The sequence below is a fragment of the Cheilinus undulatus genome, linkage group 20 (genome assembly GCF_018320785.1).
Source record: "Cheilinus undulatus linkage group 20, ASM1832078v1, whole genome shotgun sequence".
NCBI classification, from domain to species: domain Eukaryota; kingdom Metazoa; phylum Chordata; class Actinopteri; order Labriformes; family Labridae; genus Cheilinus; species Cheilinus undulatus.
Genome location: NC_054884.1, coordinates 60,166 through 132,254, shown reverse-complemented (window position 1 = coordinate 132,254; position 72,089 = coordinate 60,166). Strand labels below are relative to the sequence as shown.

General features: G+C 43.6%; 1 protein-coding gene across 2 annotated transcripts; it reads left to right on the top strand.

Annotated features, from left to right (window-relative positions):
• The first annotated feature begins 12,138 nt into the window (after positions 1-12,138).
• si:ch211-214e3.5 (zinc finger protein 518A) lies at positions 12,139-70,823 on the top strand. 2 transcript variants are annotated; one of them, XM_041815588.1, is made up of 2 exons: positions 12,139-12,447; positions 64,228-70,823. In XM_041815588.1, exon 2 carries the CDS (start codon positions 64,248-64,250, stop codon positions 68,397-68,399), a length of 4,152 nt encoding a protein of 1,383 aa, XP_041671522.1. In that variant the 5' UTR covers positions 12,139-12,447; positions 64,228-64,247; the 3' UTR covers positions 68,400-70,823. The 2 variants fall into 2 exon arrangements, with proteins under 2 accessions (XP_041671522.1, XP_041671523.1); XM_041815589.1 differs by lacking the exon at positions 12,139-12,447 and adding an exon at positions 55,401-55,458.
• Positions 70,824-72,089: the final 1,266 nt, after the last annotated feature.

The window sequence follows — 72,089 nt, the reverse complement described above, 5'->3', positions numbered from 1 at the left end:
CCACGCAATTACAATTAGGTCCTCGCACCACTCGGTGCTTTGGCCCTATTAATCCTAGCAGATACAATTAGGTCCTCGCAGCACTTGGTGCTCGGGCCCTAATTAGCCTAATAAGCTCAATAACACAAGCACAAATACTAATGAAATGACAGGATTTTCATGCTTAGGCCTATAATGGGGAAATGGCTGATTTTAGTGATGAACATTAAAAATGACAAATTTTACTATTTTTCTCAAAAATGAAACCATAACATTACAGAATGCATGTTTATATAATGCAATGGCAAGGAGATCACCAAATGTGGAGTCAAAAGACCGTTTTTGTCCAACAGCTACTTGAAAGGGTCATAAATTTTAAATCAGATGCTACACAAAAACTAATAATGCATCAAAGTCAATATTTTGGCTATTGTTGGACATACCCAGGACTGATTTTTTTTTTTTCTTTTTTTAGATAGACAATACGGACCAAATCAGACAAAATGGTGGGCAGATAAAGATGAAAAATTTGCCCAAATGGACAAAAATGTCCCTTGTGATGCCAGACGGTTAAGCATAATATTGGAGGAGGTGAAGCTTTAGTCTATGAAGGAAGAGGCTGGGGTGGAGGAGGTAAGGCTTTTGTCTATAAAGGAGGAGGCTGGGGTGGAGGAGGTGAAACTTTATCATATAAAGGAGGAGGCTGGGGTGGAGGAGGTGAAACTTTATCATATAAAGGAGGAGGCTGGGGTGGAGGAGGTGAAACTTTATGATATAAAGGAAGAGGCTGGGGTTTAGGAGGTAAGGCTTTTGTCTATAAAGGAGGAGGCTGGGGTGGAGGAGGTGAAACTTTATGATATAAAGGAGGAGGCTGGGGTGGAGGAGGTGAAACTTTATGATATAAAGGAGGAGGCTCGGGCGTAGGGGGTGAAACTTTAGTCAATAAAGGAGGAGGCTCGGTTGGAGGAGTTGAGTCGTTGGTCTATAGAGGAGGACGCTGGGGTGGAAGAGGTGAAGCTTTAGACTATAAAGGATGAGGCTGGGGTGGAGGAGGTGGAGCTTTAGTGTATAAAGGAGGAGGCTGGGGAGGAGGTGGTGAAACATTATGATATAAAGGAGGAGGCTGGGGTCGAGGAGGTGATGCTTAAGTCTATAAAGGAGGAGGTTGGGGTGGAGGAGGTGAACCTTATGTGTCAAAAAGAGGAGGCTGGGGCGGAGGTGGTGAAGCTTTGTGATATAAAGGATGATGCGAGGGTGGAGGAGAAAATTTAGTCTAGAAAGGAAGAGGCTGGGGTGGAGGTGGTAAAACTTTATGATATAAAGGAGGAGGCTGGGGTGGAGGAGGTGAAGCTTTAGTCTAGAAAGGAGGAGGCTGGGTTGGAGGAGGTGAAGATTTGGTCTCTGAATGAGGAGGCTGGGGTGGAGGAGGTGGAGCTTTAGTCTATAAAGGATGAGGTTGGGGTTTAGGAGGTGAAGCTTGAGTTTATAAAGGAGGAGGCTGGGGCAGAGGAGGTGAAAATTTAGTCTAAAAAGGAGGAGGCTCGGGTTTAGGAGCTGAAACTTTATGATATAAAGGAGGGGGATGGGGTGGAGGAGGTAAAGCTTTAGTCTATGACGGAGGAAGCTGGGTGGAGGAGGTGAAGATTTAGTCTATGATGGAGGAGGCTGGGGTGGAGGAGGTGAAGATTATGTTTACATGGAGGAGGCTGGGGTTTAGCAGGTGAACCTTTAGTCTATAAAGGAGGAGGCTGGGGTGGAGGAGGTGAAATTTTAGTCTTTAACGGAAAAGGCTGGGGTGGAGGAGGTGAAGCTTTAGTCTATGAAGGAGGAGGCTGGGGTGGAGGAGGTGAAATTTTAGTCCTTAAAGGAGGAGGCTGGGGTGGAGGAGGTGAAACTTTAGTCAATAAAGGAGGAGGCTCGGGTGGAGGAGTTGAGTCGTTGGTCTATAGAGGAGGGGGCTGGGGTGGAGGAGGTGAAGATTTGGTCTATGAAGGAGGACGCTGGGGTGGAAGAGGTGAAGCTTTAGACTATAAAGGATGAGGCAGGGGTGGAGGAGGTGGAGCTTTAGTGTATAAAGGAGGAGGCTGGGGTCGAGGAGGTGATGCTTAAGTCTATAAAGGAGGAGGTTGGGGTGGAGGAGGTGAAGCTTTAGTGTCAAAAGGAGGAGGCTGGGGCAGAGGTGGTGAAGCTTTGTGATATAAAGGATGATGCGGGGGTGGAGGAGAAGATTTAGTCTAGAAAGGAAGAGGCTGGGGTGGAGGAGGTGAAGATTTGGTCTCTGAATGAGGAGGCTGGGGTGGAGGAGGTGGAGCTTTAGTCTATAAAGGATGAGGTTGGGGTGGAGGAGGTGAAATTTTAGTCTTTAACAGAAAAGGCTGGGGTGGAGGAGGTGAAGCTTTAGTCTATGAAGGAGGAGGCTGGGGTGGAGGAGGTGAAATTTTAGTCCTTAAAGGAGGAGGCTGGGGTGGAGGAGGTGAAACTTTAGTCAATAAAGGAGGAGGCTCGGGTGGAGGAGTTGAGTCGTTGGTCTATAGAGGAGGGGGCTGGGGTGGAGGAGGTGAAGATTTGGTCTATGAAGGAGGACGCTGGGGTGGAAGAGGTGAAGCTTTAGACTATAAAGGATGAGGCAGGGGTGGAGGAGGTGGAGCTTTAGTGTATAAAGGAGGAGGCTGGGGTCGAGGAGGTGATGCTTAAGTCTATAAAGGAGGAGGTTGGGGTGGAGGAGGTGAAGCTTTAGTGTCAAAAGGAGGAGGCTGGGGCAGAGGTGGTGAAGCTTTGTGATATAAAGGATGATGCGGGGGTGGAGGAGAAGATTTAGTCTAGAAAGGAAGAGGCTGGGGTGGAGGAGGTGAAGATTTGGTCTCTGAATGAGGAGGCTGGGGTGGAGGAGGTGGAGCTTTAGTCTATAAAGGATGAGGTTGGGGTGGAGGAGGTGAAATTTTAGTCTTTAACAGAAAAGGCTGGGGTGGAGGAGGTGAAGCTTTAGTCTATGAAGGAGGAGGCTGGGGTGGAGGAGGTGAAATTTTAGTCCTTAAAGGAGGAGGCTGGGGTGGAGGAGGTGAGGCTTTAGTCTATATAGGAGGAGGCTGGGGTGGAGGAGGTGAAGCTCTTGTCTATAAAGTAGGAGGCTGGGGTGGAGGAGATGAAGCTTTAGTCAATAAAGGAGGAGGCTCAGGTGGAGGAGGTGAGTCGTTGCTCTATAGAGGAGGGGGCTGGGGTGGAGGAGGTGAGTCGTTGCTCTATAGAGGAGGAGGCTGGGGTGGAGGAGGTGAAGCTTTTGTCTATAAAGGAGGAGGCTGGGGTGGAGGAGGTTAGGCATTAGTCTATGAAGGAGGAGGCTGGGGTGGAGGAGGTGAAATTTTAGTCCTTAAAGGAGGAGGCTGGGGTGGAGGAGGTGAAGCTGTTGTCTATAAAGTAGGAGGCTGGGGTGGAGGAAGTGAAGCTTAAGTCTATAAAGGAGGAGGCTGGGGTGGAGGAGGTGAGTCGTTGCTCTATAGAGGAGGGGGCTGGGGTGGAGGAGGTGAAGATTTGGTCTATGAAGGAGGAGGCTGTGGTGGAGGAGGTGAAGCTTTAGTCTAGAAAGGAGGAGGCTGGGGTGGAGGAGGTGAAGCTTTTGTCTATAAAGGAGGAGGCTGGGGTGGAGGAGGTGAAACTTTAGTCAATAAAGGAACAGGCTCAGGTGGAGAAGGTGAGCCATTGCTCTATAGAGGAGGAGGCTGGGGTGGAGGAGGTGAAGATTTAGTCTAAAAAGGAGGAGACTGGGGTTTAGGAGGTGAAACTTATGATATAAAGGAGGAGGCTGGGGTGGAGGAGGTGAAGCTGTTGTCTATAAAGGAGGAGGCTGGGGTGGAGGAGGTGAAGCTTTAGTCTAAAAAGGAGGAGGCTGGGGTGGACAAGGTGAAATTTTAGTCCTTAAAGGAGGAGGCTGGGGTGGAGGAGGTGAAGATTTAATCTATATAGGAAGAGGCTCGGGTGGAGGAGGTGAAGCTTTAGTCTGTGTAGAAGGAGGCTGGGATGGAGGAGGTGAAGCTTTAGTCCATAAAGGAGGAGGTTGGGGTGGAGGAGGTGAAGCTTTAGTGTATAAAGGAGGAGGCTGGGGTGGAGGTGGTGAAGCTTTTGTCTATAAAGGAGGAGGCTGGGGTGGAGGTGGTGAAATTTATGATATAAAGGAGGAGGCTGGGGTGTAGGAGGTGAAGATTTGGTCTCTGAATGAGGAGGCTGGGGTGGAGGAGGTGAAGATTTAGTCTATGAAGGAGGAGGCTGGGGTGGAGGAGGTGAAACTTTATGATATAAAGGAGGAGGCTGGGGTGGAGGAGGTGAAACTTTATGATATAAAGGAGGAGGCTCGGGCGGAGGGGGTGAAACTTTAGTCAATAAAGGAGGAGGCTCGGTTGGAGGAGTTGAGTCGTTGGTCTATAGAGGAGGGGGCTGGGGTGGAGGAGGTGAAGATTTGGTCTATGAAGGAGGACGCTGGGGTGGAAGAGGTGAAGCTTTAGACTATAAAGGATGAGGCTGGGGTGGAGGAGGTGGAGCTTTAGTGTATAAAGGAGGAGGCTGGGGAGGAGGTGGTGAAACATTATGATATAAAGGAGGAGGCTGGGGTCGAGGAGGTGATGCTTAAGTCTATAAAGGAGGAGGTTGGGGTGGAGGAGGTGAACCTTATGTGTCAAAAAGAGGAGGCTGGGGCGGAGGTGGTGAAGCTTTGTGATATAAAGGATGATGGGAGGGTGGAGGAGAAAATTTAGTCTAGAAAGGAAGAGGCTGGGGTGGAGGTGGTAAAACTTTATGATATAAAGGAGGAGGCTGGGGTGGAGGAGGTGAAGCTTTAGTCTAGAAAGGAGGAGGCTGGGGTGGAGGAGGTGAAGATTTGGTCTCTGAATGAGGAGGCTGGGGTGGAGGAGGTGGAGCTTTAGTCTATAAAGGATGAGGTTGGGGTTTAGGAGGTGAAGCTTGAGTTTATAAAGGAGGAGGCTGGGGCAGAGGAGGTGAAAATTTAGTCTAAAAAGGAGGAGGCTCGGGTTTAGGAGCTGAAACTTTATGATATAAAGGAGGGGGCTGGGGTGGAGGAGGTAAAGCTTTAGTCTATGACGGAGGAAGCTGGGTGGAGGAGGTGAAGATTTAGTCTATGATGGAGGAGGCTGGGGTGGAGGAGGTGAAGATTATGTTTACATGGAGGAGGCTGGGGTTTAGCAGGTGAACCTTTAGTCTATAAAGGCGGAGGCGTGGGTGGAGGGGGTGAAACTGTTGTCGTTAAAGGAAGAGGCTGGGGTGGAGGAGGTGAAGCTGAAGGAGGAGGCTGGGGTGGAGGAGGTGAAATTTTAGTCCTTAAAGGAGGAGGCTGGGGTGGAGGAGGTGAAACTTTAGTCAATAAAGGAGGAGGCTCAGGTGGAGGAGTTGAGTCGTTGGTCTATAGAGGAGGGGGCTGGGGTGGAGGAGGTGAAGATTTGGTCTATGAAGGAGGACGCTGGGGTGGAAGAGGTGAAGCTTTAGACTATAAAGGATGAGGCAGGGGTGGAGGAGGTGGAGCTTTAGTGTATAAAGGAGGAGGCTTGGGTGGAGGTGGTGAATCTTTTGTCTATAAAGGAAGAGGCTGGGGTGGAGGTTGTGAAACTTTATGATATAAAGGAGGAGGCTGGGGTGTAGGAGGTGAAGATTTGGTCTCTGAATGAGGAGGCTGGGGTGGAGGAGGTGAAGATTTAGTCCATAAAGGAGGAGGTTGGGGTGGAGGAGGTGAAGCTTTAGTGTATAAAGGAGGAGGCTGGGGTGGAGGTGGTGAAGCTTTTGTCTATAAAGGAGGAGGCTGGGGTGGAGGTGGTGAAATTTATGATATAAAGGAGAAGGCTGGGGTGGAGGAGGTGAAACTTTAGTCAATAAAGGAGGAGGCTCAGGTGGAGGAGATGAGTCGTTGGTCTATAGCGGAGGGTGCTGGGGTGGAGAAGGTGAAGATTTAGTCTATGAAGGAGGAGGCTGGGGTGGAGGAGGTGGAGGTTTGGTGCATAAAGGAGGAGGTTGGGGTGGAGGAGATGAAGCCTAAGTCAATAAAGGAGGAGGCTGGGGTGGAGGAGCTGAAGCATTACTGTATAAAGGAGGAGGCTGGGGCGGAGGTGGTGGAGCGGTGTGATATAACGGATGATGCGGGGATGGAGGAGAAGATTTAATCTAGAAAGGAAGAGGCTCGGGTGGAGGTGGTGAAACTTTATGATATAAAGGAGGAGGCTGGGTTGGAGGAGGTGAAGATTTGGTCTCTGAATGAGGAGGCTGGGGTGGAGGAGGTGAAGATTTAGTCTATGAAGGAGACGGCTGGGGTGGAGGAGGTGGAGGTTTAGTGTATAAAGGAGGAGGCTGGGGTGGAGGAGGTGAAGCTTAAGTCTATAAAGGAGGAGGTTGGGGTGGAGGAGGTGAAGCTTTCGTCTAAAAAGGAGGAGGCTGGGGTTTAGGAGGTGAAGCTTTATGATATAAAGGAGGAGGCGGGGGTGGAGGAGGTAAAGCTTTAGTCTATGAAGGAGGAGGCTGGGGTGGAGGAGGTGAAATTTTAGTCCTTAAAGGAGGAGGCTGGGGTGGAGGAGGTGAAGCTTTAATCTATATAGGAAGAGGCTCGGGTGGAGGAGGTGAAGCTTTAGTCTGTGTAGAAGGAGGCTAGGATGGAGGAGGTGAAGCTTTAGTCCATAAAGGAGGAGGCTGGGGTGGAGGTGGTGAAGCTTTTGTCTATAAAGGAGGAGGCTGGGGTGGAGGTGGTGAAATTTATGATATAAAGGAGGAGGCTGGGATGTAGGAGGTGAAGATTTGGTCTCTGAATGAGGAGGCTGGGGTGGAGGAGGTGAAGATTTAGTCTATGAAGGAGGAGGCTGGGGTGGAGGAGGTGAAGCTTTATGATATAAAGGAGGAGGCTGGGGTGGAGGAGGTGAAGCTGTTGTCTATAAAGTAGGAGGCTGGGGTGGAGGAGGTGAAGCTTAAGTCTATAAAGGAGGAGGCTGGGGTGGAGGAGGTGAAGCTTTAGTCTAGAAAGGAGGAGGCTGGGGTGGAGAAGGTGAAGCTTTTGTCTATAAAGGAGGAGGCTGGGGTGGAGGAGGTTAGGCATTATGATATAAAGGAGGAGGTTGGGGTGGAGGAGGTGAAACTTTAGTCAATAAAGGAACAGGCTCAGGTGGAGGAGGTGAGTCATTGCTCTATAGAGGAGGAGGCTGGGTTGGAGGAGGTGAAGCTTTAGTCTAAAAAGGAGGAGACTGGGGTTTAGGAGGTGAAACTTATGATATAAAGGAGGAGGCTGGGGTGGAGGAGTTGAAGCTGTTGGGTATAAAGGAGGAGGCTGGGGTGGAGGAGGTGAAGCTTTAGTCTAAAAAGGAGGAGGCTGGGGTGGAGGAGGTGAAAATTTTAGTCCTTAAAGGAGGAGGCTGGGGTGGAGGAGGTGAAGCTTTAATATATATAGGAAGAGGCTCGGGTGGAGGAGGTGAAGCTTTAGTCTGTGTAGGAGGAGGCTGGGATGGAGGAGGTGAAGCTTTAGTCCATAAAGGAGGAGGTTGGGGTGGAGGAGGTGAAGCTTTAGTGTATAAAGGAGGAGGCTGGGGTGGAGGTGGTGAAGCTTTTGTCTATAAAGGAGGAGGCTGGGGTGTAGGAGGTGAAGATTTGGTCTCTGAATGAGGAGGCTGGGGTGGAGGAGGTGAAGATTTAGTCTATGAAGGAGGAGGCTGGGGTGGAGGTGGTGAAGCTTTATGATATAAAGGAGGAGGTTGGGGTGGAGGAGGTGAAGCTTTAGTGTATAAAGGAGGAGGCTGGGGTGGAGGTGGTGAAGCTTTTGTCTATAAAGGAGGAGGCTGGGGTGGAGGTGGTGAAATTTATGATATAAAGGAGAAGGCTGGGGTGGAGGAGGTGAAACTTTAGTCAATAAAGGAGGAGGCTCAGGTGGAGGAGATGAGTCGTTGGTCTATAGAGGAGGGTGCTGGGGTGGTGAAGGTGAAGATTTAGTCTATGAAGGAGGAGGCTGGGGTGGAGGAGGTGGAGGTTTAGTGTATAAAGGAGGAGGTTGGGGTGGACGAGATGAAGCCTAAGTCTATAAAGGAGGAGGCTGGGGTGGAGGAGCTGAAGCATTACTGTATAAAGGAGGAGGCTGGGGCGGAGGTGGTGGAGCGGTGTGATATAACGGATGATGCGGGGATGGAGGAGAAGATTTAATCTAGAAAGGAAGAGGCTCGGGTGGAGGTGGTGAAACTTTATGATATAAAGGAGGAGGCTGGGTTGGAGGAGGTGAAGATTTGGTCTCTGAATGAGGAGGCTGGGGTGGAGGAGGTGAAGATTTAGTCTATGAAGGAGACGGCTGGGGTGGAGGAGGTGGAGGTTTAGTGTATAAAGGAGGAGGCTGGGGTGGAGGAGGTGAAGCTTAAGTCTATGAAGGAGGAGGTTGGGGTGGAGGAGGTGAAGCTTTCGTCTAAAAAGGAGGAGGCTGGGGTGGAGGAGGTGAAGCTTTAGTGTATAAAGGAGGAGGCTGGGGCGAAGGTGGTGGAGTTTTTTGATATAAAGAAGGAGTCAGGTCTGAAGGAGGTGGAGTTTTAATCGATAATGGAGGAGGCTGGTGTGGAGGTGGTGAGGCTTTTTTTTATAAAGGAGGAGGCTGGGATGGAGGAGGTGAAGCTTTTTGATATAAAGGATGAGTCAGGGGTGGAGGAGGTGAACCTTTAGCCTAAAAGGAGGAGGCTGGGGTGGAGGAGGTGAAGCTTTAGTCTATAAAGGAGGAGGCTGGGGTGGAGGAGGTGAAGCTTAAGTCTATAAAGGAGGAGGCTGGGGTGGAGGAGGTGAAGCTGTTGTGTATAAAGGAGCAGGCTGGGGTGGAGGAGGTGAAGCTTTAGTCTATAAAGAAGGAGGCTTGGGTGGAGGTGTTGAACCTTTAGTCTAGAAAGGAGGAGGCTGGGGTGGAGGTGGTGAAGCTTAAGTCTATAAAGGAGGAGGCTGGGGTGGAGGTGGTGGAGCTTTATGATATAAAGGAGGAGGCTGGGGTGGAGGTGGTGAACCTTTAGTCTATAAAGGAGGAGGCTGGGGTGGAGGAGGTGAAGCTTTTGTCAATAAAGGAGGAGGCTCGGGTGGAGGAGTTGAGTCGTTGGTCTATAGAGGAGGGGGCTGGGGTGGAGGAGGTGAAGATTTGGTCTATGAAGGAGGACGCTGGGGTGGAAGAGGTGAAGCTTTAGACTATAAAGGATGAGGCAGGGGTGGAGGAGGTGGAGCTTTAGTGTATAAAGGAGGAGGCTGGGGTGGAGGTGGTGAAGCTTTTGTCTATAAAGGAGGAGGCTGGGGTGGAGGTGGTGAAATTTATGATATAAAGGAGGAGGCTGGGGTGTAGGAGGTGAAGATTTGGTCTCTGAATGAGGAGGCTGGGGTGGAGGAGGTGAAGATTTAGTCTATAAAGAAGGAGGCTTGGGTGGAGGTGTTGAACCTTTAGTCTAGAAAGGAGGAGGCTGGGGTGGAGGTGGTGAAGCTTAAGTCTATAAAGGAGGAGGCTGGGGTGGAGGTGGTGAGGCTTTTTTTTATAAAGGAGGAGGCTGGGATGGAGGAGGTGAAGCTTTTTGATATAAAGGATGAGTCAGGGGTGGAGGAGGTGAACCTTTAGCCTAAAAGGAGGAGGCTGGGGTGGAGGAGGTGAAGCTGTTGTGTATAAAGGAGCAGGCTGGGGTGGAGGAGGTGAAGCTTTAGTCTATAAAGAAGGAGGCTTGGGTGGAGGTGTTGAACCTTTAGTCTAGAAAGGAGGAGGCTGGGGTGGAGGTGGTGAAGCTTAAGTCTATAAAGGAGGAGGCTGGGGTGGAGGTGGTGGAGCTTTATGATATAAAGGAGGAGGCTGGGGTGGAGGTGGTGAACCTTTAGTCTATAAAGGAGGAGGCTGGGGTGGAGGAGGTGAAGCTTTTGTCAATAAAGGAGGAGGCTCGGGTGGAGGAGTTGAGTCGTTGGTCTATAGAGGAGGGGGCTGGGGTGGAGGAGGTGAAGATTTGGTCTATGAAGGAGGACGCTGGGGTGGAAGAGGTGAAGCTTTAGACTATAAAGGATGAGGCAGGGGTGGAGGAGGTGGAGCTTTAGTGTATAAAGGAGGAGGCTGGGGTGGAGGTGGTGAAGCTTTTGTCTATAAAGGAGGAGGCTGGGGTGGAGGAGGTGAAATTTATGATATAAAGGAGGAGGCTGGGGTGTAGGAGGTGAAGATTTGGTCTCTGAATGAGGAGGCTGGGGTGGAGGAGGTGAAGATTTAGTCTATAAAGAAGGAGGCTTGGGTGGAGGTGTTGAACCTTTAGTCTAGAAAGGAGGAGGCTGGGGTGGAGGTGGTGAAGCTTAAGTCTATAAAGGAGGAGGCTGGGGTGGAGGTGGTGAGGCTTTTTTTTATAAAGGAGGAGGCTGGGATGGAGGAGGTGAAGCTTTTTGATATAAAGGATGAGTCAGGGGTGGAGGAGGTGAACCTTTAGCCTAAAAGGAGGAGGCTGGGGTGGAGGAGGTGAAGCTTTAGTCTATAAAGGAGGAGGCTGGGGTGGAGGAGGTGAAGCTTAAGTCTATAAAGGAGGAGGCTGGGGTGGAGGAGGTGAAGCTGTTGTGTATAAAGGAGCAGGCTGGGGTGGAGGAGGTGAAGCTTTAGTCTATAAAGAAGGAGGCTTGGGTGGAGGTGTTGAACCTTTAGTCTAGAAAGGAGGAGGCTGGGGTGGAGGTGGTGAAGCTTAAGTCTATAAAGGAGGAGGCTGGGGTGGAGGTGGTGGAGCTTTATGATATAAAGGAGGAGGCTGGGGTGGAGGTGGTGAACCTTTAGTCTATAAAGGAGGAGGCTGGGGTGGAGGAGGTGAAGCTTTTGTCAATAAAGGAGGAGGCTGGGGTGGAGGAGGTGAAGCTTTAGTCTAGAAAGGAGGAGGCTGGGCTGGAGGAGGTGAAGCTTTAGTCTATAAAGAAGGAGGCTTGGGTGGAGGTGTTGAACCTTTAGTCTAGAAAGGAGGAGGCTGGGGTGGAGGTGGTGAAGCTCAAGTCTATAAAGGAGGAGGCTGGGGTGGAGGAGGTGAAGATTATGTTCACATGGAGGAGGCTGGGGTGGAGGAGGTGAAGATCATGTTCACATGGAGGAGGATGGGGTGGAGGAGGTGAACCTTTAGTCTATAAAGGAGGAGGCTGGGGTGGAGGAGGTGAAGCTTTTGATATAAAGGAGGAGACTGGGGTGGAGGAGGTGGAGCTTTTGATATAAAGGAGGAGACTGGGGTGGAGGAGGTGGAGCTTTTGATATAAAGGAGGAGACTGGGGTGGAGTAGATGACTCAGTCTGTCCTATAGATGCTGAGTCTAATCAGGAATGACAGATGTATTGATCAGGATTCAGTCCTATAGATGCTGATTCTAATCAGGAATGACAGATGTATTGATCAGGATTCAGTCCTATAGATGCTGAGTCTAATCAGGAATGACAGATGTATTGATCAGGATTCAGTCCTATAGATGCTGAGTCTAATCAGGAATGACAGATGTATTGATCAGGATTCAGTCCTATAGATGCTGAGTCTAATCAGGAATGACAGATGTATTGATCAGGATTCAGTCCTATAGATGCTGAGTCTAATCAGGAATGACAGATGTATTGATCAGGATTCAGTCCTATAGATGCTGAGTCTAATCAGGAATGACAGATGTATTGATCAGGATTCAGTCCTATAGATGCTGAGTCTAATCAGGAATGACAGATGTATTGATCAGAGTTGTACATTTAGTAAGGTGGCATAGCAAACCCTGAGCTCCCCTATTAAACAGTAAATGTTTAATTTCCTCAGTATAATCAGTTATCTGTATTCATAATCCATAGTTATCTGTTGGTAATGTTTGAGCTTAGTCTTAAACTTATTCATTTATCAGCTGTTATAGAGCTGGTCTCGGCAGCCATGTTTTTCACTTTCATGGCTAACCTTACTACACATATTTATGCTAACACTGAGATCTGGTGATTTAATGATCCTTATGCTGCTATTATGAGTCTAAACTCACCCATCACTAACTTAAATCACTTTATTTACTCGGGATTTGACCATCCAGCTCTGATGCTGTCGATGTGAACCGAGCTTATCTGACCTAAGGAGGAAATGGCGTCAGTCGGCCATTGCTGCGTCTTCTTCCACTCAACATACAGAGACATGCACGGTGATGACGTGGGGGTCGTGCTGAGTAAACACGGTGCTCTCACCGTTCGTCTCGTTAATCTTGATTTATTTATTCTTCTGTGATTGAAGTTACTGTGCATTTTTGGCGGTAAATGTGTGTTTGGCACTACTTTGGTGTGCTGTGAGGCTGTGTATTCCTCCGCTGTGTGATGAGGGAGCAGAAGGACCCGGATGTAGTGTCATGGCCGCCGTCTGTGTGTTTCTCGGAGAGGAAGAGGAGGAAGGCTGCCGTTAAACCGATAAACGGAGAAGATAGAGAGGGACAGAGAGCTACAGAGGGAGCGGGAACACCGGGGACAACTTGGAGCCAGTTTACGGTAAAAATGTGTAAAATTTAAATAACTTTGAAGAGATTGTGGAGAGAGACTGAGCTGATTAAACTCTACATAGATAGTCAGAGAGTCCTAGAGTCACTGAGCAGACTCTCACCGTCACAGTTTAACGGTTATGTCTTTACTTTATCTAAGTTTAGTCTAAAAGAGACTGCTACACGCTATTTTAGTCTGTTTTAGTCTCTGCCCGGTCCATTAACGGGCAGCTTGTTTTCCGTTAGGACACTACCGTCCTACAGTACACTCCAGTTTAAACTTCAACAACATGTTAGACCAGGACTGACTGAGTCTGACCCTCTAACACCCTCACTGAGAGCTGGGACAACATGTTAGACCAGGACTGACTGAGCCTGACCCTCTAACACCCTCACTGAGAGCTAGGACAACATGTTAGACCAGGACTGACTGAGTCTGACCCTCTAACACCCTCACTGAGAGCCAGGACAACATGTTAGACCAGGACTGACTGAGCCTGACCCTCTAACACCCTCACTGAGAGCCAGGACAACATGTTAGACCAGGACTGACTGAGCCTGACCCTCTAACACCCTCACTGAGAGCCAGGACAACATGTTAGACCAGGACTGACTGAGTCTGACCCTCTAACACCCTCACTGAGAGCCAGGACAACATGTTAGACCAGGACTGACTGAGCCTGACCCTCTAACACCCTCACTGAGAGCCAGGACAACATGTTAGACCAGGACTGACTGAGTCTGACCCTCTAACACCCTCACTGAGAGCCAGGACAACATGTTAGACCAGGACTGACTGAGTCTGACCCTCTAACACCCTCACTGAGAGCCAGGACAACATGTTAGACCAGGACTGACTGAGCCTGACCCTCTAACACCCTCACTGAGAGCCAGGACAACATGTTAGACCAGGACTGACTGAGCCTGACCCTCTAACACCCTCACTGAGAGACAGGACAACATGTTAGACCAGGACTGACTGAGCCTGACCCTCTAACACCCTCACTGAGAGCCAGGACAACATGTTAGACCAGGACTGACTGAGCCTGACCCTCTAACACCCTCACTGAGAGCCAGGACAACATGTTAGACCAGGACTGACTGAGCCTGACCCTCTAACACCCTCACTGAGAGCCAGGACAACATGTTAGACCAGGACTGACTGAGCCTGACCCTCTAACACCCTCACTGACAGCTAGGACAACATGTTAGACCAGGACTGACTGAGCCTGACCCTCTAACACCCTCACTGACAGCTAGGACAACATGTTAGACCAGGACTGACTGAGCCTGACCCTCTAACACCCTCACTGAGAGCCAGGACAACATGTTAGACCCGGACTGACCCTCTAACACCCTCACTGAGAGCTAGGACAACATGTTAGACCAGGACTGACTGAGCCTGACCCTCTAACACCCTCACTGAGAGCTAGGACAACATGTTAGACCAGGACTGACTGAGCCTGACCCTCTAACACCCTCACTGAGAGCCAGGACAACATGTTAGGCCAGGACTGACTGAGCCTGACCCTCTAACACCCTCACTGAGAGCCAGGACAACATGTTAGACCAGGACTGACTGAGCCTGACCCTGACCCTCTAACACCCTCACTGAGAGCCTCACTGAGAGCCAGGACAACATGTTAGACCAGGACTGACTGAGCCTGAACCTCTAACACCCTCACTGAGAGCCAGGACAACATGTTAGACCAGGACTGACTGAGCCTGAACCTCTAACACCCTCACTGAGAGCCAGGACAACATGTTAGACCAGGACTGACTGAACCTGAACCTCTAACACTCTCACTGAGAGCCAGGACAACATGTTAGACCAGGACTGACTGAGCCTGACCCTCTAACACCCTCACCGAGAGCCAGGACAACATGTTAGACCAGGACTGACTGGGCCTGACCCTCTAACACCCTCACCGAGAGCCAGGACAACATGTTAGACCAGGACTGACTGGGCCTGACCCTCTAACACCCTCACCGAGAGCCAGGACAACATGTTAGACCAGGACTGACTGGGCCTGACCCTCTAACACCCTCACCGAGAGCCAGGACAACATGTTAGACCAGGACTGACTGGGCCTGACCCTCTAACACCCTCACCGAGAGCCAGGACAACATGTTAGACCAGGACTGACTGGGCCTGACCCTCTAACACCCTCACCGAGAGCCAGGACAACATGTTAGACCAGGACTGACTGGGCCTGACCCTCTAACACCCTCACCGAGAGCCAGGACAACATGTTAGACCAGGACTGACTGGGCCTGACCCTCTAACACCCTCACCGAGAGCCAGGACAACATGTTAGACCAGGACTGACTGGGCCTGACCCTCTAACACCCTCACCGAGAGCCAGGACAACATGTTAGACCAGGACTGCATGGGCCTGACCCTCTAACACCCTCACCGAGAGCCAGGACAACATGTTAGACCAGGACTGACTGAGCCTGACCCTCTAACACCCTCACCGAGAGCCAGGACAACATGTTAGACCAGGACTGACTGGGTCTGACCCTCTAACACCCTCACCGAGAGCCAGGACAACATGTTAGACCAGGACTGACTGGGCCTGACCCTCTAACACCCTCACCGAGAGCCAGGACAACATGTTAGACCAGGACTGATTGGGCCTGACCCTCTAACACCCTCACTGAGAGCCAGGACAACATGTTAGACCAGGACTGACTGAGCCTGACCCTCTAACACCCTCACTGAGAGCCAGGACAACATGTTAGACCAGGACTGACTGAGCCTGACCCTCTAACACCCTCACTGACAGCTAGGACAACATGTTAGACCAGGACTGACTGAGCCTGACCCTCTAACACCCTCACTGAGAGCCAGGACAACATGTTAGACCAGGACTGACTGGGCCTGACCCTCTAACACCCTCACCGAGAGCCAGGACAACATGTTAGACCAGGACTGACTGGGCCTGACCCTCTAACACCCTCACCGAGAGCCAGGACAACATGTTAGACCAGGACTGACTGAGCCTGACCCTCTAACACCCTCACCGAGAGCCAGGACAACATGTTAGACCAGGACTGACTGAGCCTGACCCTCTAACACCCTCACTGAGAGCCAGGACAACATGTTAGACCCGGACTGACCCTCTAACACCCTCACTGAGAGCTAGGACAACATGTTAGACCAGGACTGACTGAGCCTGAACCTCTAACACCCTCACTGAGAGCCAGGACAACATGTTAGACCAGGACTGACTGAGCCTGAACCTCTAACACCCTCACCGAGAGCCAGGACAACATGTTAGACCAGGACTGACTGAACCTGAACCTCTAACACCCTCACCGAGAGCCAGGACAACATGTTAGACCAGGACTGACTGAGCCTGACCCTCTAACACCCTCACCGAGAGCCAGGACAACATGTTAGACCAGGACTGACTGGGCCTGACCCTCTAACACCCTCACCGAGAGCCAGGACAACATGTTAGACCAGGACTGACTGAGCCTGACCCTCTAACACCCTCACCGAGAGCCAGGACAACATGTTAGACCAGGACTGACTGAGCCTGACCCTCTAACACCCTCACCGAGAGCCAGGACAACATGTTAGACCAGGACTGACTGGGTCTGACTTATTTCTCCTGGAGTCTGTATAGATGGACTCAGTAATGTACTTACTCTAACAGAAGTATCTGTGTTAAAAAGCCTCACTAAGAGACTTTTCTAGCTGTAATGTAAATCGCCGTGGTCAAACGCCTCATTTCATTGGCATATTGGACCAGTGAAGCTCCTCATAAGCAGTAGTATAGTGTGTGTTTTGTACTCTGATGACCCACAGACTGTTAGGAGGTTCCCTCACATGCACATTCACTGAGTAACTGTAATGTAAATTTCTTGAATCCCTTTTATCAATGTGTGAACCCCTCCTTCATTCTTTAGTTTATATTGATGATGTCGCTCTATCACTTTATTATTAGTGTCATTCTTATGGCATTGACTCGTTATTTTATAGCTGGTGTGTAGAACAGCTATGTATGTGTTTGTTCATCTTATACAGGACATTAAACTGCCAATACATCACATTTCTTTTTTTTTAAGATTTATTTTTGGGCATTTTCTTGCCTTTATTTGATAGAGGACAGTGGATAGAATCAGAAACAGGGGTGAGAGCGGTAGGGAGACATGCGGTAAAGGGCCTCAGGCTGGATTCGAACCCGGGCCGTCAGCGTACATGGGGCGCGCCCTTAACCACTAGGCCACCTGCGCCCCATACATCACATTTCCACACCAAAACCAAACAGTAATTCAGTACATACCACCAGAAAAGCTTTATTTGCAAAGCCACAACATTTACGGTGATTTACACATCCAGCACCTTTCCCTCTGCAGTCTCAGGTCGGACAGGACAGTGGGAAGCAAACGTCTTATGACTGCCTCATGATAGTAGGTTGGGGGGTCGGAGTGTGCCCCAACACACACACGTCTGTGGTGACTGGCAGATGTGCTGCCAGTCCTGCTTGAAGTGCACGACAGAGACTTGTTAAATCATCACTTCTAAATGATGGTGGCAACTCAGTCCACCCCGGCGTCTCTCCTCCTCATCCCATGTCAGGTCTGGTGTTTGGCCCTTCCACAGATGCATTTCTGCTGGAGTGAGGACTTTTCTCCTGGCCTCCAGCAGCCGTGAACACATAAGCAAAGAGAATTTACTGCTATTAATAAAAGGACCTTATTTGACCACTCTATTGTCATACATGTACAGGACTACAGATCTTACTCTCTTCCTTTGGTGTAAGCAGGCTGCTGTCTTTGTGGCCGTTGCTTGGTCAGCCTGGTCTGGATGGCTGAGCTGGGAGTTCCTCCTGAGGGTTTGCAGGAGGGGTGGGAATTGATAAGATTTTATCGATATCAATGCCGTTATCAATTCTTCTTATCAATTTAATTCTTTATCGATTCCTTCCTGTGAATTTTCTTTTTAGATTGCTAAAAAAGTTAAACATCAAGTGTTTGGGAGGAGAACATGCTAAAATAGACAAAAAAAATCTCTGTTTTAATGGGTATGTCTCAGTTAAAACAAACTGCTCTCTGGATCTTTAATCTCTGAACTTGAATCAGAATACCGTACTACTGCACATTTTCTTTAAAAGACAAAACCTTAAATAAATCTAAAACTAATCTCTGGATCCTAGATCTCTGGAGGTATCAAAATGAATTGAACTCTTAACAGTTATTGGGCAAAAAGATGCATGTCATGCTCTGAAAGACGTTTCTCGTTGCCTTGTGGCTTCATTTCTCTTTTTTTGAGAAATGAAGCCACATTTTACACACAGTTTACTAGAAAGAGGTGGTAATAGGGTAATACTGTATCCTGGGGTATGAAAATAGCCACGGCGTTGCTTTGATTACCATCATGAAGACGGTGCTGTGGGATTAATAATAAATTCCTCAGGATTATTTATGTTTTTCCACACACAGCACCACTGCCTGTGTGTGATAACGCTTTAAGAGTGAAGACTGAACTGTTAATGATGTCGGGACGGTTTTGCAACGGACGAACACTCGCGTGTATACCGGCTCACAGATACTCGTGCGCCATGGCGCAAGCACGGCGCGGGCACAGCTCTGGCACCGCGGTACTCTTCTCTACAGTCAAACTGTTAGACGTGCCCCGCTGGCTCTAATGTGATCTAAGACAACATGAGTTTAAACATGCTTTCATTCTTCTTTCTGGCTCTAGATCAGTGATGAGAAATTATTATAATTCATAATAATTAATACTATAATTAATATAATCCTGCTGCAGCTATGCCGGGTAAAACAGAAGCCACTCAGGGTTTTTAAAAATGTTTGAACTTATCTCTACCTGTTCAATGTGAAATATAGATGAGATTATTCACTGCTTTCTGTGCTTAAGTATTCTGTAACTAAGATTGTCATGAAACAGTCAGCAGGACGGAGCACGCCACTGAAGCACAACGCAGACATAAATAATATTAAAGTCCAATCTTTTCCTGTTAAAAATCCCACAGAACATGACTTTACATTCCCAGATTTCATGATAGCCTATTAGATTTGGAATATCACGTCTCATCTTCTGGGAGGAGAGGAGTCATTGAAAGACAAAAAGAGAAACTTCATTTGATCCTCTGCCCTGATTTAACCTGTTTTACTTGTATAATTCCCTTCTCTCGCTCCTGTAAACGTCTCCTTATGAACGCGTTTTATTTTAGACTCGCAGCATTTTGATAAAGGGTTAGATGAAGCGCTGCAGATGCGCTTGTTGTACGTATGCACGCACGCTGACAAGTGCTTGTTTAATGTGTTTCTAAACACCTTGCGGCGATCCTGTATAGCCCGGTAAATGTTTTATTTTCTCAGCTTCTCTGTACAGCTGACTGTCACATGCGATGCTTGTGTTTTTATGGCACGTGGAGGTGAGGCATCGATAAGGGAATCGTTAAGAGAAAACGTAAATGATATTGATGGATCGAGCCAACTGGAACCGCTTCCCACCCCTAGTCTGCAGTGGGTCCTGCAGGCAGCTGTAACAGTAGACAGGAGTTTACAATCAGGCCAAAAGAATAGAAAGCAATGGAATAGTCAGTTATTCCCTAACCCCCCCCCCCCCCCCCACACACACACACACACACATAAAGACAGAAAAGCCACCAAATGAGACGTAACTGTGTGGAGAGAGCTTTCTGTGAAAACGTGGTTAAAATGATGTGTACCAGGGGTGTCAGAAGGCTGCATGTGGAGAAACTGAAGGCTGGTGGAGCCACACTGAGAAAGCTCACTGATACTGTGTTAAGGACAGTGAATCCAACGTTAACATCTTTAAAACTTCAGTAGGAAAATATCCTACGGCACAGCTGTCCATTAATGGCTTTTTAAAATTGAAAGCTCATAAATGTTAAGGATTTTGGGATAGCCAATCAGAATTCAGGGGGTCTTCCCCTCTAGCTCCGCCCCTGCTTAGGATGGAAAGACACACCTTTCACGCCGACAGCTCATCTCCACATTCAGACCTAAACCAGAGCAAACTGCAGGAAGCTGTGTAGCTTTATAGTAGTGATGGTACTTAAAGATGATTAGAGCCGTCTGCTTTCTAAACCGGACCAGAAGACGGAGCAGGAAAAGGAACTAACGAGCGCTATTAGTGCTTTTTTCTGCCCTAATCCGTTGTCTTTATTCACCAGGGCACTATGAATGGAGTTTTTTTCACTATTCATGTTTCTAAATATATCACAGAGATGTCTGTTCTCTTGGTTTTCAGTCTGCTTTTGTTCAGAGTCACCAAAGAAAATGTTTGCTCACATGTGTATGTTCGGACACGTTATTCTTTTTGGTGGCGCGTCATCAGAGGAAACTTTTCCTTTTCCAAGCCTTGGTAGAAATCAGGTAGGGAGAGAAGCTGCTGTTTATTCTTCAGCTGACAAAAAAGTCCTTACCCGTTGTTGTGCCCTTTAAACTCATCAGCAGCTCCTTTATAATGCTAAAGTTGTCATCAACTCCCGGTAAAAAGATGCAGAGCTGTGCGGTGTCCGTGGCATCGAGGCTCTGAGATGGAGTAAAAATCACAAGCACAGTCTTTGTCTGAAAATGTTGTTGTTTTAAGTTAGCTGGCCAGTAGGGTTGTCCTGATCAGCATTTTTGGCCTCCGATCCTGATCTGATTTTTTCATATTGAATATCGGCCAATACCGACTCCCGATCCGACACTCATAATTACCTAGATTAGAGTTTCCATTGTTACTACTAGCTATCGCAAACTTATTCCATTTAACTCAGTACAGCCAATATTGTTGTAAAAAACATAAAATCACATTTCTGCTCAGGATGGTGTAATAGCTCTGTTTCACTTTAATCATCTGTCAAAAAAATAAATGTACATATTCACTGAGTGCCGTGTTTAGTATTCAGACAATCCAAATCCACTTAAAGTGGTCAGCTGAATGACCTGAGCAGTCAAAAGGTGAACTCAAGTAACCTCAGGTTCACTTAGAGGTGGTGGAACAGAGTCAATCATCACAATAACAGATGAATTCAATAGTGAGTTTTAAATATTATAATTCCAGGTTAACTTGACTCTATTAGTCACAACGAAAAACTCAACTCAAAAATGAATTAAAAACATCCCAACTCCACTTTAAAATGGTGTAAACAGTTGATCTTAATAGGATCAAAAACACACGAATCATACAGATTCAAAACAGCAATCTTTATTAAAATGTAGCAGCTTAATCAGAGATGTGAACCAAAACATTAACACTGGAATAAAACCCAAAAGTGTAAAGCTAAAGTGCAGCTAGAGCTGCTACATCACTTATTTCTCAGAGACTCAGCAGTGACGGGGGCAAACATCTGAGCTCCAAACGTCAGTAGTGAAGCTAACGGCAGTGCAGCTACTTTTCTCCAGTATGCTTTCATGTACTTTGTTGTACCGCTCCGATAAAGCAGTGTCAGTAGTGTAATGTCGAGACGGCAGGGCATAGCGTGGGTCCAAATTCTCCACCACGGAGACGGGCTGGTTATCCAAAGCCATGGACTCGACCACTTTTTCTGTAATCTTTCTTGCCTTGTCCAGGGCTCCAGACTGCCCCTAAATGGTCGCATTTTGCCCCTAAATTTGAGACAGTGGGAGTGTTCCATTTTTCATCTACTTGCACATATGTGACCAGTAAATTAGCTTATTTTTAAAATTATTATTAAATATTTTTTGTTGCTGACAAACTTCTGCTTTCAGCCCAGTTGTTGGTGATAAAGCACAAATGAGCTGGATTGCCAACTGACATTAACTCCAAAAGAAGCAGGCATATTATCCGCCTAGAGGCTTCGCTTAAATCCGTCATGTATCCACATATGCTGTGGTATAAGCTTGACATCGTGCTGTGGCGCACGGCATGCTGTGTTTCACACGGATGGTTATTTCTGAGGCACAATGTATCTGTTTTTACTGTTATTATAACCATAGATATGGATACGTCTTGATATCTATGAGTATAACGTAACATGCAGTAAACATGCGCTGCGCTGTGTGAAAATCATGAGTGAAGAGAAAGAAGATGATGCATTAATGGTGACAGACACTCGTCCTGCTGCGTTTTTACACATTCACTGGCTGTGAAATAATGGCAGATGCGGCACTATGCTAACGCTGTTGTGATAATTTATCGTGATAAAAGTTTAGATAAAGAAAAACTAAGGATGCACCAAAATGAAAATTCTTGGCCAAAACCGAAATGAGGAAACAAAGGCTGAAAACCGAAAACCGAAACACCGAAAGAAATGATGATGCCAATTATTAGTACCATTGCATTTATGGCTATGACTGTGTACTAGGGCTGGGACGATTCACTTTTCTCCCGATTCGATTTTTTACGATTTTTTAGGTGCCGATTCGATTTAAATTGCAATTCTACGATATTGCCGATTTTTGCAATCTTTAGTTAGCTTTTAAAACACCAGTGAAAAAGATGAATGATGATGATGCCTACAGACTATATCAGGAAAAATACACATCACATGTGTATAACCATACATCACAAAATATGTCTAACTAGAGAATACAAAATAGTTATAAAATGGTCAAGTGCAGGATTTCTCAGTTTATTCACAATTTAGTATCAGTTTCACAGAATTTGACACAGACTGAGCTAAATACTGAATATGAAGTGCATAAAGTCTATACATATGTGTGTAGTATATATATGTATAGCTTATTATGTAATTTTAAGTTAATATCGAATTTAACAATGTAGAATTAAGCTATTTAAAAAATATATAGTTCTGCATCATCTCGCATTTTACCTATCTTTGTTCAATCTGAAGATGAGGATTTTCCCCATTTGTTGCACTGAATTAAAATGCTACCGTATTTTTTTTTTTTAAGAAAAGGGGAATAAATTATTATAAAGTGAATGTACTCCAATCCTTTATATTTCATACTTTATCAGTTTTTTATGTCATCACATCATGTGTTTGTGGAGGGAGACTATGGGAGACGAGCTGATCGTCACGTCCAGCTTTCAGACTGATGGACTGTGTTTTGTGGAGGGCATGACGTGACAGGTCAGTATTTCTTTCTTGTGTCTTAATGACACTACACAGGGCAGGTCCTTACAGATACAACGACTGTGGTTATGGTTGCATGAGTAGAGACCAGCGGTAGCTTCAACGAGCTTGTTTGTTAGCCGTTAGCTGTAGCGCTAACGCGATGATGCCTAACTAGTAGATTCGTCGTGCTGTCTCAGTATTTTACTCTGGCGTGGCATATCTTGTCTAACTCCTGTCTAAGTTTGTGCTGTCTTTAATGTTTTGGAGGCCAAAATAAGTCCACACATCCACTATGAATGCGGCAGAAGTCGCTCTGCTGGGTAGGTACAAGCAACCGGCTCACGCAGACCGGAAGTCTCGTGTGATCTCGTTGTCTCAAGAGAGAAGAGGCAAGAGTCAACTGCCAGCTATAGCGATGCCTGCTGCCAACTAGTGGTCAGGGTGTGAAATTACACCACAAACTACGGCACCAACAAAGTGAATAATTAGCTAATTAATTAAATATCGATACTGCATTTTGAAATATTGATACAATATCACGCCAGGAAGTATCGCAATATTTCAGTGTATCGATTTTTTGTCCCACCCCTACTGTGTACTGACCTCACTAAAATCAATTGCAATTGCAAAAATTAATATTATTGCTTCAAAGAATAAATCAATTACACAATTATGTAAATATTTATTAAGCACTTCATTCCAGCGATACACAATATAAAATAAAATAAAATACAAAATAAAATGTTTAACTTGACCGCACTCATGTCTACATTAAATCAGTGGTTCTCAGCCTTTTGTCAGTCATGAACCCCCTGTGAAGTATTTTTTCAGCCAAGTACCCCCTAAACAGCTCAAAGCTTTTTGGCCAAAAAGAAAGACATTAGAGAGCTGAGACAGCCTCTGATTTATCACACTTTGTCACTGATAAACACTTCCAAATTACAAATATTAGATTTTTTTTTCATACATTTTAAATGTTAAAAATGCATGACTAAAGTCATGGCACATCTTCTCATCTCTAAATGTGGGAACTCAAATGAATGTAGCTGTTGAAAACAGAGACTGAAAGGCTTTAAAACTAGAAGTGTGTAAAACTCTGCTCAGCTGCAGCGTCTCTCTGGAACAATCTGGAAATAAAAACATAAAATTAGAGAGAACTAAAAACCTGTAAATAATAAACAAGTTATAAAAAGACTTCTCTCTTCTCAAACTGAAATCATGATCTTAGTTATAGATCAGCATTTTTTCACAAAAATAAATCATAAACCTTTTTATGAATGGAGAGGTTGTGAATGCAGTGATTGACAGGCATGCTCCAGTGTGGGTCAAATAGGAATGGGCAATATCCTATCGTTTGTGATATACCGCGAAAAAATCCACGATGAGAAAACGTCCTTTAACGATAATAACGATAAACTACGGTTGATGACGTATGTGTCTGCGATCGTCGCGCATACGTCATCAACTGCGCTGCACTCATAACTCACGTGCAGAAACATAACAAACATGGCCGAAGGCGGCGATGAAACGGAGGATGAGTTTGTTAAACGAGGAGCTACCTCTATTATCTGTAAACGGTTAGGTTAGAGGAAATCAGACGAGGAGCAGACAACGGTCATTTACACAGTGTGCTTTATTTTACGATCCTCTATTCCTCCGTTTTACAGCCACAGAAATTACGCACGGTCCCACGGTTTATACCAGGAAATAACGGAGCGCTTAGTCTAATATTTAGAAAGATGTGAGTAATAAACTCGCATCTCATGTAGATTTCCTATAAGGTTAGAAAAATATAACATTTACAACAACATAGAATGTACATGATGTGAGAGATAACATGCATGTTTATTTCTGTGCTGTGGGCTCTGTCTGTTAGGTGCGTAGGTGTCTTTAGTACACACCTCACAGACCGACGGAGGGACAGATAAACATTAAAGCACCAAACTGAATTATACCTGAAAATGTGATTATAACTACTACTACCACATTATAAGCTTCAGTGTTATTATACATCATGGACTTAATCAAACTTAGTTAGAAATAATTTATCAAATCTACTTCTTCTTATTTTTATTAATTTAACAACAGAAGTTTTAACTTGGACTTGCATTAAGTGACTTATCTCTGTAAAAGCTCCACTGAAGGACCCTCCAGACTTAAAGAGGATATCAGACTGTATTTTACATTTAAACACTAAAGATAGAGGCAAACTGGACAAAAAACACCATATCCTGGAATGGCCATATGGAGGTAAAATAGTGCTGCAAATACTTCTAGTTTAGGGTCAATTTTTAATGCTGACACTTACATTTTTAATAATCTGCCAAGTTGGAACATTATTTGTACTATTTCCAACTAAATTTGTCTTTGAATCTTTTAAATGTAGAAGCAACATAGTTTCTTTTTTTTTTTTTTTTTTTACTAAAATATCCCTACATTAATATATATCTATTTATATAAATATAGATATATTTATATATCTATATTTATATGTAGCTGGTGTAGTTAAGCAGCCCATTTGATACATTTTTCCTAGTCAGAAAGGCTGTGTTCAATGGTGCTATTTTTATCGTGATTTGTATCCTTATCTCAATAAATACAGCAAAATATCGTGATCATTTTTTTAGTCCATATCGCCCATCCCAAGGGTCAAACCATCCTGCCATGGGGGAGACTCAGGGGGTTTAAGGGTGATTAAATTTAAGAGCCTACAGAATATTAACTCCAGTTTATAAACTTAAGGTCCTTACACTCTAGACGCAATTTTTTCATGCAAATTATTCACACAAAATATTTACATTTGAACCTGTAGCGAGTCAAAGCAAGCTTCCTCACCTGCAACGAGAGCAAAGAGGTCAGAGTTCACCATCATACAGTCAGGATTCAACAGATCACAGATGCAGCGTTACCCTAAAACCTGTTCCCAGGTCCAGATATGGTGTTAAAAAGTCACGGTGGATCAAACAAAAATGTGGTTGCCGAAATTAAAAGTGAACACCTTTTGAGAAATAGATCAAATTTCTGGAATGTCAAAGTCCAGAAATCATCAGACCATTGTGTGGATAATGGAGAGTTATTTCTTGCTAGAACGTGAAATACTACACTAATGCTTGAAGTAGAGGAAGTTAAAATACTTAAGTGTCTCTTTACCTTATTGACAAAGTGAAAAATAAAATTAAACTACAATATAAGAAATAACGAATAAGCAGCCAGAATTTCCTGGGAGATGATCCTAAACCTCAGTTATGGTATAATCTGATGCAATTATTTAACTTCCTTTTAACTTTAATAAATGTAAAATTGCCATCAGAACTATTTTAGACATTTTGTTTAGATAACCCTTTAATACCTGTTTTTAACATACAAGTAGTCCATTTAAGGGACCCACCGTATTTATCATTTGTCTGGTACTATTTCTCTGAAAAAGAGCAAAAGGGATTGATTTAAAAACTGCAATATTTGTTATCAGAGTACTCGCTGAATCGTCAGAAGAATCGATAGAGTACTCGATTACTAAAAGACTTGATAACTGCAGCCCTAACACCCACAACATGCACTGTTAAAAAAGTAAAGCTTAGAAAACTCAAAATATCAAGGCAAAACTAGGATTTTCAAGTTGGTAAACAAGTTCCTTCAACATGGATCTTTTCGTTTTCCTATTTATGATTTTCTTGTTGGGCCAACAAGGAAAGTCTTGCTTTAATGACGTATGTTTCTGCCTTGACTAAATTAATATATTCTTGTTCAATAAACATAAAACTGTATCTGTACTACTTGAAATTCTCTTTAGGCCAACAGCAATAGTCTTCTTCAAATTACACATATTTTGCATTATATAAATAAAGACATACTTGGTAGTTAAAGAAAGTGGGTCTGTTCTATTGGAAATTCTTGAGGCCAACTGTAAAAATCTTGCTTCTCTGCCATGCAATCCATGGCATCTTCTTCCCTCTTCAACAAAAATGTATTAAGTCATACAAAATGTTGTTTTAACGTAGCAGAAACCTTGCTTTATTGCTCATGAAATCTCTGCAGCACTCACTTAAACTTAATAAAAACAAGATAAGTGCATCTTAAACATCAGTTTAAGTTTTCCAAAGTTTAGAGTTACTCCAGTGGACATGTAGCCTGAAAAACCTGCATGTCCATTATTTTACTGACACTGAATTTAGATAGTTCCACTCCACACATTTCAAGACAAATGGGCTAGCAAGTTTAAAATGACAAAATCTGACAATATGAGTGACACAAACAAAAACATTTAACATGCTTACACAAGAACTTAAACATTAATACATTAGTTACTGAAAATCTGTCAGCCTCTTTGTCATTCAGTCTACATCTGTGCCTCTCCTGCTTTCTCACTGTGCATTTCAGTCTTTTCTGTGTTTCACTCTGCAGAACTGAGCGACTGCAGTTCCCAGTTGTTTTATTCTGTGGATCTGTTGTCCTGTCTTTATGTCTGTGTCTGTCTCCTTATTTCTGTGTTCACAAAATTACACGGGGCTTGTAGCGTAAATAAACTACATGTACATCATTTTTTTTACTGATATCTGAACTTGGATCAGCTAAAACCCACACAACATCTACAAGACAAAAGAGGCATGTGTGTGTAAAATGACTAGCAATGACTAAGTTAACATTCATTAAACATTTTTACACAAGAACAATTAAAACATTTCTAAAACAATATTACCTGAGAAGCTTTTCCTTCTGTCATTATGTCTCACTTGTTTGTGTCTTTATCAGTGTCCCCTCTATTTATCAGTAGTTGTCTCCATCTGCATGTCAGTCTTTTGGGTGTGTTGCTGAATAACATCTAAGCCAGTAGCTTTGTTTCTAGTGACCTTGTAGGCTGTGAGCATCTGGATCCCTACTGAAAAAGGTCTGAATTACTTAAAAAGTATACACCATCTTCTTTGGGTAGTCAGTGTTTATGGCATACAGAGGGCCTTATAAACAAACACAGGCTGTGCGGATGTCTAGTATGCTCTGCAGCACGATTGCCCCTTCCAACACAACAGCTGTGTCCAACACGTTGAGCACCTCATCCTCAAAGACGCCAACAGGGACACCGTAGACCACAGGTTCTTCAGGTTCAGTGGGCTGTTGAAACATTAACGACACCTTACTGAGAACTAAGGAAAACTAAATGGTTAATTACATTCCTAAGTCTTACAAAAGGTATACAATTACATTAATTCTATTATTTGATTTTACTTTATCAAGTTTTTTTCCAGACTAACAGTTCCCAATCCTTGATGGATTTGTCCCGATTTCAGGACTTGGACATATCTGCTTTCTGAACTCATAACAATAATGTTTTAAAATAAAGTAAAAATCATTTTTACTGGTATATTCTATCGATTAACTGAGCAAAAGCACAGGTGCATATCTTTTTGTAGTTTGTCAACATGATTCTTCTATTTAACAGCACATGCAATGTCGCCAAGCTTGAGGGCTGTCACATTTTACTTGAGGTTCAAACATTCATGCAAAATTTTGGGTACAAACTTTGTGTTTCAACTCATACGAGCCGTCTGAATTAGAATACGTGTAAGTCAAGGTATTAACGGTAAAATATGTAATTTCCGCCACTAGAGGCAGCAATGATTTAACCAGTTTCAACAACCATATATAACGGACAACTGGTGATTAAAGAGCACTCTGTTCAACAAAACTGAACACGTTTTACACACTACTGTTTCATTTAAATGCTGGAATTTTAGGTAATGAATGAAGAAAATCCACATTATGCAGTCTTACGCTCTGAATCCAATCTGAGCGATCCCAGGATGCATTGAGATGATGCATTCAGGGAACCCTGAGAGCATTGTCCTTTAGAGGCTTAACTTTAGAGGCTTTATCATTAATTATATAAAATTCCACCATGAAGATGAAAATTGATAGATTGTTCAGTATTTATATCTCATGCTATTCTATTTTTGTGAACAGTCCTATTTTAAAACAATGCTTTAACAGAGACACCAAGAGCCAGTGTTTCAGTGATAATAACCATACCTCAGGGTTTTCAGGAACTATCCACAATCAAACAGAACGTTTCAATTAATATCATTTTTCTGGCATAAAATATTTTGGGAAATATTTAAGATAATGCAAGTATTCAAGTAAAAAAAAAAAAAGTAACATGATTGTTCACTTCATATCTTGCTTAAGAAATGTTAATTGTTTTGTTTGTCGACAATTTTACATACAGTATCTTTAGTGGAGATTTAATTTGAAATACAATCAACTCAATCCAACCTAAGAATAATGAAAACAACATCTTTGAGATCATAAAGCCCCACAAAATATAAAGGGAAAAGTTCAGTTTGAATTTATTCCTTTATATTCAAGGAGACTAAATCTACTGTAACCCCCCCCCCCCCCCACACACACACACACACACATTTTGAAGTATCGACTCTTCAATAACATTACAAACAATGACATAGCTGCCTATACTTACTGAATATTTCAGGAAAAATGCAGCTGGATCATCCTGGACAAAGATTGGGAGCCCCCTCAGCGTTGCTGTGTTGTGATGAAACATGATGTCAGATGTCTTGATAGTATGTAAAAAAGACAATAATATTAATCAGTTTGGCGCAGTGATGCATTTACACAGAAAACCTAAAACCATTCAAATCAGAGGGATACAGCACACATCAGAAAATCATCAAGTATATCACATACAGTTGCTTATGTTTTTGCACATTTTAATTCTAAGATTTTTGGCTACGAGTAACTTCTTGCCTGTTCTTTGAGTGCAACCAGAAGGTCAGCCATATTCTGTCCTTGAGCTTCCCTTTTGGCTGGATGAGGTCCACACTAGTCTAGGGATGCTCTGAAGGTCTCCGAGAGATCTTTGCTGGTAGTCCCATAAAATTCTTGTGAGGTCTTAAAGCAATAATCACAAAAGCTCAGTTAAACTTTCAGCACAATTTTTCTTTTTTTTTCTTAGATAGTCTTCATTGTCATACTCAAAGAAAAATCATCTCTGCACACACCTCATGCTTTACTACACTGGTTCCCATTATGACAAGACCACTGACCTCCATCATGACATTAATGTCTATGGTTTTACCTGCAGCCATATATCTTGTCAATGCAGCTAAACTGGTTGTTGTAAAGCTTTAAAATTATAAGCAAAAATTATAAACAAAAACAGTTTGTTTTCAAGAGAAATTCAATAAGTGTGTCACTTTTGCAGTAGCACAGTTGCTGTTTCCATATGCAATTTGTCTTCAATCTGATTAAATCATTTTTATTACCGATTCTAAATTTATTGTGTACATGTAGCTATGTACACCGCGTTCCACATTATCATGCAAATGATATTTTTCTCTGATTTTCCTAAATGTTAATGCAGATGACAGAATATTTTTCAAGTCATCAGCCGTTAGAGCATAATTCAGATGTTTTTGAACAAACTTCATAATGACAAAAAATATAAAAAAAAAAAAAACCTCAAAATGCACTGTTCCACATTATTAAGCACAACAGCTTTTTAAAACATTTTATAGGTTGTAAAGAACTGAAAATGGTCATTTGTAGAAATTGCAGCATTAGGAGGTCATATTTACTGAAATCAAAGCTATTTCAATCAAAAACATCTGAACAGGCCCAGTTCCATGTTAACATAGGAGCCCTTCTCTGATATCTCCTTCACTATTCTTCATCCATTGAACTTGTGAGTTTTTGGAGAGTTTCTGCTTGAATTTCTTTGCAGGATGTCAGAATATCCTCCCAGAGCTGCTGTTCTGATGTGAACTGCCTCCCACCCTCATAGATCTTTAGCTTGAGGATGCTCCAAAGGTTCTCAGTAGGGTTAAAGGTCAGGGGAGGATGGGGGCCACACCATGAGTTTCTCTCCTTTATGCCCATAGCAGCCAATGACACAGAGGGATTCTCTGCAGCATGAGATGGAGCATTGTCATGCTTGAAGAAAATTTTGCTACAGAAGGCACTGTTCTTCTTTTTGTACCATGGAAGAAAGTGGTCAGTCAGAAACTCTAGATACTTTGCCGAGGTCATTTTCACACCTTCAGGGACCCTAAAGGGGCCTATCAGCTCTCTCCTCATAATTCCGGCCCAAACATGACTCCGCCCCCTCCTTGATGACGTCCCGGCCTCATTGGGACATGGTGGCCATCCACCAACCATCCACTACTCCTCCATCTGGACCATCCAGGGTTGCACGGCACTCATCAGTCAACAAGACTGTTTGAAAATGAGTCTTCATGTATTTCTGGGCCCACTGCCACCGTTTCTGCTTGTGAGCATTGGTTAGGGGGGGCTGAATAGTAGGTTTATACACGACTGCAAGCCTCTGGAGGATCCTACACCTTGAGGTTGGTGGGACTCCAGAGGCACCAGCAGCTTCAAATACATGTTTGCAGCTTTGTAATGGCATTTTAGCATCTGCTCTCTTAATCTGATGTATTTGTCAGTCAGAAACCTTCCTCATTATGTCTTTATCTGCAGGAACCCGTCTGTGCTCTGAATCAGCCTCAAACTTCTTCACAGTACAATGATCATGCTTAATTTTTCATGAAATATCTCATGTTTTCATTCCTTGTTTAAGGCATTACTCTATTTGAGGCTTTTTAGCAGCAGAGATCCTTTTTCTTTCCCATGTTGCTGAAACCTGTGGCCTGCTTAATAATGTGGAACATGTGGAAAAGTGCATTTTGAGGTTTTTATTAAAAAAAAAAAGTTATCATTATGAAGTTTGTTCAAAAACATTTGAATTATACTCTAACTGTTGATGACTTGAAAAACATTCTGACTGTCATTTGCATTGATATTTAGAAAATCAGAGAAAAACGTCATTTGCATAATAATGTGGAACGCGGTGTAATCAAACATTTAACCAGAATGAAAACATTTAGACCAGCACAGATATGTCTGACTGGGTCTTGCTCATCCAAAACAGCAGAAAAAGATGATTCATATTAAAAAAAATTATGTGATCTAGCTCATTAGAAATGTACCTGTTCAGTCTTTACTCATGAGTAAAGTTAACAGCAGTTGATAAACAGCTTTTTATTATGGCAAGTGTAGTGTTTTGTTAATAGCCGCCTATAATCATTTATGGGTGTTGTGTTTTTCTTAGTTGTTAAGTAGAGATCCAGTTTGATCAGAGCTTAAGTGTTTCTCTTTTTATTATCATTAAACACGTTAATCAGCTGCTGAACATATCCACTCGTCCACTCTTTCCTCCTCTCAAGCATCTCATTGTGATCCATTAGTCAGCTTTATCATCCAGCCTTTCACATACACGCCTGTCTCTGTGATGCAGAGCAAAGGTGCTACATAACCGATGTGTTCTTCCGCCACTAATCCGCTGTTTGTTTATAGCGTTTGCTTTGCTTACAGTATACACTGATTATTAAATCATGGATTCTTCTATCACTTTTTCCTGACTAGAAACTTACTAAGCGTCGATTGTTGAATTGTGGGGTGGACACTGCATAATGACAGATATAACGCTACCTTTTCCGGCTCTCTGACAGAACCACGGTTCGTTTATGAACAAGTAAACATATCGTGCCGACTACAGGTCATATCATCATGTAACAAAAAACCCGTTTGAGCCGAAAATTTACCCAGGAGACGACCTTACATTCGGCTGAAATGTTTTATCCCGTTTAGTTAGTAAAACTTTAAATAAGGTCCATAAGTGCATCCGTGTTCATTACAGCATGGAGTTCTGCTGAACGCTGCAAACTGCAGGTTTATCCCAGTATAACCAATAATATGATCTCATCCAGAGATGCCCAGAAGTTCAGTTTTAAGAAGGAACACTCGTATCTCTCTGTGTATGGCGAAATCCACTTGCAGCAATACACCTGCACCGCAGGTAAACCAGTTCCCATACAAGTTTCGCTCTCTTTTTGTCAGACCTGTTATATCGCCGTCTGTAAAAGTTTTTCCTTTGTTTACTCCGCTCTGTGAAATAATCCTCATTTATCATCATTAAACGGCGTGGCATATTTGCTAGATAAAATACATTTTTACAAGTTTTTGCTGTGTTTGTTGTTAGTTAACACCGTCAGAGTGGAAGAATACGCAGCAGAGCTGCATCACAAAAGTAAAACGCTTTATATTCAGTTTCTGTGGCGCATAGTTGTGCCAATGTTAAACACCCAGGAAAAAGTGATATCAGAATCCATGACTGAATAATCACTGTACCCTGTGAGCTAACCAAACAGCATATCAGTGACGTAGGAAGACTTTGGCAATGTTGTCCCATAAAGTAGTGCAAAAGTTAAAACAGCGGGACAAACTAGCGTACAATGAAATGCTATGAATTCAGTATGTGTCACGTACAGCTGAACCAACGTTGTTGGTTGTTAATGTCCTTAACTCCAGTTAAATCGCTGTCATGAATCAAGAATACTTTAGCCTCATGCTAATCATGAATGCTTTACCCCCCAACACGAAGAAACAACCGCAATTGCAACAATCCTTCATTTAAGTATATAATTAAGTGCAATAGGAACATTGTCTTATTAAAAACACACTTACCAGCTCAGAGAGACGTGGCTGTAGGCAAATACCCAAGGAATAGAAGGCCTCCTCAACACAAAGTAAAGTGTGGTTGTGAATGTTAAATCCACAGTCTCCAGTAAGAAGTAAACCCGGCAATGCTTGAAAGTAGTTATCTAAACGTGAATTCAATAACAAAGTAATCCTAAAGTCGCTGGTCCAAAACTAAAACAAGTTACCAAGACCACAAACCCTTCAACAACCTGTATGTCAAAGGCGCGCAAGTGCAGTCCGTTACCTGCTGGGCTGTTGAACCCGTAGAAGTAACCTGAGCATGCTCAAACGTGATTTGTCCAACAAGACGAAGGCACTTTAACCTTAATGCAGTCTTGTTAGATGGACACAGAAATTCTTATTAGGCCAACTATAGAGGCAGTCTTGTTGAAGAAACATGGTTTTGTGAATTGAATTCAAAATACTTTTATTTTGAGTCGGATCAATTTGAAAACTTTATTAAGATCAACATTTGCTAGTTATCATTTTACAGTGTGTGGGGAACACAAAATTAGCTGCTAATACTGGCACTACACAAGGGTTAGGCCATTAAAACACCACACTTTGAGCAAACACAATGCCAGTCAGAAACATAAAATGTGTTTTTATCAGTAATACAGTGAAAACAAAGGGAAACTGAATAGGGTAAGTGTACCCATTAAGCCCACCAAAATCTAAGTTCACGTATTCTTCATAGATACTAAGATGTTTATAAACATGATCATTTGTTAAAATGAAGGATTTATCTCTCATTTGAAAGTATATTTATTAACTTCTGCATATTTTAAAGAACAAATCAAAGAAATTTTATGAATAAAGTCAAAAGTCTGGCATGGGCTTAACTGGTACCGAAGCACCATTTAAGCACACGTGTGTTCCAAATAAGCCCACAACCACATATATTTATAAAAATTTAAAAATCAATGATATTTTTCAGGTAGTAAACAATATCAATTCAGTGACATGTTAAACATGTGATCGGGATCGGGACATCCCTGCTGACAAGTCTTCGATTGGCCGGTCAGCTGTGTTCCCGGACATAATAATGTTGTTGAAGTCCTGCATTTTCTCTGGACAGTTTATTTCTGCCACATTAGTGAGGACCTGTTTTATGACGTCTCCCTTAGAATGGCTTTCCATGACGGCCAATAAGATGAGCTATCTCATAGCTGACGGTTGTGGCATTTTCTTGAGTTTTGTCGGCACAGAAAAAATAAACTTTTGCTGAGCTAGCAAGCTGGCGGTCATCTGCTGAACTTTCTGCTCTGCTTCTGATTAAAAAGACACACTTCCCCTTGGCTTCACTGAAGAAATATTCGTTTGTCCAACGAATGAAACTGAAACTTTCTGCACTCACTTTCTATCTTGTGTTTCTTTTCTTCTGTCATGGTTCATCAGCCATCAACTCTTCTTTTAGTGATGCCACCTGTCTTTGACATTGATAAGCTGCCTCTCCAACAAAGCTGCGCCACCTAGTGTCCAAACTAAGAAGTACAACACAATCAAACACAGGCGTCATGTTCTCATGAGGGCCATATTTTGTTTTATTTTTAGAATGTGCCGTGGGTGCATATGAAATGGGTGTGGGCCACAGTTGGACCACAGGCTGGAGTTTGGACACCCCTGATCTTGAGGACCAAATAAGCTTTAAGATTGAAAATCATTGTGTAGTAAGGGTTTGAAAACTAAATTTCCTGTTCTCCTTAATGCAGAAATGATGTAAATATGAAAGATAACACGTGTTTAAGTTAAAATAAGAGATATTCTCAAAGCAGTGAGATCAGTAATGGCTTCCCATAGGTCAGCTTACCCATCCTGTGGCCTTTACTGCCTGCTGTTTGTCTTGCTGTTGTGGAGACGACGCACAACGCACAAGCGACTAAGTTTCAGGAGCTAACATATTGACCATGCAGTGCTTAGTCATGACTGAAGATGATGCCAGTAATAGGTAGACTGAATTCTTACTGCTTTCTTGGGATTAAGCGCCCGTTCCTTCTGCCGCCCTACTGTGCAGCTAGCTTCCCTCTCCACCGCCATGCCCCCCTCCACTCCACCTTTGTCTTCCTCCCTTTTTCTCAAGGTTTCAAAGATTTTTATCAGAGCTGAAGAATTTAACTTCGCACAGCTCCACTTCACCCTCGTTCTAATGGATCCCAGTCCTGTCCATATTTCTGACCAGTTTCTAGCAAAGTCAGGCTTTAATGACTGTGCTAGGTTTTGGTTTGTGAAATTAAGCTTCTTTGCTTGATGGAGCCACAGACAGCACGTGTTAACAAACACCTCTCATCCACTGTGCGTAAAGAGGAGTCAGCCAAATACACGGATGAGTGTGTGCCAGGGTTAATCTCACTGCTGATTTAACCTCTCGTTATGATAAAATTATAACGCCATGCTAATATCCACTGAACTGATTTACCTATGATTCTATTCCATGTCATTGAGAGGTGAAACTGTGGTCGATGTTTTGCATAGTACTGTTGCTAGGATACAGACTCAACATCTTGAGGCACTTGTAAAAATATCAGGAGACTTCAACCATGTCAGCTTCTCCTCTCACCTGACTGGATTTACACAGTTTGTTAACTGACCTACCAGAGAAAACAAAACCCTAGCCCTGTTGTATGCCAATGTCAAAGGAGCTTACAGAGCTACTGCCTTACCACCACTGGGCAGGTCAGATCATAACTTGGTTTATCTGCAGACCTGTTACAAATCTTGTGTGCTGAGGCAGCCTGCAACTAAAGTCAAAATCAGAAGATGGACTCCTCAAGCTAGTGAAGCTCTAAGGGACTGCTTTGAATCAACAGGCTGGGATGTGCTGCTGGAAACAGATGAGGACAGTATGAACACTGACAGACAGGTTGATTGTTTTACTGAGTACATCAACTTCTGTAGAGACACAGTCATACCTGCAAAGACTGTTCACTGTTTCCCCGATAACAAACCCAACATAAAGGTAATCCTCAACCAGAAAAAGAAAGCTTTTAGAGACGGTGACAAAGAATGGCTCAAACAAGTGCAACATGATTTGAAGAGGAGACTGAAGATGGCAAAGCTGGAATACAAAAAGGTGATAGAGAGGAATTTTCAACACAGCAGCATCTGTGATGTGTGGAGAGGAATCACAACCATCTCTTGGCACAACAATAAAAAGAAAAGACAGTCAATGGTGCATGATGTGGAAAGAGCTGATGAACTCAACCTGTTCTTCAATAGATTTGACACTGTGGACACGCCTGCTTCCACTGCAGCTCCTCCTTCTCCTTCTCCATCTCCTACCTCCACTACTGCAGCCACTTTCCTTCTACCAGCTGTACCCTTCTCTGTATCAGAGACAGGGGTGAGGTTGGAGCTTGGAAGACTTTGATCTGGGAAGGCAGCTGGCCCATATGGTGTGAGTCCAAGGCTACTTGAAAACTGTGCTGCGCAACTGGGTCAACTTCTCCACAGGATCTTCATGTCCAGGTCTAGATGAGGACCTGGGTGTGTGGTGTATCAGTGTTCAGGTCTAGATGATGACGTAGGTGTGAGGTGTAGCAGTGTTCAGGTCTAGATGATGACGTAGGTGTGTGGTGTATCAGTGTTCAGGTCTAGATGATGACGTAGGTGTGAGGTGTAGCAGTGTTCAGGTCTAGATGATGACGTAGGTGTGTGGTGTATCAGTGTTCAGGTCTAGATGATGACGTAGGTGTGTGGTGTATCAGTGTTCAGGTCTAGATGATGACGTAGGTGTGAGGTGTAGAAGTGTTCAGGTCTAGATGAGGACGTAGGTGTGTGGTGTATCAGTGTTCAGGTCTAGATGATGACGTAGGTGTGTGGTGTATCAGTGTTCAGGTCTAGATGATGACGTAGGTGTGTGGTGTATCAGTGTTCAGGTCTAGATGATGACGTAGGTGTGTGGTGTATCAGTGTTCAGGTCTAGATGAGGACCTGGGTGTGTGGTGTATCAGTGTTCAGGTCTAGATGAGGACCTGGGTGTGTGGTGTATCAGTGTTCAGGTCTAGATGAGGACCTGGGTGTGTGGTGTATCAGTGTTCAGGTCTAGATGAGGACCTGGGTGTGTGGTGTATCGGTGGTCAGGTCTAGATGATGACGTAGGTGTGAGGTGTATCAGTGTTCAGGTCTAGATGGTGACGTAGGTGTGAGGTGTATCAGTGTTCAGGTCTAGATGATGACGTAGGTGTGAGGTGTATCAGTGTTCAGGTCTAGATGACGACCTGGGTGTGTGGTGTATCAGTGTTCAGGTCTAGATGAGGACCTGGGTGTGTGGTGTATCAGTGTTCAGGTCTAGATGAGGACCTGGGTGTGTGGTGTATCAGTGTTCAGGTCTAGATGAGGACCTGGGTGTGTGGTGTATCAGTGTTCAGGTCTAGATGATGACGTAGGTGTGTGGTGTATCAGTGTTCAGGTCTAGATGATGACGTAGGTGTGTGGTGTATCAGTGTTCAGGTCTAGATGACGACCTGGGTGTGTGGTGTATCAGTGTTCAGGTCTAGATGAGGACCTGGGTGTGTGGTGTATCAGTGTTCAGGTCTAGATGATGACGTAGGTGTGAGGTGTATCAGTGTTCAGGTCTAGATGAGGACCTGGGTGTGTGGTGTATCAGTGTTCAGGTCTAGATGATGACGTAGGTGTGTGGTGTATCAGTGTTCAGGTCTAGATGATGACGTAGGTGTGTGGTGTATCAGTGTTCAGGTCTAGATGATGACGTAGGTGTGTGGTGTATCAGTGTTCAGGTCTAGATGAGGACCTGGGTGTGTGGTGTATCAGTGTTCAGGTCTAGATGATGACGTAGGTGTGTGGTGTATCAGTGTTCAGGTCTAGATGAGGACCTGGGTGTGAGGTGTATCAGTGTTAAGGTCTATATGAAGACGTAGTGGAGTGGTGTATCAGTGTTCAGGTCTAGATGAGGACCTGGGTGTGTGGTGTATCAGTGTTCAGGTCTAGATGAGGACCTGCGTGTGTGGTGTATCAGTGTTCAGGTCTAGATGAGGACCTGGGTGTGTGGTGTATCAGTGTTCAGGTCTAGATGATGACGTAGGTGTGTGGTGTATCAGTGTTCAGGTCTAGATGATGACGTAGGTGTGAGGTGTATCAGTGTTCAGGTCTAGATGAGGACCTGGGTGTGTGGTGTATCAGTGTTCAGGTCTAGATGAGGACCTGGGTGTGTGGTGTATCAGTGTTCAGGTCTAGATGAGGACCTGGGTGTGTGGTGTATCAGTGTTCAGGTCTAGATGAGGACCTGGGTGTGTGGTGTATCAGTGTTCAGGTCTAGATGAGGACCTGGGTGTGTGGTGTATCAGTGTTCAGGTCTAGATGATGACGTAGGTGTGTGGTGTATCAGTGTTCAGGTCTAGATGAGGACCTGGGTGTGTGGTGTATCAGTGTTCAGGTCTAGATGAGGACCTGGGTGTGTGGTGTATCAGTGTTCAGGTCTAGATGAGGACCTGGGTGTGTGGTGTATCAGTGTTCAGGTCTAGATGAGGACCTGGGTGTGTGGTGTATCAGTGTTCAGGTCTAGATGAGGACCTGGGTGTGTGGTGTATCAGTGTTCAGGTCTAGATGATGACGTAGGTGTGTGGTGTATCAGTGTTCAGGTCTAGATGAGGACCTGGGTGTGTGGTGTATCAGTGTTCAGGTCTAGATGATGACGTAGGTGTGTGGTGTATCAGTGTTCAGGTCTAGATGAGGACCTGGGTGTGAGGTGTATCAGTGTTCAGGTCTAGATGATGACGTAGGTGTGAGGTGTATCAGTGTTCAGGTCTAGATGATGACGTAGGTGTGAGGTGTATCAGTGTTCAGGTCTAGATGAGGACCTGGGTGTGTGGTGTATCAGTGTTCAGGTCTAGATGAGGACCTGGGTGTGTGGTGTATCAGTGTTCAGGTCTAGATGAGGACCTGCGTGTGTGTTGTATCAGTGTTCAGGTCTAGATGAGGACCTGGGTGTGTGCGGTGTATCAGTGTTCAGGTCTAGATGAGGACCTGGGTGTGTGGTGTATCAGTGTTCAGGTCTAGATGAGGACCTGGGTGTGTGGTGTATCAGTGTTCAGGTCTAGATGATGACGTAGGTGTGTGGTGTATCAGTGTTCAGGTCTAGATGAGGACCTGGGTGTGAGGTGTATCAGTGTTCAGGTCTAGATGATGACGTAGGTGTGTGGTGTATCAGTGTTCAGGTCTAGATGGTGACGTAGGTGTGAGGTGTATCAGTGTTCAGGTCTAGATGATGACGTAGGTGTGTGGTGTATCAGTGTTCAGGTCTAGATGATGACGTAGGTGTGTGGTGTATCAGTGTTCAGGTCTAGATGAGGACCTGGGTGTGAGGTGTATCAGTGTTCAGGTCTAGATGAGGACCTGGGTGTGTGGTGTATCAGTGTTCAGGTCTAGATGAGGACCTGGGTGTGTGGTGTATCAGTGTTCAGGTCTAGATGAGGACCTGGGTGTGTGGTGTATCAGTGTTCAGGTCTAGATGAGGACCTGGGTGTGTGGTGTATCAGTGTTCAGGTCTAGATGATGACGTAGGTGTGTGGTGTATCAGTGTTCAGGTCTAGATGATGACGTAGGTGTGTGGTGTATCAGTGTTCAGGTCTAGATGATGACGTAGGTGTGTGGTGTATCAGTGTTCAGGTCTAGATGATGACGTAGGTGTGAGGTGTATCAGTGTTCAGGTCTAGATGAGGACCTGGGTGTGTGGTGTATCAGTGTTCAGGTCTAGATGAGGACCTGGGTGTGTGGTGTATCAGTGTTCAGGTCTAGATGATGACGTGGGTGTGGTGTATCAGTGTTCAGGTCTAGATGATGACCTAGGGTGTGAGGTGTATCAGTGTTCAGGTCTAGATGATGACCTGGGTGTGTGGTGTATCAGTGTTCAGGTCTAGATGATGACGTAGGGGTGTGGTGTATCAGTGTTCAGGTCTAGATGAGGACGTAGGTGTGTGGTGTATCAGTGTTCAGGTCTAGATGAGGACCTGGGTGTGTGGTGTATCAGTGTTCAGGTCTAGATGATGACGTAGGTGTGAGGTGTATCAGTGTTCAGGTCTAGATGAGGACCTGGGTGTGTGGTGTATCAGTGTTCAGGTCTAGATGAGGACCTGGGTGTGTGGTGTATCAGTGTTCAGGTCTAGATGAGGACCTGGGTGTGTGGTGTATCAGTGTTCAGGTCTAGATGATGACGTAGGTGTGAGGTGTATCAGTGTTCAGGTCTAGATGAGGACCTGGGTGTGAGGTGTATCAGTGTTCAGGTCTAGATGAGGACCTGGGTGTGTGGTGTATCAGTGTTCAGGTCTAGATGAGGACCTGGGTGTGTGGTGTATCAGTGTTCAGGTCTAGATGAGGACCTGGGTGTGTGGTGTATCAGTGTTCAGGTCTAGATGATGACCGAGGTGTGTGGTGTATCAGTGTTCAGGTCTAGATGAGGACCTGGGTGTGTGGTGTATCAGGGTTCACGTCTAGATGAGGACCTGGGTGTGTGGTGTATCAGTGTTCAGGTCTAGATGAGGACCTGGGTGTGTGGTGTATCAGTGTTCAGGTCTAGATGAGGACCTGGGTGTGTGGTGTATCAGTGTTCAGGTCTAGATGATGACGTAGGTGTGTGGTGTATCAGTGTTCAGGTCTAGATGAGGACCTGGGTGTGTGGTGTATCAGTGTTCAGGTCTAGATGAGGACCTGGGTGTGTGGTGTATCAGTGTTCAGGTCTAGATGATGACGTAGGTGTGTGGTGTATCAGTGTTCAGGTCTAGATGAGGACCTGGGTGTGTGGTGTATCAGTGTTCAGGTCTAGATGATGACGTAGGTGTGAGGTGTATCAGTGTTCAGGTCTAGATGAGGACCTGGGTGTGTGGTGTATCAGTGTTCAGGTCTAGATGAGGACCTGGGTGTGTGGTGTATCAGTGTTCAGGTCTAGATGAGGACCTGTGTGGTGTATCAGTGTTCAGGTCTAGATGAGGACCTGGGTGTGTGGTGTATCAGTGTTCAGGTCTAGATGATGACGTAGGTGTGAGGTGTATCAGTGTTCAGGTCTAGATGAGGACCTGGGTGTGTGGTGTATCAGTGTTCAGGTCTAGATGATGACGTAGGTGTGTGGTGTATCAGTGTTCAGGTCTAGATGAGGACCTGGGTGTGTGGTGTATCAGTGTTCAGGTCTAGATGAGGACCTGGGTGTGTGGTGTATCAGTGTTCAGGTCTAGATGAGGACCTGGGTGTGTGGTGTATCAGTGTTCAGGTCTAGATGATGACGTAGGTGTGTGGTGTATCAGTGTTCAGGTCTAGATGAGGACCTGGGTGTGTGGTGTATCAGTGTTCAGGTCTAGATGATGACGTAGGTGTGTGGTGTATCAGTGTTCAGGTCTAGATGATGACGTAGGTGTGTGGTGTATCAGTGTTCAGGTCTAGATGAGGACCTGGGTGTGTGGTGTATCAGTGTTCAGGTCTAGATGATGACGTAGGTGTGTGGTGTATCAGTGTTCAGGTCTAGATGATGACGTAGGTGTGTGGTGTATCAGTGTTCAGGTCTAGATGAGGACCTGGGTGTGTGGTGTATCAGTGTTCAGGTCTAGATGAGGACCTGGGTGTGTGGTGTATCAGTGTTCAGGTCTAGATGAGGACCTGGGTGTGTGGTGTATCAGTGTTCAGGTCTAGATGAGGACCTGGGTGTGTGGTGTATCAGTGTTCAGGTCTAGATGAGGACCTGGGTGTGTGGTGTATCAGTGTTCAGGTCTAGATGATGACGTAGGTGTGTGGTGTATCAGTGTTCAGGTCTAGATGATGACGTAGGTGTGTGGTGTATCAGTGTTCAGGTCTAGATGATGATACAGTGAGTGTGGGGCACCAGGGGGCTGTTAGTCAGAGGCAGGGCTTTTACCTTTAATGTTCTGACAATATTTCAGTGTAACAGTTGGTAAACGAAAAATAATTATCTTGGATAGTGGTGAATAAATTCTAATGGAGCCTTAGCTTTCTGGAAAAAAATCAGATTCTTAAAATTGACTTTTCTGAATGTTCATAGATGTGTATCTTTATTCACACGTTTTTCTTTTTCATTTATTTATTCATTTAATATTATTTTTCTATGAATTTTCTGTATGGCGACATTTTACACAGAGTTCCTACCCTACCCATGTTTTGTAGCTTTAGAGTAAGGATAGCTGTCAGACATTTCTGACTGCTTTAGTAAGCATCAATCAATTTTTAATTTTTTTTATCTTCTAATTATAGTTAGGGGGAATAGATTTGCTGGCATCTTTTGATCAACATTTTTTTTTGTCACATTTTCTTGAAAACAGTTCATATAAGAGCTGGTTATGCAAACATAATGCATGCTTATGCATGCTTAACATTGAAGAGTCAGTGGAGACTTTTCATGCAGTGTATGGATCTTTATGGACTTGTTGTTACAGCCCTGCTATATTATAAAAACAGTACCAATGGTTCCACATTTGTTTTGGCCTTCAGCCAAGGTAAATTCTATAAACAGTACTCAATGGTTCCACATTTGTTTTGGCCTTCAGCCCTGGTAAATTCTATAAACAGTACCAATGGTTCCACATTTGTTTTGGCCTTCAGCCCTGCTATATTCTAAAAACAGTACCAATGGTTCCACATTTGTTTTGGCCTTCGGCCCTGGTAAATTCTAAAAACAGTAAGAATGGTTCCACGTTTGTTTGGGCCTTCGGCCCGGCTATATTCTAAAAACAGTACCAATGGTTCCACGTTTGTTTTGGCCTTCAGCCCTGCTATATTCTAAAAACAGTACCAATGGTTCCACATTTGTTTGGGCCTTCATCCCTGCTATATTTTGAAAACAGTACCAATGGTTCCACATTTGTTTTGGCCTTCAGCCCTGCTATATTCTAAAAACAGTACCCATGGTTCCACATTTGTTTGGGTCTTCGGCCCTTTTATATATTTTAAAACAGTATCAATGGTTCTACATTTGTTTTGGCCTTCAGCCCTGCTATATTCTAAAAGCAGTACTCAGTGGCTCCACGTTTGTTTTGGCCTTCAGCCCTGCTATATTCTAAAAGCAGTACTCAGTGGCTCCACGTTTGTTTTGGCCTTCAGCCCTGCTGTATTCTAAAAACAGTAAGAATGGTTCCACGTTTGTTTTGGCCTTCAGCTCTGCTTTATTCTAAAAACAGTCCTCAATGGTTCCACGTTTGTTTTGGCCTTCAGCTCTGCTTTATTCTAAAAACAGTCCTCAATGGTTCCACATTTGTTTGGGCCTTCGGCCCTGCTGTATTCTAAAAACAGTACCAATGGGTCCACATTTGTTTGGGCCTTCGGCCCCGCTATATTCTAAAAACAGTACCAATGGTTCCATGTTTGTTTTTAGCCTTCAGCCCTGCTATATTCTAAAAACGGTACCAGTGGTTCCACATTTGTTTTGGCCTTCAGCCCTGCTGTATTCTAAAAACAGCACCAATGGTTCCATGTTTGTTTTGGCCTTCAGCCCTGCTGTATTGTAAAAACAGTACTCAATGGTTCCATGTTTGTTTTGGCCTTCAGCCCTGCTGTATTCTAAAAACAGCACCAATGGTTCCACGTTTGTTTTGGCCTTCAGCCCTGCTATATCCTAAAAACAGTACCAATGGTTCCACATTTGTTTGGGCCTTCAGCCCTGCTATATTCTAAAAACAGCACCAATGGTTCCACGTTTGTTTTGGCCTTCAGCCCTGCTATATCCTAAAAACAGTACCAATGGTTCCACATTTGTTTGGGCCTTCATCCCTGCTATATTTTGAAAACAGTACCAATTGTTCCAGATTTGTTTGGGTCTTCGGCCCTTTTATATATTTTAAAAACAGTACCAATGGTTCTACATTTGTTTTGGCCTTCAGCCCTGCTATATTCTAAAAACAGTACCAATGGTTCCACATTTGTTTGGGCCTTCGGCCCTGCTACATTCTAAAAACAGTAAGAATGGTTCCATGTTTGTTTTGGCCTTCGGCCCTGCTACATTCTAAAAACAGTAAGAATGGTTCCATGTTTGTTTTGGCCTTCGGCCCTGCTATATTCTAAAAACAGCACCAATGGTTCCACGTTTGTTTGGGCCTTCGGCCCGGCTATATTCTAAAAACAGTACCAATGGTTCTACGTTTGTTTTGGCCTTCAGCCCTGCTACATTCTAAAAACAGTACCAATGGTTCCACATGTTTGTTTTGGCCTTCGGCCCTGCTATATTCTAAAAACAGCACCAATGGTTCCACGTTTGTTTGGGCCTTCGGCCCGGCTATATTCTAAAAACAGTACCAATGGTTCTACGTTTGTTTTGGCCTTCAGCCCTGCTATATTCTAAAAACAGTACCAATGGTTCCACATTTGTTTGGGCCTTCATCCCTGCTATATTTTGAAAACAGTACCAATGGTTCTACATTTGTTTTGGCCTTCAGCCCTGCTATATTCTAAAAGCAGTACTCAGTGGCTCCACGTTTGTTTTGGCCTTCAGCCCTGCTATATTCTAAAAGCAGTACTCAGTGGTTCCACGTTTGTTTTGGCCTTCAGCCCTGCTGTATTCTAAAAACAGCACCAACGGTTCCACGTTTGTTTTGGCCTTCAGCCCTGCTGTATTCTAAAAACAGTCCTCAATGGTTCCACGTTTGTTTTGGCCTTCAGCCCTGCTGTATTCTAAAAACAGTACTCAATGGTTCCACATTTGTTTTGGCCTTAAGCCCTGGTAAATTCTAAAAACAGTCCTCAATGGTTCCACGTTTGTTTGGGCCTTCGGCCCTGCTACATTCTAAAAACAGTAAGAATGGTTCCATGTTTGTTTTGGCCTTCGGCCCTGCTATATTCTAAAAACAGCACCAATGGTTCCACGTTTGTTTGGGCCTTCGGCCCGGCTATATTCTAAAAACAGTACCAATGGTTCTACGTTTGTTTTGGCCTTCAGCCCTGCTATATTCTAAAAACAGTACCAATGGTTCCACATTTGTTTGGGCCTTCATCCCTGCTATATTTTGAAAACAGTACCAATGGTTCCACATTTGTTTTGGCCTTCAGCCCTGCTATATTCTAAAAACAGTACCCATGGTTCCACAATTGTTTGGGCCTTCGGCCCTGCTATATTCTAAAAACAGTACCAATTGTTCCACATTTGTTTGGGTCTTCGGCCCTTTTATATATTTTAAAACAGTATCAATGGTTCTACATTTGTTTTGGCCTTCAGCCCTGCTATATTCTAAAAGCAGTACTCAGTGGCTCCACGTTTGTTTTGGCCTTCGGCCCTGCTGTATTCTAAAAACAGTACCAATGGTTCCACATTTGTTTGGGCCTTCGGCCCTGCTGTATTCTAAAAACAGTACCAATGGGTCCACATTTGTTTGGGCCTTCGGCCCCGCTATATTCTAAAAACAGTACCAATGGTTCCATGTTTGTTTTGGCCTTCAGCCCTGCTGTATTCTAAAAACACTACCAATTGTTCCACATTTGTTTTGGCCTTCAGCCCTGCTGTATTGTAAAAACAGTACTCAATGGTTCCACGTTTGTTTTGGCCTTCAGCCCTGCTGTATTCTAAAAACAGCACCAATGGTTCCATGTTTGTTTTGGCCTTCAGCCCTGCTGTATTCTAAAAACAGTACCAATGGTTCCATGTTTGTTTTGGCCTTCAGCCCTGCTGTATTCTAAAAACACTACCAATTGTTCCACATTTGTTTTGGCCTTCAGCCCTGCTGTATTGTAAAAACAGTACTCAATGGTTCCATGTTTGGTTTGGCCTTCAGCCCTGCTGTATTCTAAAAACAGCACCAATGGTTCCATGTTTGTTTTGGCCTTCAGCCCTGCTGTATTCTAAAAACAGCACCAATGGTTCCATGTTTGTTTTGGCCTTCAGGCCTGCTATATTCTAAAAACAGCACCAATGGTTCCACGTTTGTTTTGGCCTTCAGCCCTGCTATATTCTAAAAACAGTACCAATGGTTCCACATTTGTTTTGGCCTTCATCCCTGCTATATTTTGAAAACAGTACCAATGGTTCCACATTTGTTTTGGCCTTCAGCCCTGCTATATTCTAAAAACAGTACCCATGGTTCCACAATTGTTTGGGCCTTCGGCCCTGCTATATTCTAAAAACAGTACCAATTGTTCCACATTTGTTTGGGTCTTCGGCCCTTTTATATATTTTAAAAACAGTACCAATGGTTCTACATTTGTTTTGGCCTTCAGCCCTGCTATATTCTAAAAGCAGTACTCAGTGGCTCCACGTTTGTTTGGGCCTTCGGCCCTGCTATATTCTAAAAACAGTACCAATTGTTCCACATTTTTTTGGGCCTTCGGCCCTGCTATATTCTAAAAACAGTACCAATGGGTCCACATTTGTTTGGGCCTTCGGCCCCGCTATATTCTAAGAACAGTACCAATGGTTCCATGTTTGTTTTGGCCTTCAGCCCTGCTGTATTCTAAAAACAGTACCAATGGGTCCACATTTGTTTGGGCCTTCGGCCCCGCTATATTCTAAGAACAGTACCAATGGTTCCATGTTTGTTTTGGCCTTCAGCCCTGCTGTATTCTAAAAACAGCACCAATGGTTCCATGTTTGTTTTGGCCTTCAGCCCTGCTGTATTCTAAAAACAGCACCAATGGTTCCACGTTTGTTTTGGCCTTCAGCCCTGCTGTATTCTAAAAACAGCACCAATGGTTCCATGTTTGTTTTGGCCTTCAGCCCTGCTATATTCTAAAAACAGCACCAATGGTTCCACGTTTGTTTTGGCCTTCAGCCCTGCTATATTCTAAAAACAGTACCAATGGTTCCACATTTGTTTTTAGCCTTCAGCCCTGCTATATTCTAAAAACAGTACCAATGGTTCCACATTTGTTTTTAGCCTTCAGCCCTGCTTTATTCTAAAAACAGTACCAATGGTTCCACGTTTGTTTTGGCCTTCAGCCCTGCTATATTTTAAAAACAGTACCAATGGTTCCACATTTGTTTTTAGCCTTCAGCCTTGCTATATTCTAAAAACAGTACCAGTGGTTCCACATTTGTTTTGGCCTTCAGCCCTGCTGTATTCAAAAAACAGCACCAATGGTTCCATGTTTGTTTTGGCCTTCAGCCCTGCTGTATTCTAAAAACAGCACCAATGGTTCCACAATTGTTTTGGCCTTCAGCCCTGCTGTATTCTAAAAACAGCACCAATGGTTCCACATTTGTTTTGGCCTTCAGCTCTGCTATATTCTAAAAACAGTACCAATGGTTCCACATTTGTTTTGGCCTTAAGCCCTGCTGTATTGTCAAAACAGTACTCAATGGTTCCACGTTTGTCTTGGCCTTCAGCCCTGCTGTATTCTAAAAACAGTACCAATGGTTCCATGTTTGTTTTGGCCTTCAGCCCTGCTGTATTCTAAAAACAGCACCAATGGTTCCACGTTTGTTTTGGCCTTCAGCCCTGCTGTATTCTAAAAACAGTCCTAAATGGTTCCACACTTTTTTTGGCCTTCAGCCCTGCTGTATTCTAAAAACAGTACTCAATGGTTCCACGTTTGTTTTGGCCTTCAGCCCTAATGTATTCTAAAAACAGTACCAATGGTTCCATGTTTGTTTTGGCCTTCAGCCCTGCTGTATTCTAAAAACAGTACCAATGGTTCCACATTTGTTTTGGCCTTCAGCCCTGCTGTATTCTAAAAACAGTACTCAATGGTTCCACGTTTGTTTTGGCCTTCAGCCCTAATGTATTCTAAAAACAGTACCAATGGTTCCATGTTTGTTTTGGCCTTCAGCCCTGCTGCATTCTAAAAACAGTACCAATGGTTCCATGTTTGTTTTGGCCTTCAGCCCTGCTGTATTCTAAAAACAGCACCAACGGTTCCACGTTTGTTTTGGCCTTCAGCCCTGCTGTATTCTAAAAACAGTACTCAATGGTTCCACATTTGTTTTGGCCTTCAGCCCTGCTGTATTCTAAAAACAGTCCTCAATGGTTCCACGTTTGTTTTGGCCTTCAGCCCTAATGTATTCTAAAAACAGTACCAATGGTTCCATGTTTGTTTTGGCCTTCAGCCCTGCTGTATTCTAAAAACAGTACCAATGGTTCCACATTTGTTTTGGCCTTCAGCCCTGCTGTATTCTAAAAACAGTACTCAATGGTTCCACGTTTGTTTTGGCCTTCAGCCCTAATGTATTCTAAAAACAGTACCAATGGTTCCATGTTTGTTTTGGCCTTCAGCCCTGCTGCATTCTAAAAACAGTACCAATGGTTCCATGTTTGTTTTGGCCTTCAGCCCTGCTGTATTCTAAAAACAGCACCAACGGTTCCACGTTTGTTTTGGCCTTCAGCCCTGCTGTATTCTAAAAACAGTACTCAATGGTTCCACATTTGTTTTGGCCTTCAGCCCTGCTGTATTCTAAAAACAGTCCTCAATGGTTCCACGTTTGTTTTGGCCTTCAGCCCTAATGTATTCTAAAAACAGTACCAATGGTTCCATGTTTGTTTTGGCATTCAGCCCTGCTGTATTCTAAAAACAGTACCAATGGTTCCACATTTGTTTTGGCCTTCAGCCCTGCTGTATTCTAAAAACAGTACTCAATGGTTCCACATTTGTTTTGGCCTTCAGCCCTAATGTATTCTAAAAACAGTACCAATGGTTCCACGTTTGTTTTGGCCTTCAGCCCTGCTGTATTCTAAAAACAGTACCAATGGTTCCATGTTTGTTTTGGCCTTCAGCCCTGCTGTATTCTAAAAACAGCACCAATGGTTCCACGTTTGTTTTGGCCTTCAGCCCTGCTGTATTCTAAAAACAGTACTCAATGGTTCCACATTTGTTTTGGCCTTCAGCCCTGCTGTATTCTAAAAACAGTACTCAATGGTTCCACATTTGTTTTGGCCTTCGGCCCTGCTATATTCTAAAAACAGTCCTCAATGGTTCCATGTTTGTTTGGGCCTTCAGCCCTGCTGTATTGTCAAAACAGTACTCAATGGTTCCACGTTTGTTTTGGCCTTCAGCCCTGCTGTATTCTAAAAACAGTACTCAATGGTTCCACATTTGTTTTGGCCTTAAGCCCTGGTAAATTCTAAAAACAGTCCTCAATGGTTCCATGTTTGTTTTGGCCTTCAGCCCTGCTGTATTCTAAAAACAGCACCAATGGTTCCACGTTTGTTTTGGCCTTCAGCCCTGCTGTATTCTAAAAACAGTACTCAATGGTTCCACATTTGTTTTGGCCTTAAGCCCTGGTAAATTCTAAAAACAGTCCTCAATGGTTCCATGTTTGTTTTGGCCTTCAGCCCTGCTGTATTCTAAAAACAGCACCAATGGTTCCACGTTTGTTTTGGCCTTCAGCCCTGGTAAATTTTAAAAACAATCCTCAATGGTTCCACGTTTGTTTTGGCCTTCAGCCCTGCTGTATTCTAAAAACACTACCAATTGTTCCACGTTTGTTTTGGCCTTCAGCCCTGCTGTATTGTAAAAACAGTACTCAATGGTTCCACGTTTGTTTTGGCCTTCAGCCCTGCTGTATTCTAAAAACACTACCAATTGTTCCACGTTTGTTTTGGCCTTCAGCCCTGCTGTATTGTAAAAACAGTACTCAATGGTTCCACGTTTGTTTTGGCCTTCAGCCCTGCTGTATTCTAAAAACAGTACTCAATGGTTCCACATTTGTTTTGGCCTTAAGCCCTGGTAAATTCTAAAAACAGTCCTCAATGGTTCCACGTTTGTTTTGGCCTTCAGCCCTGCAACATTCTAAAAACAGTAGAGAACAGAAAGAAGAGAAAAAGAAAAGAAAGAGAGAGAGAGGAGGCCAAGGAAGCAATACGGGGCTGTTTGAGGAAAATAAACAGGTTATCTCATGATTTAATGTTATTCTCACTCTGCTGCTGTGAAGTCGATATTATTTAAAAGTTTGATGCCATTCAATGAATGCAAGGTTTTGTACGAGTGTGCATTTGTGCTGTAAAATATCAGATTCTTTATGTTTAAGCTAAAAAGTGTCATGTGTATTAAAGTGGTGCTGTCCATGGTGCTGTCACTTGTCACCCCTATAATGTGGCACTGTCCACGGTGCTGATATGTGACACTCAATTAATGTGGCGCTGTCCACGGTGCTGACATGTGTCACTCATTTAATGTGGCTCCATACACGGTGCTGACATGTGTCACTCATATAATGTGGCGCTGTCCATAGTGCTGACATGTGTCACTCACATAATGTGGTGCTGTCCACGGTGCTAACATGTGTCACCCAGATAATGTTGCTCTGTCCATGGTGCTGACATTTGTCACTCATATAATGTGGAGCTGTCCACGGTACTGACATATGACACTCAATTAATGTGGCGCTGTCCACAGTGCTGACATGTGTCACTCATTTAATGTGACTCTGTCCATGGTGCTGACATGTGTCACTCATATAATGTGGCGCTGTCAATGGTGCTGACATGTGTCACAAATTTAATGTGGTACTGTCCATGGTGCTTGACGTGTCACTCGTTTAATGTGCCACTGTCCATGGTGCTGACACGTGTCACTCATTTAAGTTACGATAAGTTAGCACGATGATGTCAAAGCAAAGCTATTTCTCTGCTCATGCTCAGTACTGCTGGGGACTCTGCAGCGAAAGTGGGAAAGTTTGACCAGAGCTTTCTTGTGAAGCATAATTTTAATCTAAGTGAGGTTTTCCTGGTCAACCAATGGCTTAATGTCATCACCGGTATGGAGAGATTTTGTGTCATTGCTGCGAGTAATGAAGAGGCTGAAACGAAGGGAACTATTGCTGAGCGTCGCAAACACCAATGCAGCAGCAGAGAGAGAGAGGTCTATGCCGGCTAATTAGCAGAAGTAGTCTTGGATAAGCTGTTAATGACAGGAGGACTGGACCGGACTATCTGCTGTGGAGCTTTTGTCTTTCCAGGACTAGTCCAAATAAATCAGGATGGTTGGATTTACAGTTTTAGCAGAGGTTTCAGCTGTCATCATGAGGACTGATATTAGCAGCTGACGGTAAGACTTGTTTTTCATTTGAAATGTAGAGTTCTAATGCAGTGTCCAGTTAACAGAGCACTATTGTTGTGTGTTTGGATGCTTTGTTGTTGTCGGTGGAGGATGGTATTTGGCTGTTGTAAGCTGCAAAGTTATGTTAGCAGCCGATGTGCTAACAGGCTAACAGTGCTGATGTGAAGCTAACTGTTGTTGTTAGGGGCACACCGATTGCAATTTTCTGGCCATTCACCGATCTTTAAAAAGCCTGACCTGCCGATTCCAATTTTGGCCAATACCTATTTTTTTTATAACTGTCAGCATACACCTTAAATGTTCCAATCTTTTTTTATTGAAAAACATTGAACAATACCTGTGAAACAATACAAACTTGTTGTTTTAACTGCACATGAGGTAGTTCTCTGAAATATAAATGAAAAGTTTACAGCATTGCTGTCCAAACTACTAAATTATATAATTTCCTTTAGTCTTTCATTTTTCACATTTTAGTAGGTAGAGGCAAACCGATCTTACCCACCGATCTTATTTACAAGGATCGGCAGATCGCTGGTCTCCTAAAATTAAGGAAATCGGCGCCAATACTGATTTTGGCCGATCAATCGGTGCACCCCTAGTTGCTGTTTATGAGTTTACCGTTGGTGTATATTGTGTAACTGACTGCATGTGTCAGGAAAAATAATGTTAAAGCAAATGTCCGGTAGTTGTTCTAAATGTCCAGAATTCTTGAGGACTGCCACTCATTTTGACCGGGGACAAAAAAAAGTCTAGTGGAAACGCCGTTCGACTATTAGTCGACTAAATGCAAAATGATGAATCAGATTCAACTTTGAAAAACCTTAGTCGCTGACACCCCTAAAAAATATGTCAAATATATGCAATATCCTCTGATAATTTATCGGCACCGATAATTATCATGTATCCCTATAACGTTTAGTTATAGGGAAATACACGCTACGGGGTCTGCCTAGCTACAGCCGAGATTTAGAGATAGGGGATACCTATGTTTTTGAATTCCATATGATACCGATACTTTTTGATACTTTTTGTAATTTTATCAATACTGATACTTTTGAAGAAAGAATACCTTTTTGGACTCACAAACTTTCAAAAGGTTCACATTTCAGGCAAATAAAAAGAAGTATGCAGGCCATTCAGAAATCCATTTAGGGAAAAACTTCAATGAAATTTAAATGTTTGTGCAATCATGTAAAAAATAAAATAAAATATAATCATAGCACAAACTTGTATGTAGAATTAAAATATCTACTTCATGAAAATGCCCAATTTCTTTTCTTTTTTGAAAGAATCAGATAAAAGGGCTATATTAGCCACCTATAGCCACTAGTTTCAAGCAAAAATATAAGAAATACAAGTCATCAAAGATGTTCATAGAAATATTTATCTTATGTTGTACAACTTGGTCTTTATACATTTTCTGGTATTGGCATGTGGTCAGGATTTTTTTGTGAGCAACTTTTTATTGAGTTAAGTTGACAACACATAAACACATGTACACATGCTCTTGAAAGATTAAGACAAAATTCGTTCATAGTGTTGAACAGAAAGCATAACATTTGCTGGTCTTGGGATTTTTTTTATGTTTTCTTACCATTTTAAAATGTACTTAGAGACCACATTGAGTGAGAAAGACAGCCAGGTTCACATCATAGACTATAAAATGAATTCATATGTGAGTGAGTGGAGCTGCTGAAATCTGTTACTCATGTATGGGTGCACTCACTCTAGGCCATTCGTACCGTGCCGTATTCTAACCGTGCTGAAGCCCATTTCACCCCCTGTCCCTCCTTTGGCCCACACTCACACTGCTCAACGCATCCAGGCCTGGGCACGGATACGTCACGCACTGACGTCAACACACTAAGCATCCACCGTTGATGAATTTATACCTTTTGTTGACTCAGTATACATAAGTGTTGTTGTTTAGGCTGTAAAATAGCAGCAGATTTATACGATATCTGATCTGACACTGGAGTTATTTCACCTGACCTGGGATCAGCTACATTAACTATACAGTGAGGAGAGAGAGAGAGACATAGAGAGAGACAGGGAGAGAAAAAGCGGTTCATAGCAGAGAATTATCGCTCACAGGATAAAATCTTGAGCCTGCTCAGAGTTTCAGGCACCTCTGCTGAATGAAACCTGGACTTTTTAACTTGTATGAGCCCCCACAGTCATTCCTCTGTGTGTCCGTGTACTATCTGAACCCCCCGGAATTATTTTACGCATCATGAACCCTGCATCTCTCTGTGTTTGGATGCCGTTCAGTGCTTCACCAAACAAGCTCTCATGTCACAGGACAGCCTGTGTCCCGAGCAGGATTAAATGTTCAGTTAAAAGATTTTTTAAATGATGACGAGAGCTATTTTAATCATCTAATGAGAGCTGGAAGTGAAAATGCCTCAGGATTAATAAACAATGCTCCGTTCAAACATCAGCGATCAAGATCCCAATTTCTCTTCCTGATAACATGATATAGAATTAGAGGTAAGTTAATTCATTGGATGATAGTTTGGTATTACAATTTTTTAATAAGAGAGGTTAAATCAGCTGTGTGATTAACCCCGGCACACACTTGTCTGGGTAATTGGCACTCTCCTTTATGCATGGAGGATGAAAGGTGTTTGTTATCCAGTTATCCTGTGAGCGGCTGTTTGTGACTCAATCAAGGGAGGAAGTTTTATTTCACAAACTAAAAAATCCTCTCACAGTCATTAAAGCCTGACTTTGCTAGAAACTGGTCAGAAATGTGGACTGGACTGGGATCCATTACAACGAGATCGAGAGCTGTGCGAAGTTAAATTCTTCAGCTCTTATGAAATCTTTGTAACTTGTTGAAATACGAGACAAAATGCATATTTCTCTCTCTCTCGAAAAATCCTGCTGTCTCTAGCATGTAGCTGCTACCTCTGCTCTGGGGGGGTCCTCTTGTTGTTACTTCACGCCACGTCACATTCCCGCGTTTGTGCTCCTTCATTTACATCTGTGCCGTGCCTAAGCCCACCTTGTCCATCCCTGCCGGGGCCGCAAAGCGTGCAAGGAACCATTGCACTCACACTGGCTAAACGTACCAGACTTTAAGCGGAAATGGGCCCAGCCATGGTATGGATGGCCTAGTGTGAGTACGCCCTATCTTTGGTTCTCAAAGTCACATGGTACGGCAGGATAGACATGTCAGAATGGTCTCCAAATTCACTTGACACGGATGAGCAGTAAAGCCAAAACTCCGCGGAGAAGCGGAGGTGAGACGTGTTTTGTAGCACTAGGTATGGATTCTCTTCTAGAGGAATCGATATCAGATTCAGTGGATTCAGTGGTGTGGAGCCACGTCTCCAGAACTTCAAATAAACTACATTATATATGCAGTATGTACCATTATCGGTAAAGGAGGACGGGGGCAAACTGAGCGTCTGGCACACAGAGCGGCCAAGGCTAAGCTAGGCTAAGTTGTGGTAAAAGAGGAAAGGGAGGTTAAGAGAAAAGAAGGTAAACCACGAGGGTGCTGGGAACTGCATGCACACAGAGCACAACAGCGATCAAACAGTAGTGATTCAAAGTACGAGTAAAAAATTGAACTGGAGCTCGACTGATGCTCAGAAAAACACAAAAACAGCAACCGCACAAAGAGGAAGTGATGCAATATGCTCACCGTACAAGTCTGACACCTGTAATGCAGGAAAATCCTGCAATCCCCTGCATATCACACTGCAAACGCACCAGCTCCCTCTTGATCTTCTCACCTTAGCAGGCAGAAATACGCATGGTCCCTCACAGGTGTGTGGGGCAGGTGTGCCCAGAATATCAGAGGGCATCAGTTCCTGTACAGACTATGACTGAGCGGCCCATCCGCGAGTCACCTGACGATCATTTCATCATTTTAACGTTCATTCATTTTGTCTTTCTATTCCTCGCATGCTTGTTTCTCATAGCACCTGATGCTATTAGTGATATATGATTTTTGTTTACGCTCTTTAATAAACCTCATCTAAATGCAGATTACGACAGAAACTCCTCAACCTTTACTAAAGTAGGAGTATTGACAAAAGATCCCACAGGCATAGAGACGACAGGTGGAGACGGAGACATGCAAAATGCTCGGACTGAGAAGGGAGGAACATTGTAAAAGGATGCACAGCAGAGCGCACTGGAGAGCAGCTGATTGATCACCTCAGCTCTGCAGACACGCTGTCCAAAAGAGACACTGATAGAGACTGCATGATTTTTAAGACTGAAGGAGAAGGATTTATTTTGTCTTATTTATTTATTTACTTAGATGAAGAATGTAACCACCATGCACAGCTGCACCTCACTCTCTCATAGAGTCCAGTCCTGTCTCCCCTCAGTTTTCCTGTTTCCTTCCTCAGGCCTTAATGAATGTCAGAGGTTTTTGGCCTTGTAAAACCAAACTTCTATCCCTGTGGGGGATTGAAGCAGTTGCCAGGATTGTGAATACTCTCCGTGTGTATCTGTCCATCAGCAACAAACACAGACATCGTATTTCGCCTCTGGTGAGTGACTCAGTTCAGTCTCCAGCCTGATTTAATCCCTCATAATAAATATGTGATGCCAAAGTGATATCAACTAAATTTACTTAGATACAATTTAATTTTATGTCAACAAGAAGTGAAATTATGGCCTTGATCACTTAATGTCAAAGCAGGACATGGTTTTTAACTCCTCTAGCGTATTTAACTCCAGGTCTCATCAAACGGTGAAAATTCCTCCCATAACAATAAAACAGATTCTTTATAACTGAACATTTAATCCTAATCTGGACACAGGCTGTCCTGTGACATGAGAGGTAAAAGGCATCAAAATAACTCACGGAGAAAATAAAACACACTATACAACAATACTCATCATTGTGGCATAATCCAGATTTCTGCGGAGGTTAAAAAAAAAATTATTTTGGAAACAGAGGCACTCTGGGGGTCTGCGTATGGGCTGAGATTTGTGCCACTAGAAACCGAATTTGAATAATATATTGAATTTGAATTTAATGTTTTGAAACAGATTTTTTTTGCTTTTAAACTGAATTTATTTGCTTTGAAATTGAATTTGTTTGCTTTTAAATTGTATTTTATTCACTTGAGCATTCAACTCTATATATTCCTTAAATTCTAAATAAAAAAATTCAATTTCAGTTCATTCAATTCGAATTCCGTTGTACAATTCAGTGTCAGTTCAGCGTGGCACACCGTTTACGTCATCCACTTCCGTGAGGAAGAGTAATCGAGCACAGATAGTTCTCAACTGAGCGGGACTTTACAGGAAGAAAAACACAATGTAAGTCCTAATATTACTGTAGCTACTGGAGCTAGCTACTAATATGGTTCAGCAGAGCTTCAGTCAGTGTGACAGGCATAGCTGGTTTATAGTATTTTCCTCCAGTGCATGTGATGCCCAGCTAGATTGAAGTAGAAACCAGCTGGGGGAGCAAAGTTACCTTACCGTCATTTAAAATAATAAAATTTTTGCACCCAAGGAAACGGGAGAGACAGGCAGCCTGACAGCCGCAGTGCACCTGTTACTGAACAGGTAAGCATGAACAGGGGGAATGGCTGACATCGCAGGGTTTCACATCAGTGACTGATTATACCGGGGCTTAAAGTATTCCGGCACCGTGCCAGATTTCCGGCATGCGGCGTTTGGCTGCGGAATAAAAATGTCTTGTATTTAAGAAAAAACATCTTGATATCATCACTATCACTCTCGAGTTTATGAGTTCCTCTGCCAATGATATGAGAGGAGCACAACTCTCCTGCTCTCAAACTAGCCTTATTAGCCAATCAGAAGTAGAATTGGGTGGGTCATGGAAAAGGTGTGTCAAACTGACTCCCATGCTGCATAGATGCACAAGTAGAGAGACATCACATCGAAGGAGAGTAGGATGGAGCGTAAATTCATGAATCCTGGGGAAGATGCCCTCCTAGTTGATAGAGGATTAAAAAAAAAAGAAATGGCGCTGGGCGTGGATAGAAGAGATAGGAAAAGAAGGTAAGCCTTTTGGTAGCTAGTGTGGGAAGTTAAGAGAAGCAGGTGCTTGCTTGCACTTGCACTTTGTGCTCAAGAAAGCTAGTATAAAAGCTAGAAAATGCTATAAAATGCTAGAAAAAGTCTGTGAACCCTTTGAGATTTCTTGGATTTCTGCATAAATTGGTCATAAATGTGTTCTGATCTTCATCTAATTCACAACAATAGACAAACACAGTCTGCTTAAACTAATACTGCACAAAAAATGATGTTTTCATGTTTTTACTGAACAAACCATGTAAACATTCACAGTGAAGGGTGGGAAAAGTATGTGAACCCCTAGGCTAATGAATTCTCCAAGAGCTATTTGGAGCCAGGAGTCAGCCAACCTGGAGTCCAATCAATGTGATAGGCTAATGACTGGTTGACCCTCCTTTGGCAGCAATAACCTCAACCAAACGTTTCCTGTAGTTCAGATCAGACCTGCACAACGGTCAGGAGGAATTTTGGACCATTCCTCTTTACAAAACTGTTTCAGTTCAGCAATATTATTGGGATGTCTGGTGTGAATCGCTCTCTTGAGGTCATGCCACAGCATCTCAATGGAGTTGAGGTCAGGACTCTGACTGGGCCACTCCAGAAGGCGTATTTTCTTCTGTTGAAGCCGTTCTGTTGTTGATTTACTTCTATGCTTTGGCTCGTTGTCCTGGTGCATCACCCATCCTCTGTTGAGCTTCAGTTGGTGGACAGATGGTCTTAAGTTTTCCTGTAAAATGTCTTGATGAACTTGGGAATTCATTTTTCCGTCAATGACAGCAATCTGTCCAGGCCCTGAGGCAGCAAAGCAGCCCCAAACCATGATGACCCCTCCACCATATTTCACAGTTGGGATGAGGTTTTGATGTTGGTGTGCTGTGCCTTTTTTTCTCCACACATAGCGTTGTGTGTTCCTTCCAAACAACTCAGTTTTGGTTTCATCTGTGGACAGAATATTTTGCCAGTAGTGCTGTGGAACATCCAGGTGCTCTTTTGTAAACTTCAAACGTGCAGCAATGTGTTTTTTGGACAGCAGTGGCTTCCTCCGTGGTGTCCTCCCATGAACTCCATTCTTGTTTAATGTTTTACTTATGGTAGATTTGTCAACACAAATGTTAGCATGTGCCAGAGACTTCTGTAAGTCTTTAGCTGACACTCTAGGATTCTTCTTCACCTCATTGAGCATTCTGTGCTGTGTTCTTGCAGCCATCTTTACAGGACGACCACGCCTAGGGAGAGTAGCAACAGTGCTGAACCTTCTCCATTTGTAGACAGTCTGTCTTACCGTGGACACATGAACATCAAGGCTTTAGAGATACTTTTGGAACCCTTTCCAGCTTCATGCAAGTCAACAGTTCTTGCATGAAGCTGGAAAGGGTTCCAGCTTCATGCAAGTCAACAGTTCTTGATCGTAGGTCTTCTGAGAGCTCTTTTGAGCCAGGCATGGTTAACATCAGGCAATGCTTCTTGAGAACAGCAAACTCAACACTGGTGTGTGTTTTTTATAGGGCAGGGCAGCTTTAACCAACACATCCAATCTCATCACATTGATTGGACTCCAGGTTGGCTGACTCCTGGCTCCAAATAGCTCTTGGAGAAGTCATTAGCCTAGGGGTTTACATACTTTTTCCACCCTGCACTGTGAACGTTTACATGGTTTGTTCAATAAAAACATAAAAACATATCATTTTTTGTGCAGTATTAGTTTAAGCAGACTGTGTTTGTCTATTGTTGTGAATTAGATGAAGATCAGAACACATTTATGACCAATTTATGCAGAAATCCAAGAAATCCCAAAGGGCTCACATACTTTTTGTAACAACTGTATTCAACTAGGGGGAAAAAGTGCTACCACGTTATGAGTCAGACCCCGCTCATAGAGCAGCAGTTCGCGCTCTCCCACACACAACGTGGTTACCAGGGGCAACAGCCACAGCTGATGTACCAGCATCAATAACTGACCATGTGTGTGACTCAAAAATATGCGTCTGCACGTTCATCGCAAAGCACGATCTGTATTTCAAGCTCGCCCAGGCAATACCGTTATAATATGTGACCTCGAGATTATAGGCCACCTTGTAACCTGTCAAGGACAAAGCTTTGCAGCAAAACTTGTTATCAAATCCTAAATGCTACATCAGGGCTGTACAGTACGACATATATGTCGCAAATGCTATAATAAAATTGGTCTGTGCTAAGAGGTTGTCACTCCTCATCACACATGTGCTATTATAGAGGTGAGAGAGGTGTGCGCATGCCAGGCCCGCAGATAAGACTTTAGGTTTAACTTGTCACTAAAACTTCATTCCACTGTAGTAGAGATTTGAAATTCATGCCCAGTCTATTTATTTTATATTTCAGGCACATTTTAAATTCAAACGGGTGTTATTTCCTGTCATAATGCGTTATCCTGAGCGTCTGGAGTGTGAGCGGCCACTGATACGATGGTGAGAAAGTGACGGGGCAGGCTCAGAGCATACGCAGTACAGGTGGTTGTTATATTTAAGAGGAGCGCTGCTTTAATCCCAAGTTTTTTTTACTAGGGCACATAGGCTAGATGATGCTAAAAACAAGTGTCTGCTAGCTTACTTCTCTGTTCTCCTCGTCCTCTCCTATTGCACACGGATGGTCAGTGAGTTGGCTGTAAGTGAGATGACAGAGCGTTCAGTCTGATCAAAGGTTAATGTATAAAACGACACGTTTTCCCTTCACTAATATTGTGGCTGCTGCTATTTGGTTAACAGGCTAATACGTTGTCTGAATTTAGCACACAGGTCCGATATGACACTGACAGACAGCAGTGAGACAGAGAGATGAGAGAGAGGGACAGGAGCACAGAGGAGTCCATCAGTACAGCCCGCATAAATTTTAGGTTTATTGTTAGGGTAAAGACACGTTTTTGTGATCGATTTTTGGTTTTATTTACTATTTAAGTCCAGTAGTTCTGATGTTATGATTACACTAAAAGAGAGAAAAGAGCGTCTGTTCACTGACATCAGCTCTATAAACATCAGACCCCAGTGTGATAGTACTATATGGACCAAGCTCGAACAGTGTTTAATGACTTCAGTCCTTAAAACACAGTTTGAGGATGAGGACAGAAACATACTACAGTCTCTAGAACACATTAAAGTTGAAGTAAATAGGATGAAAACTAAAAAAAGACTTCAGCTGTCTGTTGGTCCTGCCTAACGTTAAAAAAAATGAATGATAAAAGGATTACAGCAGCAAGTAGCAGCATGAATGGAGCTCGTCTGCTCCTCTGTCTGATCTATCTCAGGGTCTAATTTCCAAATCATACTGCTCTAATCACCTTCAAGCACCAGCACTGCTATGAAGTTCATCATCTATGAAGATGATTCATTTCCATATCATGGTTTTTTTTTGTTGTTTTTTGTTTTTTGCTTTAACCCAGGGGTGTCCAAACTTTATCCACTTAGGGCCGCATGGAAAATGTAAAAGGATGGTGGGGCCACTTTCATATGCTGATAGTAGAGTTTGGTAAAACCAATGTTATGATGGTTAAGATATGCTTAGTGGTTGGGTATGCTTAAATGGATAGATAATGGCTTACAAGGCAATTAGCCGGTCATTTTAGGGATTTTAGAGAGGCCAGTCACATTCTAGGGGGCCCTGGTTAGCCCTGGCTACTACCGGCTCTGCCTCTAAAACATCGTCGGTACTGCTATTAGCCTTCGTCATCCACCAGGGTATTATGAATCAAAATATTGTTATTATTTTGGTTGCCAATTTGTTCTCCATTTACAGTGTTGTCTTCATTTAGTAACCAAAAACTCCACATTTGTTGCGATATATTAAATTGTAACAGCGCCCACCCCCCCCCCACCCCCCCACCCCAAAAAAAAAGTTTCAGGCAAAGAATTTTTGTTTTCATTTTAAGCCCCGTCTACCTAAGAGGGATTTTTTCCGACCATCTGGGCACTCCACTTAATTTCATAAAAGTTTTCTGTCCGTGATCAATAAACAACCGAATAATGACGCTCAGTCCTTAGCTAAAAGCCTCATTCATACACGGAGCACAGAATAGTAAAATAAGAACTATTTTAAATGGCGTTAAGGTAACTTGGCATCACATGCACTGGAGGAAAATACTATAAACCAGCTATGCCTGTCACACTGACTGAAGCTCTGCTGAACCATATTAGTAGCTAGCTCCAGTAGCTACAGTAATATTAGGACTTACATTGTGTTTTTCTTCCTGTAAAGTCCCGCTCAGTTGAGAACTATCTGTGCTCGATTACTCTTCCTCACGGAAGTGGATGACGTAAACGGTGTGCCACGCTGAACTGACACTGAATTGTACAACGGAATTCAAATTGAATGAACTGAAATTGAATTTTATTTTTGAATTTAAGGAATATTTAGAGTTGAATGCTCAAGTGAATAAAATACAACTTCAGAGCAAACAAATTCAGTTTCAAAACAATAAATTCAGTTTCAAAACAATAAATTCAGTTTCAAAACAATAAAATCTGTTTCAAAACATTAAATTTAGTTTCAAAACAAATTCAAATTCAAATCATGCTATTCAAATTCAGTTTCTAGTGGCACAAATCACAGCCCATATCTGGACACTATTGGAGGAAGGAGTGTTTCTGTCGTACAACAAATTATTACAGTGATCCAACTTGGTAAGGAAAGGTAACTTTAGGAAATACTTGCAGATAAAGAGTTGCATTACCTAAAAATAATTTGATTTTGCTGACAATACTGTGTTAAACTTTATGAAATTATGACCAGAAAAACAGAAAGCCTCACTCTTTTATAAGACTGCCAATGCTATGCTTAGTAATAACTATGATCATATGAAAGTGATTTGGCAGAAGGACTTCGAGGAAGATATTGAAGGCTCTAAATGGGAAAAAAATGTGGCCAGTTGTGGTAGATATGTAAGGGAGGCCCGGAGTAAGCTTACACGGTACAAGATTTGACATAGCTATTATTATACACCATCCAGACTGTACAGAGTGAAATTGCTGAATGATGACCTATGTTGGAAGTGTAAACTTGAAACTGGAAAATTCTTTCACTGTGTTTGGGATTGCTCTGTGGTCGGACCCCTCTGGACTCAGATTCTAAACATTTTAAGTAACTGGTACGGTTCAGAAATTCCTTTACACCCAGGACTTTGCTTATTGGGGATAAATCTCTAATACCTAATATATCCAAACGTGAGTTTTCTATCATTATTGTGGGCACAATAGTAGCCTGCCGGGTTATTCTGTGACACTGGAAGACATCAAAGGTCCCACAAGTGAAGGAATGGGTCAGTGCAATGACTGAAATGGCATCTTATGAATGCATGCTGGGTAGGCTAAATGATCATTGGGGGGAGGGGGTGACCCCTTGGGACAGCTTCTGGGATTACATAAAGATGGAGGATAAAAATTGACGTGCTGGTCTCCTATATATATGTATATATATATATATATATATATATATATATATATATATATATATGTGTGTGTGTGTGTGTGTGTGTGTATATATATATGTGTATATATATATATATAAACAAACTTTTCCTGTTTTTGGTCAATTAGGATTACCAAAATTATTTCTATTTGCTAAATGCCAGAATAATGAGAGAGATCATTTTTTAGACAATTTTGTATTACTTTCTTGAGAGTCAGAAGTTTACATACACTAAGATTACTATGCCTTTAAACGATTTGGAAAAGCCCAGATGATGATGTCATGCCTTTGGAAGCCTCTGATAGGTTTATTGACAACATTTGAGTTAATTAGAGGCACACCTGTGGATGTATTTTAAGGCACACCTGAAACACACTGCTTCTTTGTGTAACATCATAGGAAAATCAAAAGAAATCAGCCAAGATATCAGGAAGAGAATTGTTGACTTGCATAAGTCTGGTTCATCCTTGGGTGAAATTTCCAGATGCCTGAAGGTGCCACGTTCATCTGTTCAAACAATTATACACAAGTATAAACACCATGGGAATGTCCAGCCATCATACCGCTCAGGAAGGAGACGGGTTCTGTGTCCCAGAGATGAACGTGCTTTGGTCCAAAAAGTGCATCTCAACCCAAGAACAAAGGCAAAAGACCTTGTGAAGATGCTGGCTGAAGCTGGTAAGAGTGTGTCATTATCAACAGTCAAACGAGTCCTGTACCCACATGGGCTGAAAGGCCACTCTCCCAGGAAGAAGCCATTACTCCAAAAGAAACATAAAAAAGCCAGATTACAGTTTGCAAATGCACACAGGGACAAAGACCTTCATTTTTGGAGACATGTTCTGTGGTCTGACCAAACTAAAATTGAACTTTTTGGCCATAATGACCATCGTTACATTTGGAGAAAAAAGGGGGAAGCTTGCAAGCCTGAGAACACCATCCCAACTGTGAAACATGGGGGTGGCAGCATCATGTTGTGGGGTTGTTTTGCTGCAGGAGGGACTGGTGCACTTCACAAAATAGATGGCATCATGAGGAAAGAACATTATGTGGAAATACTGAAGCAACATCTCAAGACATCAGCCAGGAAGTTAAAGCTTGGGCGCAAATGGGTTTTCCAAATGGACAATGACCCTAAGCATACTGCCAAACTGGTTACAAAGTGGCTTAAGGATAACAAAGTCAATGTTTTGGAGTGGCCATCACAAAGCCCTGATCTCAATCCCACTGAAAATTTATGGGCAGGGCTGAAAAGGCATGAGCGAGCAAGGCGGCCTACAAACTTGGCTCAGTTACACCAGTTCTGCCAGGAGGAATGGGACAAAATTCCTGCAAACTATTGTGAGAAGCTTGTGGAAGCATATCCAAAACGTCTGACCCAAGTCATACAGTTTAAAGGCAATGCTACCAAATACTAATGAAATGTATGTAAACTTCTGACTCTCAAGAAAATAATAAAAAAATGCCTAAAAAATGATCTCTCTCATTATTCTGGCATTTAGCAAATAGAAATAATTTTGGTAATCCTAATTGACCAAAAACAGGAAAAGTTTAATCTGATTTAATGTTAGACAGTGAGAAAAAAAAGTTTATGTGCCTTTTTATATAGTGTATGTAAAGTTCTGGTTTCAACTGTATATATTTGCAGATAAAGGAATTAAACATGTGTATACCAAAAACATTTGTAACTGCAACAGTTTTGGGAGAAATGGTGTATTTTGTGGAAAATTCTAGGGGTGCTGATACTTTCGTCCGTGACTGTATATGAAGTCAGAAAGTGTATTTACTTTTCCTTCCTAAGTGAAAACGGTCTTTTTTTCTGGTTTCTGCAGATCTCTTCAGGCTGACAGCCATGGAAGAAGAAGTCACGTTGCCTCCTGATTCTACCAAATGTAACCTTGCGGTCCCAGATGATGAGAAGGAGAAGGTCAAGGACTTTGTGTTCAAACACTTCAGAGAGGTGACAGACAGATCACTGTTCAGTGAAGACTTGTCCACAAAGAGAGACAGACAGGCTGTCAGTAAAGCTCCCTGTAAAGTCCAGCAGGGGGCGGTGTTCTCTGGAAAGATCCTGAGTTTTGAATGCTCAGTGTGTAAAGATGGCTACACCTACAGCCCCAACGATCTGCTCAAACACTTCAGAGCAGCTCACAGAGGAACTCTTCCTACATACCCATGTGATCTGTGTGGATTTTTTACCAACGAGTTTCCCGCCCTGCAGCGCCATCGCATCGAGCACAGAAATACTCTGGTCACATGTGAGCTGTGTAATGATGACGTGCAGTACTCTCTGCTGCTGCTCACCAGACACTACATCATGTGCCACAGCGTGAATGGACTGTTCAGCTGCGACTGGTGTGACTTCACCACTGTAGACGCCGGCACATTTGTCCAACACATCCACCATCACAACGAGAGTCCGTGGAAGTGTTCCAAATGTCGCCACATCAGCTTAAACGAAGAGGATCATCAAAGACACATTAAAGCTCACTCAGGAACATTCCCCTTCACCTGTCAGTTCTGTGGTTATGGAGCGGCGAGGAGTGACTACCTGAAGAATCACATAGCAACTGTTCACAAAGATGATGCTGAGAAGAGGAAGATGCTGAAGCCCGTTGAGGACAGCATCACTCCATCCAGCGCATCTGCAGCCCTGAAACTTCTGATGAAGAAGTGTGAGACCCAGGAGGCCCCAAGGAGCTCCAAACTCAACTGGCTCTCCGGGAGTTTAGCAAACAAGAACGGCCGAATCATCAAACCAGAGATTTCCGTGGAGGACTGCCAGCACTCAGTAGATGGGACTGTAGGTATAAAAGACAATAACAACTGCACCAAGAGTCCTCCAAATAGTGAGCCACCAGCCGTGGCACAGGAGTCTGAAAACTCAGCAACTTCTGATTCTGCCACTCACACCAACCCCAACGGACTGACCGTCCTCATGGTGAAGAACAAAATCTCTCTGCCCCCAAACTGTACCACCAAAGTCATGGGCTTCAAGATGGTGGAAGGAAAAAAACATCTAGTCCTTAAAGTCATACCATCAGCAAAGCAGGAGTCGTCCAATCAGAACGGTTGTCTGGTGGAAGACGTCAGCTCCTCAGCACCAGATCCTGTGTCCTGTAAACATAAAGCCACTGTTGAGTATGGAGAAGGGTCTCATAGAAGGGGTCCCAAAACAAACTGCTTCTCTGTTTTACCCCAGATGATGGATCAAGATGAAATAATGACAGTGAAAGTCAAGATTGAGGAGGAGGAAACGTCTGTTAGCAGCCTGGACTGTACTGCACATGGAAACGATGAGGAACAAACCGATGTGCCAACCCACGCAGACACATCACATCCCGTAACTAACGACTCAGACCAAAGTCATACAGAGACAGAAACATTAGATAATAACCCACTATGTGGCAGTTCTGATGTCAGTCAGGCTTCAAAGACATGTGCTGTTAAAGTCACTGATTTATCCACACATTTAAAAGCATTTCAGAAAAATGCATTGTCTGAGCCAGTCACCAAAAACACAGTAGAAACCAGCTCTAACCCTAACCCATTCACCAAAAAACAGGAAGAAACCAGCCCGAACACTAACCCATTCACTAAAAACACAATAGAAACCAGCCCCAACCTTAACCCTAAACCTAAAAACACAGTAGAAACCAGCCTGAACCCTAACCCTTTCACCAGAAACACAGTAGAACCTGACCGTAACCTTGACCCTGACACTGACCTGGAGGTAACAGACAAACACAAAGGGAACTTGGTTGACCCCACAGAAAATGAAGACCAAGGTGCTGCTCTAGAAAATAACAATATTCCTGGTAAAGTTAAAACAGGGACAACTAATGCAGTTCACCAAAACTCTAGAAATTTTCTAATAAATCCAGACCTTGTACTAGAATCCCCCCCGTCCTCTCCTGGTCACAGCACCACAAGCTCTGAAATCTCTCCCCCAAACCAGGAAGTTTTCTCTTTTCACAATTACTCTAAGGAATCCTTCAGCACTTCACCTAACACTAATCAAACCTCTGATAGGATGCCCAGACTCGCAGCAGACAGACTGAACATTATTAAACCATCCAAGTTTGGATTGTTAGAATCAGTAGAATCAGTAGAAAACATCAGCGAGGACTCTGGTGTAAAGGAGGATCACTTGAGGACAGCAGTAGATACTGATAATGAGGTTAATGAGTGCACTGTGAACGATCCTTCGTCAGAGGATGAAAATCCTGAGTCAGTGCTCCAAGACTTTAACATTATAAAGATAGAGGAGGAGAGCGTTCCTGTCAGCAAACATCAAGCAGAAACTAGGAGTCAGTCCAAAGCTGTAGGCGGTTCTGTAGAGGAGTGTTCTGCTGCAATTATCAGCCAGCAGCCTAACAAAGACAGTGTGGGATCTTTGGCTGCGGTAAAGGATTCTTTAAAACCAACCAAAACGACTCTGCGGATTCTTCAGTTGCCTGACAGGAAGCAGCCGGTCCTCCTCAGGACTTCAGAGAATCAGTTCACTGGGCCACTGCAGGTCAAAGGCAGCCAAGGCTTCAAGCTAATCACCAACTCTACAAACCCCCAGATCAACGTTTCGTACTTGAGCCCAGGGTTAGAACGAGTGAGTAACTCAGCCCCAAGTCCCATTAACAGGCAGATGGCTGTGTCTGTACCAAAGACTCCTGAAAAAGGAACCGCCCTCCTCTCACCTGTCCAGCCAGGCATTGGCAACTCTCCCAGTCACTACTTCATCAACAGTCCAGGTTTTAAAGGTCCTGTTCTTCTTTCTAGCACACCACATACTGCACTGACAGACAAAACCACAAAGACACAACCAACCTGCTTCTTACTTCATCGATCTGTCCCACTCGCTCAGGCCCCCAGCACCCCTGGCCTCAGATTGGCGAGTGCTCATCTTCCCCTGAATGCTCGGCCTGTCCTCGCCATGCCTATGAACTCCCCTGACAAACCCAGTTCTCTGCAGGCTGGTCGCCAGGCCTTCCTGCTGCGGTACATTTCCCCTCCTAAATCCAGCCTGCTGCTGAACAACCAGGACCCAAAGGCCGGGATTCCAAGCAGCCAGACCACTGAAAGTTCTGGAAATAAAGTCATTTTCAAAATAGTCACTCCCACCGGCAGCCTTCTTACAAGTGGAGCTCCTTCCTCCAGCACTCAGCCTTTGTTTTTGGCTGCGAGACCTCAGACGCAGTGTTTCCTAGTTTCATCAAACAAAGTTAGTGCTAATGCTCCAAACACAGTAAAGAAACTGATCAGCATACAGAACACCACCCAGAGAGAGGTGAAGGGTCCCATCCTTTCCCCTGCTCAGAATTTAAAGGTACCGCCATGTGAAGCAGACAAACCCATCCTGGCTCCAAGGCCCATTCGACCTCCAAGCCAAAGGAAGAGGCGCGGGAAAACATTGTTTGATGAACTTCCAGAGACAGTTCACAAGTCCAGAAGACTCTCTAATCGAGCACTGAGTGAGAAAGAGACTCCTGAGTTCTGGAGACCTGCAGCCAGAGACACTGAGAGGACTCTGAGACTGTCCCCATTCAGTCCTCTACAGCAGGTCAAATGTCCCCGCAGATACCAGCCCGTGGTTGTGCTCAATCACCCCGATGCAGACATCCCCGAGGTGTCCAACATCATGAGAGTGGTAAACCGACATAAAGGGGCGGTCTCTAAGGTCTCTCTGTCTCAGCACACGGTCCAGGCTCTGTCTGGACTCGCAGCCCGGGACAAGGACTCAGTAGTAAGTGGGTCGTCTTATGGAGATGATCTGATGCCTCGGCCAGTTTGGAGCTGTGTCCGAGAACGTTTCCTCCTGAAAATGAAGCTAAGGAAGAAGAGCCGCAGGAAGTACAAGGTGGTGGACGCTTTATCAGGTTGTAGGCAGCAGTCAGCAGTGTTTACCTGCTGGTTCTGTGGTCGGCTCTTCCACAGTCAAGAAGACTGGATCGGCCACGGACAGCGCCACCTCATGGAGGCCACCAGAGACTGGAACCAACTCTTCTGAACGTTTCCCTCCTATGACTCTGTGGAACAAACGGTTAAAGGTGTATATTTTCTATGACGTTTGTAATATTTCCTTGTAAATAATTGAATCATAGTTTATCTTTGATATTCTAGTGACTTCTCTACAGCAGCATGACTTCTCTCATGCAACAGGTCCAACTTTGGGCTGGGCGAAGCGGACCAAGAATCCGAGCTGGATATGTTTGAGTTAAATGATGCTAAAGGATATCTGGATACACACTAATATAAAATAAGAATGATCAACTCTGAGATGATTCTAGAAAAACCAAACCAGATTGGTCCCTGTTTTTTCTATGGCAGTGGTTCTCAATTGGTGGATCGGGACCAAAAAGCAGGTCTTGAATGTAAAGAATGCTTGCTTTGTTCCTCCTCTTTGATTTGACATATTTTATGTACAGTATGAGGTCCAAACTATTCTATTTTCCATGAAACAAATCCACCTGGTTGAAAGAACATCTGAAATCTGGATGGCAGTTTCTCAGTGAGAAGATGATTGTGGGTTCTGAGGCTTGACCAGTTAAGAACTGCTGCTCTACGGCCAGCTGAATTTATATTTGAAATGAGAGATCCAAAATCAAGAAACAGTTACTGAGACAGCTTGTTAGTTGTTTCACAGTAAAAACCTGCCCTGCTTTAAGGCAGTCAGATATCAAACTAGAATCAAAAAACAGAAAAAGTGAAAAGAATTACAATGCAGATGCTTTTATCTAAGGCAGCGTTCACCTGACAGGTAGACAGGTGTTAAGGATCCACACTGGATAGTGATCATGCTCTGGCCAGGATTTGATGATGTCTGATGAAGGGCTAGGGCCCAACATGTCACAGATGTGGTGATGATCTTCATTAAATAAGCTTCGGCGCATCTTCTGGTGTGCTGACATAGTTTTCTGTTTTGCCTGTGACTTTTCTTGGTTCAGCACCCAGGACTCAGCCCTTTGGGATGCGTGTGCCTTTTAACTTTTTTTTTGGATAGAGCAGGATTTGAACCATCAATATTTTAAACCAAAGTCAGCAACTTAACCCATTGAGCTATCCAGATCCACGTTCAGATCCATGTCCGGATTCACATCTGGAGTGTTTAGTTTTCTGTCCAATATAATAAACAGGCTTCAGTGAGATTTTTACTAAAAATATAATCGCGCCCTAAATTAAATCGAATGATACTTCCCATCTAGGCTAATTATTTCTAAGTGATTATCCTGTTATCAGTAGTCCTATCACTGTTAGTGGTTGGTATTATAAATCTGCTGGGACTTTTATTTTGCAACATCAACAGTGATTACACTAATTGTTGGGGCTTTTCCACTATGGCTTTTGGCCGTGCTTTTTGCTTTTGCCACTCCAGGCCAAGCTGAGAATGGTCCTGCAGTAGAGCAGGGCCAAAGCGGTCCAATTCCGCCTCTAAGTGTGCCACACCAACCTCAAAACAGTTCACATGGTGTGATAAGCCAGGGGGATTTACCCCTTCTGCTTCTGATATCAACCTGGGACATTTTCTGCTCATGTGTTATCCTGGCCTCTGCTCGGACTGACTACAGCTCTGTAACAGAGGTGGTCTAATGTAAGCATTCACTGAAACATTTATGACACACCACCAAAGCTCCAGATTTATGTGCTCATACTGCGGTCAATAGGTGGGCATGGCCTGAGTTCTTACACTGAGGAGACAGACCAGGCGCAGATCCAGGATTACAACTTTTTCTGTACCCACTAATTAAAAAGTTTGACCCTTTCTCCTTCTTTTAATTTCTAGCCGTGAAAGAGACAGTCGTTATTTATTAACTGGCGCTAGTAAAGCATGCATTTCTCGCTGCCCAATCCAAAAATATGATTGTGTTCATTTTCTGCTCCCCAGAGACCCAAAAATCACTAATCAGAAGACTGTTCTTTAACCCCCATCTCAGAGCTAACTCCGCCCACTTCAGACTTTTGAAAAATGCACAGAAAATGAGCAGTTTGGTACTGAAAGTAGAGAGGGGACAAGGAGTTTTCCAGATAAGGCAGGAGTGACAGTGACTCCCCTGAGTCCTGCAGCACTGCTGCCTCAGAGCAATCTTTAGAGGTGGAGGATTTTTCCCCTCCAGAGTCCTCTGAAGCAGGCTGGAGTGTGGTGGTGGACCGTGGTGGTCCTGAGCACTTCCTGTTTGGGCCATTTGCTATAGCACTGGCATTACTAAAGCTGGAGCTCTCAGAGCCGAGGCAGTGCAGGAGAGAGTGGGAGTTAGGGCTTGGCGATATGGCCTAAAATTGGTATCCCGATATATTTTTGCTATGTCCTTATACACAACATATATGGTGATATTTTGAAATGTCTTCTCAGCAGCTGTATAATGTTTAATTCAGCCCCAAATTACACTGGTTTGGTGATTTTGACCATTTCATTGGATTGTTAATAAAATTGCAGAAAGGGTAAAAATCTGTCTAATGTCAAATTTTGCAGTTTTATTTTGAAAAGGACTTCATTCAGTCTTTTACTAGTAAATCAAACATACATAAATCATGAAATACTCTGTATTTTACAGTGTATGGCAAGTCCTGAAATGTTTTCTGGGTTATGTTTACTATTGCTGATTATAAAAGTTAATATTCTCCTCATTAAGGGTAATGCAAACCTACACGGAGCTCACCAACCCTGCATGCAGCCAAAGCCAAAACCCTGCAGTCTAGTCCTCCATTCAGGCTCACAGCTGTGATTGTATTAGTCTGTTATCTATGCTGATGAAAGCTGGAGCCGTTTTTGACGAGTTCATGGGAGCATCTTTAGATCTTGTTCAAGATAGTCTCCTGTGTGATCATGGGGGGAAAACAGGCTTGGTTGGAAGCGGGAACATTTTAACTCAACGTTGCTGGTGATTTGAACTGTTAGACTGAGACAAGTTTCCGTGGTTGAGAAGTGGATCACCACTACTGGGCCATCTTCTCTCTGACATGTACGACTCTGGCAGGGAGTTTTAAGCAAAATGTTTGCACCCAGGCACACCACGTATTGTGGGTGGAGTGCCTCTCTGACATTTTTAAATCTTGGCTTTTCAACAACAGTGGGCTCATGTCTTTAGCAGCATGTGTTGCCACTGCCGCCATTATCTCAGTCATCTTGCAGCGTATTTTAATGAATACCGGGCGAGTTCGACCTCTTCCCTTTCAAAGTTCAACGACTGCTGGATGACAGAACGGTGCTATTTCTCGTTGTCCGTCTCCTCACAGTGCAGTGCACACAGCTAACTCACTAACTCCCCACACTGCTCTGTTTATCTTCCTCTCCCTTGCTTCTCTCTCCACTACAAAAAGACGCATGTGAGGAGGAGTTCTCTGGATAGGAAGGGGGACTCTCTGCTGTGAGAGATGCGTTCAGGGACAATGGGAGAAGCAAAACTGCAGCGAGAAATTCATGCTGATGGCTCAAAACTTCCAGATAGTTTATACTCGGATGTTTGCAAAATAGTCATTTTATACATTGTGCGTGGCAACAGCCAGGATATGTCGTATACCTGATATATCGCCCAACCCTAGTGGAAGTGGTCTCTGAATGGATGGCAGTGGTCTATGTTGGATGGGAATGGTCTCTGAGTGGATGTGAGTGGTCTCTGTCGGGTGTGAGTGGTCTCCGTATGGATGTGAGAGGTCTCTGAATAGATGTGAGTGCTCTCTGTCGGATGTGAGTGGTCTCTGT

Excerpts from the sequence above, each read along its gene's own strand:
- si:ch211-214e3.5 (XM_041815588.1), top strand. The coding sequence starts at position 64,248 with ATGGAAGAAGAAGTCACGTTGCCTCCTGATTCTACCAAATGTAACCTT.